Source organism: Bos javanicus, chromosome 21 (genome assembly GCF_032452875.1).
Source record: "Bos javanicus breed banteng chromosome 21, ARS-OSU_banteng_1.0, whole genome shotgun sequence".
NCBI classification, from domain to species: domain Eukaryota; kingdom Metazoa; phylum Chordata; class Mammalia; order Artiodactyla; family Bovidae; genus Bos; species Bos javanicus.
The window spans coordinates 27,325,315-27,386,262 of record NC_083888.1 but is presented as its reverse complement, the minus strand read 5'-3'; the positions used below and the strand labels follow the sequence as shown (position 1 = coordinate 27,386,262).

The 60,948-nt window shown below is 46.5% G+C and overlaps 1 long non-coding RNA gene across 4 annotated transcripts; it reads right to left on the bottom strand.

Annotated features, from left to right (window-relative positions):
• Window positions 1-19,330: 19,330 nt before the first annotated feature.
• LOC133234278 (uncharacterized) lies at window positions 19,331-44,362 on the bottom strand. Of its 4 annotated transcripts, XR_009732092.1 has the most exons (4): window positions 43,490-44,302; window positions 22,942-23,008; window positions 20,734-20,951; window positions 19,331-20,216 (listed from the first exon to the last, which is right to left on the bottom strand). It is a non-coding gene; the product is annotated as an uncharacterized LOC133234278 (long non-coding RNA). The 4 variants fall into 4 exon arrangements; XR_009732091.1 differs by lacking the exon at window positions 20,734-20,951 and having other exon boundaries at window positions 43,490-44,096; XR_009732093.1 differs by lacking the exons at window positions 20,734-20,951; window positions 43,490-44,302 and adding an exon at window positions 43,222-43,394.
• Window positions 44,363-60,948: the final 16,586 nt, after the last annotated feature.

Below are 60,948 nucleotides of genomic sequence, written 5' to 3'. Positions count from 1 at the left end.
TGGTAGCACAGGCTGGACACAAAACACCAGGAGCAGGGGCCGCTGTTGAGGGCAAAGGCAACTTACCTGTGCGAAAAATACACTCATTTGAATAAATTGGTTCTAATAAATGGCCTTCCCAGGTGGTGTTAGAGGTAAAGAACCCACCTACCAAAGCAAGAGACATAAGAGATGAAAGTTCAGTCCTTAGGTGGGGAAGATCCCCTGGAGGAGGGCATGACAATCCACTCCAGTATTCTTACTTAGAGAATCCCATGGACAAAGGAGCCTGGGGGGCTACAGTCCATGGGGTCCATGGTGTCGCAAAGTTGGACACAACTGAGCTGACAGACACACACACAGGAGGAAGAAGTAGATGCAGCAGCCAGAGAACCCCAGAAGCACCAGAGACCTGGCTCTGGTGGGGGTGGTCTGGGTCTGAGCCCTTCTGAGGAAGACACTGGGGTGGGTGAGTCTTCAACAGAGCATAACCATTCACAGTCAGAAACCTGAGGCTCCGGGAGTTAAGGGTGGGGATACAGGCCTCCCAGCTGGCACAAAGGGCTACTTTGAGGGAAGCATGAGACCCAAAGTCTAAGTGGGAGGGGTCAGGGGCAGGGCAGGGCAGGGCTGCACCAGAGGTCAAAATGGGCAATGGAGGCAGAACCTGAGGCCATCTGCAAGCGTTCAGGCTGATGGAGAGGAGGACTGACCAAGGAGGGTAAATAGGCAATGCCCCCAACAGCTGATTGTGAAGTCACTCAGTCATGTCCGACTCTTTGCAACTCTGTGGACTGTAGCCTACCAGGCTCCTCGGTCCATGGGATTTTTCAAGCAAAAGTACTGGAATGGGTTGCCATTTCCTTCTCCAGGGGATTTTCCCAACCCAGGGATCGAACCCAGGTATTCCACATTGTAGGCAGATGCTTTACCATCTGAGCCACTAGGGGAGCCAACAGCAACATCCCCCCAAGCTGACCTGGTGCCCCAGTACTGTCCTGAGCCATAGCCCCTCATCCAAAGTCTAGATCAGGCTCCCTGACCTATCCAGCCTTGCTGCACCCAGCGCAGTGCAAGTGGCCAGCAGAGGGGCAGACTCTGTGGTGCATCAGCACCAAGGACAGCACACGGCCAGCTCAGTCACCATTCCTGAAGAGGACCATCTGTTCGCTGCTGGAATGAACTGGAGGGACCCGGCAAGCCCAAATCCAAGCATCTGTTCACTCCAGCAGTCTGGGCCTGGGCTTGGTCTCTGGCGGAGAGACAAGCTTTTCTCCTGGGAAGGCTGACAGTGGTCCTGGCAGGGTCTGGAGTCCACCCTCATCTCCTGGGGCACCCTCCTGTGCCATACCCCCTTCTCAGCCTTTCTAAACTGTCCGTGGCATGCTCTAATGCAGGGCTGGAAGCTATTCTTGGTTAGCTTCCTATCACCACATGGCCGTGCCTTTCTTAGTAACCAATTAGCACTGACCGTGATCTGAGTGCTTTGGGGTGCAAACCCCGTGACTGCCTCTGTCACGCTGTTCCATCTCCCAATCTCATGCTCAGCAATGTGGTCTTTCTCTCTGAACAGAAGCTGTTGCTACATATTCTCCTATGGAACCCAGAACTTCCTGGGGAATGTTATGTGAATAACCGATCCCCTGGGATGTGTCTCAAGTTCCTGGAATATGTAGGGGATGCTGACGGTGTTCAGGGATGGAAGATGCAGGGGGGCCAGCACCGTGCCCCAGTCCCCCACCCACCTCTCTGTTCCCTGTAATCTGCCCTGGAAACACACTGCTGACACATTGTGCTGTTCGAGTCAAAGCAGTGCAATTCCAGCTCCACACACAGCAGGCGCCCTCTTCCTTGGCACCTGTTCTCATAGACGCTGCCCACTCACCCCCTGGTGCTCCCACTCAGGAGCCTCTGCCCTGGCCATCCACCTGAGATGCTCAGGGCCTTCCCGATGTCCTGCCCCTCAGCCCTCTCAAGGCTCCCAGCCCCCTGATGGCCCAGCTCTGTCCCTCTCTCGTCACCATCCTCAAGCCAGGTCCTTCACTTCCACCTGTTCTCCTGGCCCTGTCACAACCCCAGATCCCGCTGCACACTGAGGACACCCACGACCTCTATGTTCAGCCCGCCTGATTGATGGATTCCCCAAAGCCCCCCTCAAAGTTCCAGGCCTCCCCGTTTATCACCCACAAGGGAACCTGTCCCCAGGAAGCCTGCCTGGGACTCATGGGCTGGGCAGGTGCCTCACTAAGCACCCAGCCCCACCCAGATGGATGGAGAGTCTCTCCCTCTAGAACGAGGTTCTCCATGCAAGCTCAAGTCACTTTCATCTCTGCACCCCAGGGCTTAGCACGTGACAAGGGCAACTTTCTTGGGCCACATGGAGGGCTTGCAGATGCAGCCAGGCCAGGAGATCGGGAGTGGTGTTGGTGGGAGAGTGAACTCTGAAGGAAGGCAAGTTAAGTTCAGAAACTCTGGAGCCACCACCCTCATAGGGAGGGGGGTTGCCCCACACCCGCTAATGCAACAGCAGTTTCTTTACAGCTCAAAGCCCCAGTGTACACAGAACTGCCTTGAATCACAGGAACACCCCGAAAGTGAAGTCAACTTATGCTTAACAATCTTTAAAAAAAAACAAAAGACATCAAAGGGAACTTCCATAAATCTAACAGTGAGTCAATAGGACTTGCTGCCCAAACACAAGCTCTCACGATCTAAACTTCTCAAATTTATGAACTCTTCTGGGGAAAAAATAATGTTCATGAAGGCTTTAAAAAAGCACATATATGAAATGGAATATTACTCAGCCATAAAAAGTGATGAAATTGGGTCATTTGTAGAGATGTGGATGGACTTACAGTCTGTCATACAGAGTGAAGTCAGAAAGAGAAATAAATATTATGTATTAATGCATATGTATGGAACCTAGAACAATGGTACAGATGAACCTTTTTGCAGGGCAGGAATAGAGACACAGACGTAGAGAACAGACATGTGGGCACAGTGGGAAAGGGAAGGTGGGACAAATTGAGAGAGTAGCATTAAGGTACATATGCTACCCTGTGTAAAACAGATAGCTAGTGGGAAGGTGCTGTATAGCATAGGAAGCTCAGCTCTGTGCTCTGTGAAGACCTAGAGGGGTGGGCTGGCGGGATGGGAGGTTCAAGATTGAGGGGGATACATGTATACGTATAGCAGATTCACTTTGTTGTTCAGCAGAAACTAAGACAACATTGTAAAGCAACTATACCCCAATAAAAAAAATATTAAAGCAGTTCATTCTCATTTGTCCACAGAATTAGTCAAATAGAAGTTCCTTCATATGCATATAATAATCATATCTTCTTTTTATACACATGTAAGTTTTATTTTGAAAAGCAGCTTTTCAAAAGTGTTTTATTACAATACACACTTACTTTGCTATAATTAAGAAAAAAGTAGATTACGCTTAAATCTACTGGCCTTATTAGCATGCATTTCTTCTCCAAGACTGTCAAACTTCCAAATAATTATTTGCAAAATGGTTATTCACAGTGAACTGCCAATCACACCAAGGGCCCCAAGCTTTCAGAGAAGTGTCATCAGATTCAACCGCCCCTGTGAAATGCACTCAGTCGCTGCCCCTCGCTGCTGGGCTGCCCCAAACACTGGCTGCTGCTGTCTGCACTTGCCAGCAGTACCAGATGCCTGTGACTGACTGAAACCACCTGGGGAGGGACAACAGTCTCAGGGACCACCCCTACCCGAGCAGATCCAGAGCAAGCAGGGAAAGGACCCAAGCTCTGCTGTGGAGCTGGGTGTCTGCTGGGAGCCCTGGCTGCCAATCAGCCTCAACAAGATTGCCTCAGCATTTACTACAAGCATCCAATGGGTGAACAGGAGTGGCAAGGAAGTCCACATATAACTGAACACGTGGAGAGCTGGCTCGAGTTCTGACCTGCGGGCTGCACAGACACCTTTGCTCTCACCCCCTCCCTCTGCTTCCCCAGGGCCAGCCAGAATCTTACCTCCTCTTGGGGCCACTTAGGCCTCTCTTCCTGGGTCCTGGTCTTGAAGCTCCTCTGGGCATCGGCAGGGTGCTTGGCCTCGAGGGAGGTTCAGCAACTTGGGCCTGCCCTTGTGTCTGCTGGGGCCACGACCAGACTTGGCAAGTGGGCAGACCTCTGGGGAGTCGCTGGCCCTGGCTCTGTCCACTCCTCCACCACCTCCTGGCACTCATCCATCTCCAGATGGCATCTCTAGGTGGGCCAAGTAGCCCTGCCTGTTGCAGTCCATCCCCTGCAGGTAGCTGTTGTCCTTGGGGCAGTAGCGGATGTAATAGGTGATGCCCTCCTCTTCAGGCAGCCCTCGTCATAGTCCTCCTCCTCCGAGGTGTTGTTTACTCTAGTTGGAGCCAAAGTACCCATCAGGGCCGCCCTTCTGGGCAGGCAACGGCCTCTCAGGCCACAGGGCCGCTAGCTCCAGTCCAGTGGGCATGTACTCTTCCAGGGCTAGTTCCTCCACGTCCTTGCTCTTGGGCTCCAGGCCCGGTCTCACCCTGTGGTCCAGCAGGCTGCTCACTGTGCTCTGACGCTTCCAGTGGGCCATGGTGGGGCTCATATGGCCATCGTCACCAGGCGGCAGCCACTGCAGGGAGGAAGGATGACAGGAGAGTCAGAACCTGGCCCGTTCAGATGACAGGACACCCCACCTCAGCTGACTCCGGTGTCAGGACCATTGCATGCCCTGCCAAAGAGACATGAGGGCACCAGGGCTGGAGGAGGAAAAGGGGACCCTGGTGACTCCCCAGGACACATGCTGCTTCCCCTCAACTCCCTGCTCATTCATGACTTCTCTTTTATTTAATTGGCATACAGTTAGCTAACCATGCTGTGTTAGTTTCTGGTATATAGAGAGTGATTCAGTTATATACATATAGGTATATATATATATATTCTTTTTCAGATCCTTTTCCATCATATATTATTACAAGATATTGAATATGTTTCCCCATCCTATACCACAGGTCTTTGTTGATTGTCTAGTTTATATATAGTAGTGTGTATCTGTTAATTCCAAACTCCCTATTTATTCCTCTCCCTACCCTTTCACCTTTGGTAATCATAGTTTATTTTCTATGTCTGTGAACCTGTTTCTGTTTTGTAAATATGTTCATTTATGTCATTTTTAGATATGATGATATTATATGATATTTGTCTTTATTTCATTTCATTTACTTAATATGGTCATCTCTAGGTCCATCCATATTGGTGCAAGTGGCATCCTTTCATTTTTTATGGTGGAGTAATATTCCATAGGATATATGTACCACATCATCTTTATTCATTCATCTGCGGATAAACATTGAGGTCATTTCTACATTTTGGCTACTGTAAATAGTGCTGTACTGAACAACAGGGTACATGTGTCTTTTTTGGATATAAGCCCAGGAATGGGGTTGCTGGATCATATAATAGCTCTATTTTTAGTATTTTAAGGAATCTCCATACTGTTCTCCATAGTGGCTGCTGCTGCTGCTAAGTCACTTCAGTTGTGTCCGGCTCTGTGCGACCCCAAAGACGGCAGCCCACCAGGCTCCCCCGTCCCCGGGATTCCCAAGGCAAGAACACTGGAGTGGGTTGCCATTTCCTTCTCCAATGCATGAAAGTGAAAAGTGAAAGTGAAGTCTCTGAGTCGTATCCGACTCTTCTCGACCCCATGGACTGCAGCCTACCAGGCTCCTCCATCCATGGGATTTTCCAGGCAAGAGTACTGGAGTGGGGTGCCATTGCCTTCTCCAATAGTGGCTGCACCAATTGACATTCCCAGCATCAGTGTAGGAAGGTTTCCTTTTTGCCACACTCTCTCCAGCATTTATTATTTGTAGACTGTCTAACAATGGGCTCTCTGGCCAGTGTGAGATGGTACCCTACTGTAGTTCTGATTTTCATTTCCCTCATGATCAGTGATGCTGAGCATCTTTTCATGTGCCTGCTGGCCATCACACTAATGACTTTGTGAAGATGGTTCCTGGGTTAAGGAGCCCAGGTGACTGAGACAACAGGTCATGAAATCAGGTTATTTGTTCTCAAAAAGAAAAAGAGAAGCTTTCATTCCAAAGACATTATGAAGCTAAAGAGGAGGTGCCCTACCCCTTCCAAATCTAATCTGCTGCCCCGGAAGCCCATCTCCAATCTTCCCACCGCTTGCCTCCAACTCCCAGCACACACAAGCTTCTGCTTCCTCCTCACTCCAAACAAAATCACTCACCGGATTTGCCAGGAACCGTCCAGGCTGAGTGCCACACAGACACTGGATGTGAGCCCCAGCCTCATAGGCTTGATGTGGCAGGGGTCCAGGATGAGGGGACACCAGAGAGAGGACGGCACTGTGGGCCACCACAAGAGGGAACCCAGGAGGGTGCAAGGGATGTAGCTGCCACTTCAGGGGTACAGGTCATGGTACTGCAGGGCATTGCAAAGATCCCATGGGCCCAAACCAGGGAGGTCCTGAACCCCACCATCCAGAACCCTACATTTCATCCCACAAACCATAGAATCCCTGGGCAATTCTCAACAGGCACAAGACTTACAGGATTTCTCTTCCAGCCCCTTGGGGAGACAGTGGAGGATGAGTGCCTGGGGGAAGGGAGGTCAGTGGAAACCCTCTTCCTGTCCTCTAGGGAATGTGAGCAGCTCATGTGTGGTCTTGTCTCTACAGCATCGCTAGATGCTGGCAGATCCACAGTGCTTCCCCAGAGCAGCTCACACACCAGACGCAGTCCCACAGCAGGAAAACTGTCACTGAGAATGGACCCTGCAGGGTCTGAACATCCTCCTCAATCACCCCAGCCCCAAACCTGAAACTGATGGGAACATTTCAGAGACCTGCTCCCAGGGAGAGGCAAGGTGTCCAGTGTTTCCTAGAACACAGGTGACCATGAGGATGCACCAAGAGTACAGAGCATCACTTTACAGCAGACTTCCCATGTTCGCTTTGCCGCGCAGCAGAAACTAACACAACATCGTAAAGCAATTACAGTTCAATAAAGAGATGAGAGAGGAGAAAAATGAAAACGGTTATAATTTTTAAAAGGCGTAACCTTTCTGGAAAGTAATTTGCAAATGGAAATTTAAAGCCTTTCAAAAGATGTATGCCCTCTGGTCTGGCAATTCCAAATCTAGGAATGTACACTAGATAAACAATCGTGTATATGCACAAAGATATAGCCTAAAAAGGATGTCCATCTCACCATTACACTGTTTAAAATAAGGAGAAGCAAAATTATTTAATGTCCAATAACACACAATTTGTACATTACAATAAAATAGTTTGATGAGTATTACAGTCATTAAAAAGATTACAACCATTTCATGAAAAATACAATAAGTAAAATACACAGGTTGTAAAATACTATACTCATTTATGAAAATACATATCTATATTAAATAAATGAATTTGTGTAAAAAACAAAACGAATCAAGGTTACAGATGGTGGCCAGACCTACCCACTCCAAGGGTACATGTCCAGTCCCTCTCATGGGGAGTTTGTATTCCTGGAAACTGGGGCAGTGGCACAGCTCACAGGCCAGGAACTTCCGAGTGAACACTTCCTGCCCACCAAGCGGCGTGCAAACATGTCCCCTGAAACAAAGATGTGGCCTAGAACAGCCCACCTCTGTCCACATTTAAAAAATAGAAGCTCTTTCCTTCTTCAGCCTCAACAAAGAAATCCAAGTGGCCAAGTCACTGCAGCCAGTCTGCTGAAAAAATCATCTCACGCCCTACTCCATACTGTCCAACAGTGATGGCATTTTATACACATGACATCAGGTCTTTTCACTCAAGATATGTCTCCCTGTTTATTCAAGCCTTAAATGTCAACAGCACTGTGGATTTCTACATAGCTGTAGACACAGGAAGCTTATTCTAAGACATGTGTTTTTGTAGCCATGGGGAACAGATTTTTCTCTTATATATCTGTTCAGTTCAGTTCAGTTCAGTCACTAAGTCGTGTCCGACTCTTTTCGACCCCATGAATCGCAGCACACCAGGCCTCCCTGTCCATCACCAACTCCCGGAGTTCACCCAGACTCACGTCCATCGAGTCAGTGATGCCATCCAGCCATCTCATCCTCTGTCGTCCCCTTCTCCTCCTGCCCCTAATCCCTCCCAGCATCAGAGTCTTTTCCAATGAGTCAACTCTTCACATGAGGTGGCCAAAGTACTGCAGTTTCAGCTTTAGCATCATTCCTTCCAAAGAACACCCAGGGCTGATCTCCCTTAGTTACTGGTACATTAAAAAAAAAAAAAAACAAAGAAAAACTCTGATCTTGTATCAGTCTTTTTATTTATTTATTTTTGACTGTGCTGCATCTTACTGCGAGGGCTTTTCTCTAGTTACAACGAGTAGGGGCTACTCTCTAGTTGCAGTGCATGGGCTTCTCACTGCATCGCAGTGGCTTCATTTGTTGGGGAGCATGTGCTCTAGGGTGCATGGGCTTCACTAGTTGAGGCATGTGGGCTCATTAGTTTTGATTTCCAGGCTCTAGAGCACAGGCTCAATAATTGAAGAACATGGGCTTAGTTCCTCCACAGCATGTGGGATATTCCTCGATCAGGGAACAAACCCATGTCTCCTGCAATAGCAGGCAGATTCTTTACCACTGGATCACCAGGGAAGCCCTAAAAGCCCATTTTGAAATTCTAATACTTATAGTTGACCATTTCTCTTTTCCAGCATTCTGTCTGGCTGCCCTGACCTTTCAGTTACATGATGGAGGTACTGGGGCATCCCTGACTTTTTCCCAGTTTTGGGAAAAACTTTTTCCCAGTAATGAAAATGCCTTTACTTTTTAAAAATTTTCATTGCAGTTGCTTCACAGTGTTGTTAGTATCTGCTGTACAGCAAAGTGAATCAGCTACACGTTTACATATACCCCCTCTTTTTGGATTTCCATTTAGGTCACCACAGAGCACAGGACTGTCATGCAGGCTTCCCAGATGGTGCTAGTGGTAAAGAACTAATCTCCCAGTACAGGAGACATAAGAGATGGGGGTTCGATTCCTGGGTCAGGAAGATCCCTGGAGGAAGGCATAGCAACACACTCCAGTATTCTTGCCTGGATAATCCCATGCACAGAAGAGCCTGGCTGGCTGCAGCCCACAGAGTCAGAGAGTCAGACATGATTGAAATGACTGAGCACTCACACAAAGTGAAGTGAGTCAGAAGGAAAAAACAAATATCTGTTAAGGAAAATGCCCTTATTTTTTAACCAGGGCTGGTCCATGGTAAGGTAGGTATGACCCTCACCTCAGGTGCAAGATTTAACAGGGTGTCAAAGGCTCCAGTCCATGGGGTCGCCGAGGGTCGGACACAACTGAGTGTGTCCGACTTTTCACTTTTCACTTTCATGCATTGGAGAAGGAAATGGCAACCCACTTCAGTGTTCTTGCCTGGAGAATCCCAGGGACGGGGGAGCCTGCTGGGCTGCCGTCTACAAGACTGAAGTGACTTAGCAGCAGTAGCAGCAGCAAAAAAACTCAGGAATCAAAACAGATACAATTTTAATGCAAGACTTTTTTAAAAAAAACTAAAAATTAATGCAAAATCATCCACAATGAACAAGATATTAAAATGTTCAAGACAAGATTGATTATTACTGATTTGTTTCTTTGGGCTTCAGGCTCCAATAGGGCTTGGCTGGCCTCTGTGAATGAACCTTTTTTTTTTTTTTTCTAAGTTTTCCCCATTACAGACTTCCCTGGTGGTTCAGTGGTAAAGAATCCACCTGCACAATGCAGGAGACATAGGTTCGACCCCTGATCTGGGAAGATCCCACCTGCTGTGGAACAACTAAGCCCAGGAACTGCAACTACTGAAGCCTGAATGTCCTAGAGCCTGTGCTCCGCAACAGGAGAAGCACTTGCAAGAAGAAGCCCTCACACCATGCTGGAGAGTAGCTCCTGCTCACTACAACTAGAGAAAAGTCCATGCAGCAATGAAGATCCAATGCAGCCATAAATAAATAACTAAATAAATAAAATTATATACAAAAAAGAACCCACTTTCCAATGTAGGGGACTAGGGTTCAATTCCTGGTTGCTGCTGCTAAGTCGCGTCAGTCGTGTCCGACTCTGTGCAACCCCATGGACGGAAGCCCACCAGGCTCCTCTGTCCCTGGGATTCTCCAGGCAAGAACACTGGAGTAGGTTGCCATTTCCTTCTCCAATGCATGAAAGGGAAAAGTGAAAGTGAACTCACTCGGTCGTGCCCGACTCTTAGCGGCCCCATGGACTGTAGCCTAGCAGGCTCCTCTGCCCATGGGATTTTCCAGGCAAGAGTACTGGAGTGGGGTGCCATTGCCTTCTCCAAATTCCTGGTTGGGGAACTATTAATAAGATCCCATATGCCAAGAGGCAATTAAGCCCGTGCCCCACAACTAGAGAAAGCCCACAAGCTGCAACAAAGAACTGTCACGGCCAAAATTAAAAGCAAAGTTTTCCCCCATTAAATACAGTGCTGTTGTCGGCTTTTCCAGTGCTTGACGGTGCAAACCATTCTCTCGTCCGTGAATACAAATGGAAGGACCCAGGCTGGCTGCCCAGGACGGAGGTCTCATTGTTGAAGGTCTGCAGAATTAACCTATGGCACACTTGTGGTGTAAGAGATAGAGTCTCCTATTAAAGATGAAAACAGGAGGTCCTTGTTTCAATTCAGACTTCCATTTACTGTCAGACCCTGAGCATTATATTTAATGAACAGATGGATGGCCTGCCCATCCTGGGAAACTGGAAATGATGGTCCTGACTGCTGGGCTTGAACAGGAGTGAACAGGAGAGCAACCCACACCGGCCTCAATCCTATGAACGCTTTTTTTCCCTACTATCTACAAGGAGTGGAGAAACATTTTTTTTTTACTCTCTCAGCCGCACCACACGGTATATGGGATCTTAATTCCTTGACCACAGATTGAACTCAGGCCCCCTGCATTGGCAGCGCTGTCTAAACCGCTGGACTGCCAGGGAAGTCCTGAGAAACATTTTAAGTGAAACATGAAGAGAAGGCAGTAGAAACCCTCTATTAAGTATTATTTAACGGCTATATAATGTTTCCTGTCCCAATAAATGTCGTCTGACTCTTCCCCTATTAAATACACGAACTGTGTCTTATTTTTGTGTAATAAATAGTGTCTTGGTGTTTCCGTAAGGATATGCTCCAGGCCTTTCTCTGCCCTCCAGGACTTTAACCAGGACCCTTAAAACACTTTTTTTTTTTCCAATGCAAGGTCCGGTCCTCAGAAAAGGCCTAGAAGGTATGGGGCCAGGAAAGTGTTCACCACCTCTGTGGTGGGGGCTGTAGGCAAACATGTTGAGGGTCTCTGCTTATATATATAATTGAAATATACTTGATTTACAATGTTGTATTAGTTTCTGCTGCACAGTAAAGTGATTTAAGGTCTATATATATTTTTTTCATATTCTTTTCCATCATAGTTTATCACAGGATATTGAATACAGTTCCCTGGCCTACACTGTAGGACCTTGTTGTTTATCCATCCTAGATATCATAGTTTACATCTGCTAACCCCAAACTCCCAACCCTCCTCCCCCCACCCTCCTTGGCCCCACAACTCTGTTCTCTGGATCTGTGAGTCCATTTCTGTATTGTAGATAGGTTCATTTGTATCACATTTAAGATTTCACATATAAGTGATATCATATGGTATTTGTCTTTCTGTCTGACTTACTTCACTTAGTATGATAATCTCTAGGTCCATCCATATTGCTATATGCCCATGGGCCCTGCGTGGGCACATTGAGGCAGCTCTGCCTTCCTTATTATTATTGTTCAGCCGCTCTGTCATGTCCAACTCTTTGCAACCCTATGGACTGCAGCATGCCAGGCTTCCCTATCCTTCACTATCTCCCAGAGTTTGCTCAGACTCGTGTCCATTGAGTCAGTGATGCCATCCAACCATCTCAGCCTCTGCCTTCCTTGGGATGCAACTGACACCTCCTCCCTCCCCCTCCCTCCCTTCTGACACTCCCCCTCCCTCCCTTCTGACACTCCCCCTCCCCAGTTTCCTTGCAGGGTGCTCCCTCAAAAACATCCACACATATTTAATCCTGTCTTGGGTCTGCTTCTCAGAGGACCTGACCTAACACAGTTCCTTACAGGAAACAAAACAGAATAAAAGTGACATACACAAAAAAACAAACTCCAATACCCTTTAGAAAGCACAGAACCAAAGACACAAGTATATTTATGGGTAAATTTACAATAAAAGTTCTAAGAAAATATGAGAGGCAGTGACTATTGTCGCAGGAAGGTGAGAAGCTTACATCAGCTGACTGCCCAACCTCAAGACTTTCTGAACCTCTTTTTTTTTTTTTTTTGTCAAAATAATCCTCAAGCAAAAAAACAACAGCATAAGGCAAATAGTTTAGCCTACTATGCTACATCACTTCAGTTGTGTCCAACTCTTTTGCGACCCCATAGAACATAGCCCAGCCTCTGTCCAGGGGATGGAGTGGGTTGCCATGCCCTTCTCCAAGGTATCTTCCCAACCCAAGGATTGAACTCATGTCTCTTTATGTCTCCTGCACTGGCAGGCAGGTTCTTTACCACTAGCACCACCTAGGTCCTGATACATGACTATTAAACACCCTGGCAACCCCAGCCAGGTAGATAGACCTTGCCAGCCACCCGAGGCCTCCCTAATGCTGCTCAGACACCAAGACCTAACCCTGTGTGCCCTGACCACCTTGCCTGTGTGGTCATCACTGCCTCACTTCTCCTTAATCATTTTCCACTGAGCACCCAGCCCTCAACATTGATTACGTCACCTTCAACCCATCGGCTTCTATTTCTCTATTTACCCTTGCAATCTATTCACTGCAGACACTGAATCATTTGTCAGGAGGGCATTTCCCTTGATTGAGATTTTGATGACTGTCCCTACAGCTGAGAACACCATCCCCTGACCTCTGCACTCCAACAGACTGGTGGTGGGAAATGGAGGCTGAGTCGGGTTCAGATTAGAATCCAGAGGCAAACGACTTTCCTGGCAACGTGGTGCCCTTCCTCAAGAGGCAGGAGCTCTGGACACCACTCTCTGCTACATCTCTGGCATCAGCACCACCACCCGAGGTGTCCATTCATGCATCCACATGCTGGACCCCTTCTGAACACAGAAACCCCCTCACCTGCTGCAGGGCTGCCCGGTGCTGCAGCTCGTACAGGGAAGCAAGACAAACAATTCAGTCTTTTCTGTTATTTACCAAAGTTCAAAAAGTCATTCTCCAAAGGTGACCAATTAGGTTTTTTTTTCCCTCAATATCATTCAGAAGTTACAGAAAACTCTAATTTGAAAAGATACATGCACCCCAGTGCTCACTGTAGCACTAGTTACAAAAGCCAGAACAAAGAAGCAACGTAAATGTCCATCAACAGAGAAATGGGTGAAAAAGATGTAGCACCTATACACAATGGAATATTACTCAGCCATAAAGAGAATGAACTAATGCTACTTGCAGCCACGTGGATGGACTTAGAGATGATCGTACTAAGTGAAGTTAAGTCAGAGAAAGACAAATACCGTATGATATCACTTATACAGGGCTTCCCAGGTAGCGCTAGCGGTAAATAACCTGCCTGCCAATGTAGGAGACATAAGAGACAAGGGTTTGATCCGAGTCAGGAAGATGCTCTGGACGAGGAAATAGCAGCCCACTCCAATCCATCTGTGATGCGGAAGACCTGGGTTCAATCCCTGGGTTGGGAAGATTCCCTGGAGAAGGGAACGGCTACCCACTCCAGTATTCTGGCCTGGAGAATTCCATGGACAGAGGAGCTTGGCAGGCTACAGTCTATGGGGATGCAAAGAGTCAAACACAACTGAGCAACTTTCACTTTTCACATTTTTCTAATATTCTTGCCTGGAGAATCTTATAAACACAGGAGCCTGGTGGGCAACTGTCCGTAGGATTACAGAGAGTCAGACACGACTGAAGCAACATAGCATGCACGAACACATAACTTATATGTGGAATCTAAAAAAAGTTACAAACTTATTTACAAAACAGAAACAGACTCACATACATAGAAAACAAGCTTATGCTTACTAAAGGAGAAAGGGAAGAGGGATAAATTAGGAGTTTGGAATTACCATATACACACTACTATATATAAAATGGATAATCAGCAAGGGCCTCCTGTATAGCACAGGGAACTCTACTCAATATTGTTAATAACCTACAATGGAAAAGAATCTGAAACAAAATAGATAACATGTATAAGTGAAGCACAGTGCTGTACACCTGAAACTAACACAACATTGTAAATGATCTATACTTCAATTTAAAAAAAAAAAAAACTCCAGATTTAAACTTCCTAGATGCATTTCAATCTGCTGCAGTTTTTCTCTTGCTGATGTCCAAAGTGTCCCATCTTTGGTCTCTTCAAGTCCCAGATCCTTTTAATACCATTCCAGTGGGTCTGAAGGTTCCTCTGCTCTGACAAAATATTCCAGGTACAACTTGTACAGTTCCTATTCTTGACCCAGAATCTGCCATTTTTCCGAGGAGTCCTAGTTTCCTTTAGCAGAAAACTGAATTTCAAACCCACCATCAAGGGGCCTGGGTATCTTTCTGCTGTTGGTGAGGCCACCATTTCCAGGCCTCTCTGGGTAATAGAGCTGATCAGAGGAGATAATATTTAATGGGGAGAAAGTCTCAGTTTCACAAGATTAAAGAGTTCTGAACATGGATGGTGGTGATGGCTGCAAACAACATGAATGTACTTAATGCCACAGAACTGAACACTTAAAAACAGTGAAAAGAGTCAATTTCATGTTGTATTTTACCACAGTTTTTTAAAAAAAGCACTGAATACATGTGATTTATACAGTTTTCACACAAACAGTAGGATACAAATTTTATTCCAGTTCTCACAGGCTATAAACTAGGAACACTGGAACATATCCAGGGACATATGACAAAGTGCAAAAAAAATTATATGTTGAATTGGTTCATAGTGCTTTTCAGGTATATTATATACTTCTGCTCTGTATGTTTATTCTATTAATTATTGAGAGTTTGATATTGAAACTCCAGCCAAAAATCTTAATTTAGCTACTTAAAAATTGTAATATACAGTGGAACTATATATAACTTTGTTCTGTATTTTCCAAGTCTCCTGTAAATGTGTTATCATACTTTCAAAATTTTTTAAATAAAAGAGAAATATATAAATACAAAGCATTGAAAATTTTTTCCAATAAGCGAGTCCCACACAAAAGTTAACACTGACCAGGAAATGAGGGTGGTACCCAAACACTTCTAACAAGACTCTCCTTCACTAGTGAGCAACTGTGGGTGAGGATGAACTAAATTTGTTTCAATGTTACTTTGCAATCAGCTTCAAAGTTTTTAGGACAAATACTAAATCATTCAGCCTAACTATTTAATAAGCAGAGCTGTTAGGTATTTCTTTTGTCCTGGAGACTATGTGAAATTAAGGCAAAATGATGGGTGCTGTGATCTGAGAAAGTTTAGGATCCTAAGGAAGGTTCTGGTTTCACCTTAACTAACTCCATTGCCATATGATCCAGCAACCCCACTCCTGGACATATACCTGGTTATAATAGCACTATTCTCAATAACCAAGACCTGTATAGCACAGGGAACTACATTCAACATCCTGTGATAAACCATAATGGAAAAGAACATGAAGAGAATGTATACATGTGTATAATTGAGTTACTCTGCTGTATAGCAGAAATTAACACAGCATTTGTAAGTCAACTACACATCAATAAAATGGAAAAAAAAAATCAATTCCATATCCTATGTGGCTTCAGAAGAGCAGCTCAGTTCTACTGAGATTTATGTGCAGGACCCAGGACGGTGTAGCTCCAGGACTTAGTGCAGTGCCCTCCGGGAAGCAGCCCTCCCAGGGCCCCCACACTCCATCCAGCCAGCCAGCAGTGGGCAGAGCCAGGCAACAAACCCACTGTGTGATGTGTGAGTCCAGCCATGGCGGTCACCTGGAGGGGCTGCCATCCTGCGGAGGCCAGTGCACCTGGGCTTGACCCTCTGGACGCAGCCTCAGGCCCCAGCCCACGCAGCTGGGGAAGGAGACAGAATGTGCCAGCAGACAGATCCCAGCCCAGGTCCCCCGCATTGACCACACCACTTCTGACACCCCTGCAGGCAGGACCCAGCTGTCCCCTTGGCTGGGCACACTGGGCACAGGCTCAGATGGCCTCGAGGCCAGTGCCCGGCACACACAGGTGTGTCCTGTGTGCACCGGAGCCTGCTCTCCTGCAGGCACAGCCAGGAGGAGCTGAACAGCACTTGACCATTGATCAACTTCTTCCTCTTTCTGCATAAATATCCCTGTCTGTCAGATGCACACTGCCATCATGCCCATTTCAGACAGGAAGGAGGTGAGACTGAGGCTCAGAAAGGTGGGGGCTCCCAGGGGGCACCAGAGTGAGCGGGAAGACAAGTCAGGATCTGTCTCTGCCTCGGGCCCCCCTTGTCCTTGCTCTGTCACCAGCCCTCAACCCTTGCTGCTACCTGCCCTTGCTCATCATCACCAGATCCCCAACCTGCCCCCGCCCAGGTCCTTCTCTGCTTCCCTTTCACTCCCCTTGGCATCCACCAGCCCACCTGCCCAAGGGCTCTGTGAACACTGGCCACTCCCACCCTCTCTTTGCGTCCTGACTCTCATCCCCGGGGGCTGAGCTGTGAAGAGGAACTCACGGGCACCTGACGTGCTGGGCCATGGGCGTGATTACCTTGTGCCAGGAGCTGCCTGGGACACCAAGGGATGAGGTGGCCTGTGTGCTAACCCGGCCACCCACCATGTCCACAGTCTCAGGACCAGCCAGGGTGCTCTGCTCCATGCATGTGTGCATGCAAAGACACTTCAGTCAGGTACTACTCTTTGTGACCCCATGGACTGTAGCCTACCAGGTCCCTCTGTCTGCAGGTTTCTCCAGGCAAGAATACTGAAGTGGGTTGCCACTCCCTCCTCCAAGAGATCCTCCTGATCCAAGGATCAAACCTGAGTCTCTTGCATCTCCTGCATTGGCAGGCGGATTCTTAACCTAAACAAGTCATCTAGGAACCATTCACTTAAATATGGACGTATATGTGGTTTTTTCAGGTTCTTTTCACATTTAGTTTATTACAGAGGGCTGCACAGGATCCCTTGTGCTGTACAGTGGGTGCTTTTTTATTATGTTTTTATAAATAGTAGAGTGTATATGTTAATCAGAACCAGCTAATTTCTCCCTGCTCCCCCATCGTTTTTCCTGTTAGGAAAGCCTGTTTCTGTTTCTGTGAGCATGTTTCTATTTAGTAAAGTTCATTTATACCTATTTTTAGATTCTGTCTAGAGGTGACATCACGATACTTGCCTCTCCCTCTCTTACTTCAACTTAGTATCATCTCTTTAATACTTTCCTGTGGCTGGAAATGGCATTCTTTCATCTTATTCATGGCTGAGTAATACTGTATCGTGTATAGGTACCCATTTTCTTTATCCACTCATCAGTCCTTCTTCTCTTAGGCTGCTTCCGTATCTTAGCTAGTGTACACAGTGCTGCCATGATCACTGGGGTGCAGGTGTTTTAAAATTTTGGTTTTCTCTGAATCTATGCCTAGATGTGAGATTGCTGGGTCACATGGTACTTCATGTTTAGTTTTTCAAAGAACCTTGGTTGGCATTGTTCTCCCTAGTGGATGTAAATTCCCACCAACAGTGTAGGATTCACTTCTCTTCACACCATTTCCAGCATTCATTGCTGTAGATTTTTTGAGATGGCCATTCTGACGGGTGTGAGGTGATACTTCATTGTACTTTGACTTATCTCTCTTAAGAATTAGTGTTGCTGAGTATCTTTTCATGTTTTATGGCCTTTTATGCCTTCTTCGGAGAAATCTGACTCATTTTTTAAACTGGGTTATTTAAAGAAAAAAATATATTGACCTGCACTAGCTGTTCGTGTGTTCTGGAGATGAATTCCCTGTGGGTATCTTTGTTTGCAAATGTTTTTTTCCCATTAGGAGGGTTGTCTTTCTCTTTCATTTATGATCTTTCTGTGCCAACGGTTTTAAGGTTAATTGGGTCCCAAGTTTATTGCATTCAGAATTTGCTATTTTTATCAAAGCATGTTCTGCTTGTTTTCGAGTTTCATGGCATCCATTTTTCCATTTAGATCTTTAATCTATTTGGAGTATATTTTTGTGTATGGTGTTATGAAGTATTCTAATTTTATTCTCATTTTCCTCCTAGAACCTGCACACTATCCTCCACAGTGAGTTGAAAGTCACTCAGTCGTGTCCAACTCTTTGCAACCCTATGGATTATAGTCCATGGAATTCTCCAGGCAGAATACTAGAGTGTGTAGCCTTTCCCTTCTCCAGAGGATCGTCCCAACCCAGGGATCGAACCCAGGTCTCCCACATTGCAGGCAGATTCTTTACCAACTGAGTTATCAGCTAAGTCCTCCACAGTGGCTGTTCCCAATTTCTATTTCCAGCATCAGTGTAGGAGGGTTCCCTTTTCTTCTTCTCTTCTCCAACATTTGTTTGTAGTTTTTCAGTGGCCATTCTGACCCATGTGAAGTGATACCTTGTTGCAATCTTGAGTTGCATTTCTCTAATATTTAATAACATTGACATCTTTTCATGTGATGTTTTTTAAAATGTGAGCTAAATCTACTGCTTGACATTGACTCCTTGACCATCTGCCTTGTTTTGAACTCTCTTCCGCTGACCCCCGCTAGGATATTTCCGGCCCAGGTGTTTTTTTACCACAGCCCCAAAGGCCTTGTAAGTATTAAGTGCCCATCAGCACAGGCTTAAGTTGTTTTGCAAAGTGCCCACAAGGTGGCAGCATTTCTTCATGCCCCTTTTTTCTTCTTGTCATTTGTTATTTTATACTGGAGTCGAGTCGACTTCTGATGTTGTGTCAGTTTTAGGTGTACAGAAACTTGATTCAGTAATCTATAAACATCTATTCTTGTTCGGGTTTTTTCCCCCCATATAGGTGATTACAGTGTGTTCAGTAGAATTCACAGGGCTATTCTTTAGGCCCTTTTTGATCATCTATTTGATATGAATTAGTGTGTATATATGTCAATTTCAAACTCTAAATTGATGCCTCCCCACTAACATTTTCTTATAAATTGATTTCCTACATTTGAGCCTATTTTGTAAGTTAGTTCATCTGTATGAATATACAGCTTCCACCTGTAAGTAATACAATATTTGTCTTTTTCTGACTGACCTCCTTCCGTTGCTGGCCAACATCTTGGCCTTCTCTGCCCACCGAAGCCAAATGAAAACCAGAGAGGCAGAATTTGGAAGAAACAGAATAGTGGCTTTTATTCTCAGGTAGTGGAGAGGGGAACACAGCATGCTCCTGCCTCAACAACTGTGTCCCTAAGGCAGGTGCTCACAGTCAGGAGAAGTCAGGAGCCGGTGATGAGGAAACAAAGGTGACAGGACCATGATTTCTTCCTCTTGCATCATTTCAAAGGCAGTCATAAACTGGCATCAGTAACCCGTAACTGCATTGGGCAGTCTGGTGGCTCTGAGGCCTTCTTTCTGACATGTAACTACAAGGGGAAGGCTGTTGTAAACATCAGATAGAGGATGTATTTAGCACAGAGTCAAGTGAAGTGTGGCTCCTGCAGAGTTAGGGCGCAGAAAAGCAAACTTAGTTACAGACATTCAGAACCAGGAGCAGTTAAAGTAAAACAAACTAGGAATGTTCAGGCCTGCTCACTGTTCTTTATCTTCTTTGCTCTCAGAGCAGTGAAAAACAAAAACTCATTCCTCTTTTTTCCTTTTCACTGCACAATTCCCCCATCAGTTTATTCCCTCCTAATAATGGAGGAAGGGAAATACGTCATTCTTGTCTGGCTGAGGACAAACTTCAGTTTTGCTCCGTTTGAAAATCACCAGCTGTTCAGCCCAGGAACCATCTATCTCCTACTTCAAATTTTCCTCGAGACGTGAACCCCAAGAAACCTTTATTGGGGTGATAAGGGACAGACGGCAGTCTTCTGTAACTTCTTTAATGCTGTTGGGGTCATGGAGCTCTCACCCTGTTCTATTAAGTGGCCCCAAGGTGACTTTTGTGGTTATTCCTGCTGGATCTGTCTGGAGGAGTGGCTGTAATCTCTTTGGGGGCATGGGTTTTCTTTGCACATCATCTTTATCTTGATGTGAATCTGTGTCATCTGGAGAGACAAAATGAAACAGATATTTAGAAAAAAAAAAAAAACAGAGGCATAGATGAGTAAAACTGTTACTGCAGCTAGGGATCAAAGCCAAGAGTAAGAACCAAGTCTTTGATGACAATTTTGATTATGGTCCAGACATAGTCAGTGCTTGGGTCATCCTGTCCAAAGGGATGGAGCCATTTGGACTCAGAAGTAGTTGGAGGAATGACAATCTCAACATTAACAGACAAAATAGAAAAAATTAAGCTTGAATCCTAATTTAGATTTAACACTTCAAGGAGACTTGTAGCCAGGTAGCCAGTTGTCTAGGTTTATTTAAGTAGGTCTTAACCTTTAAAGTGGCTATTGATCATTACACATGCATTTTTTTTCTGTGCAACATACAGTCCAGAGCAATTTCTCGTTCTACATATGTAAGAGTTATAAGAAGAGACCTTTAAAAAGTGGAGTGCTTTACTGGTGGCTCTGACGGTAAAAGTGTCTGCCTGCAATGCAGGAGACTCGGGTTCAATACCTGGGTCAGGAAGCTCCCCTGGAGAAGGAAATGGCAATCCACTCCAGTACTCTTGCCTGGAAAATTCCGTGGACGGAGGAGCCTGGTGGGCTGCAGCCCATGGGGTCACAAAGAGTCGGACATGACTGAGTGACTTCACTTTCTTTTTCTTTCTTTAAAAAGTAAGGCTGTAGTTATCTGCTGCTTTTATTTTTGGAATGGCTGACAGTATCCTAAGTCTAACACAGGTCAGAAAACTCAAGTTGTTAACAATACAAGGACTTACCTGAAATCACACCATAGTGTCACCTAATCAGTTCTATAGCTACTCTATGTTGATTTTAACCATAATTTTTCCTTAAATAGCCAAAGCGACTGTCACTGTCAATGATGTTAATGTTTCTCTAGGTACAAGAGAAGATGCAAGACTCAGGGCTTACAAAAAATCTCCTCCTGAAAGTGTTTAACTATCTGAAGGCGTCTTCTGCCAATTTTTCCAGAGCACAGAGTGCCTCATTCCTAATTTCCACCCTGAATTCCTTTCAGGGGTTATTGAAGGTCAGCAGCTTCAGTGGCCATGATTTAATTTCTGTAGAGATAGATGGCAAGTGCCAATTGGCTGAGCCCCTTCAGGTTCATGAAGCTGACCATGGTTTGAGGGCATGACATGACCATTTTGTCCCATGGTGCTAAGAATGCTCATTCCCAAGTCTTATGAAGATTTTGTTGATAGGCCACTAAATGTGCCGTCACTGGACAAGGCCATAAAACAGTATTCAAAATTCTCTGGACTACCTGTGCTTCTGAATCTCTTGTGGTCCAGGAAAATATTTATTCCCTTTTGTTCTTTTTTCCCATATCTAGAGTTACACTGTTGCAATTACTGACCTTATATGGGACTGTATACTATCATTTTATCAGTGACTCGGTCAAATAGTTGGTAACGTAAGGGACCACACTATGAAACAGGCAATATACAAAACAATATGAAACAAAATAGCTAGCAGTTAATAGTAAGGCCATAAATAAGAACTTAAGAACTTCCATTAGGTGTAGCCCAGTATATACCAAAGTCATCTGACTTAGCTCGTTCTGTACCAATCCTTATTTCTTAGGGAAACTATATATATTGACATTGTCCATAAGGCACCCAGCCTGTTTTCTAGTATTACTAGACTGATTATCCTTAGTATGATTTAACTGTTCCAAGCATAGAGGAGGCTTTAAAATGTAAATTACCATAGCCTAATGTTAATAGCTTCATGGCTTCATTTAAATGCTTAGTTATGAACCAGGTATTTATATTACAATATGTACTTGCTAGTTTATAAGCAGTTGGTATGCATCAAGGTTTCTTGTTCAGATGACCAAGGCCTGCTATGTGTAAGTCTGGCTGACAAACCTTTACAGCATTTAGATTTAAGAGCCTCATACAGCCTTCTGTGTCCAAGCTAGCTATGCTCGCTGCATGACAGGCCAATGGATCTGAGAGATGAGGTGTTGAGGCAAGGAAGAGAATTAAATTGGGGAGCCAGCTAAGAAGATAACAGGCTAGCACCTCAAAATAACCACCTTCTCAGAGCCTGGTTGCTAGGTTTTTTTATTGGGTGGGGGGAGGTAAGGAAACATAGTAAAGTAAAAAAGACTATTCAATGCTTGCAACTGTCCCCTAGAATGGGAAGGCAGGGGAATGAGTTAAGTTTTACTTCTTTACAGTCCTTCACAGGTGGGTGGCTCAGGCTGCAGGCCATACGTAATGCTTACAATAACAAAAAGGGTTAAAGTCACAGAAGCAGACCCAGTATAAATTTAAAACTAACCCTTCCAGGTTACAACTCCCCCTCTCAATGTCCATCTCACCATCTTGTGAGAGAAGGGGGTCCATTTTGCCTGTCTTCCTGGGAGTGCCTGCCATTAGTGCTGGTGTTTTTAAATGTCAAGACTAGTCTTCCTCTGTTCCTCTTGGAAAAGGAAGAGAAGTTTACCCCTGCAAATTTAGAAATACTGAACTTCAAACATAAAAGGCAGCATCTCAAGCTAAGAAATTTAGCATCTTTCTATGCATGGGAAGATGCAAGATTCTGGGCTCATTAAATCATAGGTAACTGGGGCCTGTAATCCTGCATTCTCAGTTTCATCTAGGTTCACCATAGGGAGTAGTTGGAGTGGCTGTAGTTGAATGAAGGCCAGGGGGCAGGCATTCCCCTTTCTCAGGGCCCGATGACTCACACTGAAGGGCTGCAATCGCTCATTCCATGTCTCAGGTCTTTCTTTCTTGGTCATGAATAACCATTATCTGGAAAACATTTCATGATTAACTTTAGTCCCAAGGCGCTGGAAAGTTCATCCCAATTCAGTCAAAAAATTTTTGATGTCACACCAGGTGTTAAGTTTTGGACCAGGCCCAATCAATAATTAAAAATTTCTGGATTCTAACTGTAATCCAGGAGACATTATCCCTTGTTGTTTCTTCCCATACCTAGAACCACACTATTACAATTATTTTCTCAAAATGTTTAGTCATATTAGTTTTGTTGGAGGCCTGATTTACACACTGGTTACTGTTAAGAGATAACAATCTAAATTAAACAGGATGTAAGTCATACAGACAATGACATAGTACAGCATAGACACACAAAGCACAATCTGAAAACAAAGAGCAAATTCACTAATGATTGGTGTAACTAGTTATAATCCAGTTATAATTGTTGAGTGACCAAAGGAGCCATAACTGATTTAATGAGCTATCTGCAATTTCACTGTACTGGCCATGCACACTTACGCACGACTTAATCTCTGAGACAAGCATATGTTACTAGCACGATCAACCAGGTACAGAGAAAAAGACAGATGTTCCAAAAGGTATAATCTACCAAACTACTGCAAGTCATAATTAATTGAAGGAGTTTTACATACACCTGGAAAACACAGATTTAAATCAATAATTCTTTAAGATAGAAACCATATACAACCGTATTTAGCAGTTTACTCAGTTCTATGTAACTAATCCTTTTTGTTAACAGCTTTAGGAAATCATCAGTTTTCTCAATAGAATTCTTCAATTATTTTTACTCAGTTCATTAGTATGTTCTAAAAGTCAGAAACTTGTAAAGTCCTGTTTATATGAAGAGGAAACATTTTGCAAAGACATTAGAGTAAAACCATAACTGTGTATATTAACAAAAGACTTAAGGAAGCAAGTTTATATCTGATTACTGCTGTGCCATACAACACCTTCATAACAAAAATTATGACTAATAATATTTTATCAGGACATATCAGATTCTTAGGAACTCCAAACAATCTCTAGAATATCTGTACCATTTACCATAAAACTTATTTATTGGAAAACACTTCCTTTATAGTTTAACACACCAAATGAACTTGATTAGTTTAGTATCTCCCTTTGGGGTCCCTCAGGGGCCCTTTGAAGCACTCCAAATTTAGTTAGAGGTCAAAGGAACTTTATTATAATTTGATCTTGGAAGCCCTGTCAAAGGAACACCCAAACATTTTAAAATACAGCAGGGGCATAGGTCACTGTGAAACTTAGCCAAAGTGACAATAACAGAGACAAATACAGATTATTTAAAAGGTAAATAAATTTGAAATCTGTTATGAAAGACAGTTTAGCATCTTCAGAAAACTTGTCTGTTTTAACAGAGAAAAACCGAATTTCCGTTTTACACCAGCTTAAAGGTTCATTTACTGAATTAATAACTTATTTTAGGCTTAGTCAATCCTGACTGATCACCTACAAAACCCTTACTGGGGTCCATTTTCTACAAACCTTTCATCACTTATTTCAGCACAACTTTAAGTTTTAAGTTTTAGAATATCTGGAAGGATCCTAAAATATATTTCTAAGAGTTTTTTTTACATTTAAATTGGGCCTCCACCCACTTGTGGGTGTATCACTTAGCTTGCTGATGTGTTACAAAGAGTGTATTGAGGCTCAAGGTCTATTGGAAACTGTCTAGTCCACCATCCTGAACCTATTCGATTATATTCAGCCTGTGTAATGCCCTTGGATTATGTCATTCTTTAAAAGATTGTGCCCTGCCCCTTTTCTTCTGTTTCATTTCCCCCCTCAGATTTTATTCTCATATTCTCATGGGAAGCAGAGGGCTGAAGGGCTACCTTCTGTAATTGCTTTAAAGCTGACTGACCCGCAGAACTCTTCTCTAATAGGGGGCCCGCCCTCGTGTCCATGGCGACGGCCTGTAAGACCTGTTGCTGCTGCTGCTGCTGCTGCTGCTAAATCGCTTCAGTCGTGTCCGACTCTGTGTGACCCCATAGACGGCAGCCCACCAGGCTCCCCTGTCCCTGGGATTCTCCAGGCAAGAACACTGGAGTGGGTTGCCATTTCCTTCTCCAATGCAAGAAAGTGAAAAGTGAAAGTGAAGTCGCTCAGTAAGACCTGTTAAGACCAGTGAATCAGAGGAAGAGGATGGTGAAGAGGCTTCCCAGGAGGAATGTATTGAAGAGGAAGGTACCATCCCTTCCAACCCTTCTAAGGAGGCACTCTCAAAGGCTGGCTATAATGCATTTAGGAATGGAGTTCCTTTATCCACCGTACCCAAGAAAATCCCAAAGAAAATCATAACCCCAGCTGAGCCAGATGATTCAGAAGGTGGGAGAAAAAAGAGAGGGCCAAAACACAGGTAAACGTCCCCTTGACCCCCTCACTTGCCCATCTCCAGAGGGTAACCCTCTGCCCTTCTGCACCTGGGCTGGGATTCGAAGTCTTCCCTTTAGCCGGGGAAAGAGGACAGGAAACAGAGATCGTTTGGGCTGGCTTGGTTTAGTATTTCAGCACATTTATATTATCCTGGTCTTTCCCAGGTGGTGCCAGTGGTAAAGAACCAGCCTGCCAATGCACGAAACACAGGTTAGATCCCTAGGTCGGGAAGATCCAGCGGAGGAGAGCATGGCAACCCACTCTAGTATTCTTGCCTGCAGAATCCCATGGACAGAGATGAGCATGGCAGTCTATAGGGTTGCAAAGAAACAACTGAAGCCACTTAGCACGCAAGGTCTTTCCTTTCAGTGGCTTCCAGAGAACATAAATTGCACTGTTCATCTGTGCATGATCTCTTCATCTGGGTGCCTGGCACCCCAGGGTCCTTTTCTCCCTCTGCCTGATTTCTGCTCTTTCTCCATTCCACATAGCTGGCCATGAACCTGAATAACTGCAAATATGAAAGTGGTAAGCATCTAGCTCATCACTCACACCACTGGGCATCAGAGGATATTTTGGGCTGCAGCTTTCACTCAGAAGATGTCCCCACAATTTGTACCCAGCCCCTAGATCTCGTTAGGCTGACTTATGACCTGGACTGAGCCTCCTGGCCAGCTACCAACAGCTGAAACATCACTGTTACAATTACTCTCAGCACTAGAGTGGGAACCTCCAGTTAGCTGACAAGGAAAAATAACAAAATCACCATCACCCCCACCCCCTTCATAGAATTTATCAGCGATGCCAACGAGACCAGGTTAAAACCGTGTTTTCAAGGCAGGTTTTGTGGGGGCTTCAGCAATTAAAAAGAGAAGAAAAATCACCAGCTAGTTTAGTCATGTCCTCCTCTGTTTATCTCCAATGGCATCTGTGCAAGGAGTCCCCAAAGTACTAGGCTGCCAGTGTGACTCCTTCCAAATGTCAGCTCCCCAGGCCAGAAACCCTCCTACTTGAGAGAACTGACAGAATAGAGAGCCAGGCTCTAGTTTTCAGAACAGATTTTGGAAGGGCCCCAACAGCCTCACGAACTTGGAATTGTCACAGTGGTAACTAAACTGCAGAAATGAGGTAAGAACTGCCTGCCCTGTTCATCCTGCTCTCCAGTCAGGTCTGTTCCTTCCCTAAGCCAGCTACAGTCCCATGGCTTGCTGTCAGGCTGGCTCCACTCTTCATAGTTTGTTGGGCAGTCCAAATGTGCGGTCTCAAGGAGGTGGGAAAGGATGAAGGGTGGCCTGTGTACTAAATAGACTGCTCTGTCTCAGTGGAATGATTCATGGACATGAGGAGGTTTCAGGTACAACCTCCCTAATCAGTACTTTGAATCTGACCTTTTGGAGCAGGAGATGTGAAAGTAGACAGCAAAGGGAACCTACCACAAAGGTCAGGGACAGGACAGAGGCAGAGAGGGCAAGATCCTTGCGGATGACAGGGGACTCATTTGTGGAGATCCGGCATCATCTTTTATGTACCTTGTAGCTGCTACCAGTACACCTGGATCCTATGGAGTTGAAAGAAACTGAGGAAGAGGAGGAGCTGGAGCACAGGAAGGCCCTGCTTCAAAGGGAAACTCTCCTCTGAAGTCTGGGGAGTGTAGAGCAGCTAGCCTGCATGCTGCACCTCAGGCAACAGGGCCAGAAAAAACCACCGACTGTCAGGTGAGGGTCCCTGCGCAGGGTCTCACAGGACAAGGGAACAAGGGCTGTAGCGGAACATGGTGGTGGCCACAGCCGAGGAAGCTAATGGGATGGTCTGGCTGCGGAGTCCGGGAAAAGCCGTGTATCCTGGACCTTGGGAAAGGGTCTCTTGGCTCTTTTTGCATCTGTTCCAAAGCACGCTTGTTTCTAGTAATGACATCCAGCTACTAAGGGCTGTCTCACTTACAAGACACAAGCTCTCTATATTCCTATCTTGCAACAACCCCAAACTCATGACTGACAACTAGTATGTTCAAACTACCACACAATTGCACTATTTCACACACTAGCAATGTAATGCTCAAAATTCCACATCACTCCAGGTGCCATCTGCAGAATGTCAGCTGGCTAAGAGATCCAGCAGCCATCGACCCCTGCTCACTGTCAGTGAAGACATCTGGACATCTGAAAGCCAAAGTCAGGCTCCTGAGCCTTATATGCCAAACTAGCCTTGGTCACTCTGAGCTGGGTTAAGTCCCACTAGTTAACATTACAGCTGGGGTGCTCCCCAAATACTCTATGATACTGCCAACAGCATGGGAACAGGGGAGGGAGTGGAACCATTTATTTACCTCCTTCTATGTACTAGACCTGGAGAAGGCAATGGCACCCCACTCCAGTACTCTTGCCTGGAGAATCCCAGGGACGGGGGAGCCTGGTAGGCTGCCGTCCATGGGGTCACACAGGGTCGGACACGACTGAAGTGACTTAGCAGCAGCAGCAGCATGTACTAGACCGGAGAAGGCAATGGCACCCCACTCCAGTACTCTTGCCTGGAGAATCCCAGGGACGGGGGAGCCTGGCAGGCTTCAGTCCATGGGGTCGCTGAGGGTCGGACACGACTGAGTGACTTCACTTTCACTTTTCACTTTCATGCATTGGAGAAGGAAATGGCAACCCACTCCAGTGTTCTTGCCTGGAGAATCCCAGGGACGGCGGAGCCTGGTGGGCTGCCGTCTATGGGGTCGCACAGAGTCGGACACGACTGAAGCAACTTAGCATGCATGCAATGCTGTTTATGTCTTCCCATAATTCCATCTGTTATAATTAGATGTAGAATATTCATGAGCCCTTAATGCTTAAGTTTACTTGGAGAGTCCCACTTCTATCCACTATGTGCTTAGGGAGCCTGTGCAAGAGTTGAAAAGTCCCTGTGGTTATTTTGCAGCATATCTGTGAGCTCTCCTGGGTGTGTCTGGGATGGAGTTTAGAGATGGGTTTGCATCCCTTTCAGCCAGGCCTCTCCTTGATGCTTCTACCTAACTTCCTACCTAAGAGTTCTCTCCCCAGTGCCCTGAAACAACAGAAAAAAGCCATCAAGTTCCAGAAAATTCAGAGACAAATGGAGGTGCCAGGTGCCCTGTGCAGGACCCAGTTGTGGGAAGCCATGGAGCAGCTCCAAGACAGACTAAGTTTTTTGTTTTGAATACATAATACATTACATATGGCTCAAAATTGAAACAGTATAACAGGGCATATGCTTTGAGAAGTGTTAACCCTCCTCAGATCAGATCAGTCGCTCAGTCGTGTCCGACTCTTTGCGACCCCATGAATCGCAACACGCCAGGCCTCCCTGTCCATCAACAACTCCCGGAGTTCACTCAGACTCACATTCATCGAGTCACTGATGCCATCCAGCCATCTCATCCTCTGTCGTCCCCTTCTCCTCTTGCCCCCAATCCCTCCCAGCATCAGAGTCTTTTCCAATGAGTCAACTCTTCGCATGAGGTGGCCAAAGTACTGGAGTTTCAGCTTTAGCATCATTCCTTCCAAAGAAATCCCGGGGCTGATCTCCTTCAGAATGGACTGGTTGGATCTCCTTGCAGTCCAAGGGACTCTCAAGAGTTTTCTCCAACACCACAGTTCAAAAGCATCAATTCTTTGGCACTCAGCTTTCTTCACAGTCCAACTCTCACATCCATACATGACCACAGGAAAAACCATAGCCTTGACTAGATGAACCTTTGTTGGCAAAGTAATGTCTCTGCTTTTGAATATGCTATCTAGGTTGGTCATAACTTTCCTTCCAAGGAGTAAGCGTCTTTTAATTTCATGGCTGCAGTCACCATCTGTAGTGATTTTGGAGCCCAGAAAAATAAAGTCTGACACTGTTTCCATTGTTAACCCTCCTAGTGTCCTATGGATCCTCTTTTTAATAATTTTTTGTGTGTGTCACTTTCTAGGTTTCCTTCTGCAAATACAAGCAAGCTCATAATATAGAATGTTTCCACTTTCACAGTGAAAACAGAATCTATAAATACTTTTCTATACTGTGCTTTATTCACTCAATACATTCCATTCCACTTCTCAAAAGAGCACTCCTCATTCTCTTTTGTAGATGCTTAACAAACTGTAGTTTATCTTACTGGTCTTTTATGGTGGGCACTTGAATTGTTTCCACTCACTCGCTATAACAAATAGTGCTCTAGTACATAAATTTGTGTGCACATCAATCTACGTATCTGCCAGAAGTATCTGTTATTCACATTCCCAGAAGTAGGGTTGCTGAAGCCAAAGCTAAATGGATTTGCATTTTGATAAATATTGCTAAATAGTCCTCTTTAGGTCATGTTCCACTTTTCATTCTCATCAGAGTAACTTTGGGGTTGAGATTTAGAATGAAGGGTGTTTTATAAAGATGATCATAATTTTATGAGCCTATAACACCTCTCTTCTGTCAGCTTCCTCTTGTGTATTGAATACCAGCCTTTTCAACTCTTCCAAATTCTTACCTGTCAACTCCCCTTTGGGGATCAGTAAATAACTTTTTCTTTCAGAGAAAAGTCAGGCCATTAAGTAAAGAGCTATTAAAGCCTCTTGGCCTCCTCCTTACCTTCCACACTCTCAATCTTGTACTCTATTCACATCACTGGGGAAGTGGCCGTCCTTCACTTATCTAGGACCTGTCCTCTGGGTGCTCTAGGTCAAATTACTACCTCACAGACCTCCATCTGTCAACTTAATGTTGTCGGTGTTGTGGGTCGGGCTCAATCTATCAATAAACAGTGCTGCGGCTGGACCAGCCCTTGTGGGTCTTAAGATTACAAGATTCCCTTCAATAATCATCAACAAACTATGGCAGTGGGAAGGGGAAGTTTAACACTTACAGGACCTGGAAATTACATGGCAAACCTGAGGCCACACCACACGGTCATGGGTAGAGAGAACAAGGGCCTGGATTTCTATTTTTATTGGGGTCAATCGCTGGGGCCTGGAGGTTTTTATTTTCGGGGGTTGCAAAGAGTTGGACACGACTGAGCGACTGACCTGACCTGAACTGAAACACCCAGTATTGGAGAAGGCAATGGCACCCCACTCCAGTACTCTTTCCTGGAAAACCCCATGGATGGAGGAGCCTGGTCGGGTGCAGTCCATGGGGTCACTAAAAGTCGGACATGACTGAGCGACTTCACTTTCATGCACTGAAGAAGGAAATGGCAACCCACTCCAGTGTTCTTGCCTGGAGAACCCCAGGGACGGTGGAGCCTGGTGGGCTGCCATCTATGGGGTGGCACAGGGTTGGACACGACTAAAGTGACTTAGCAGCAGCAAACACCCAGTATAAAGCTGATCCTCTTTTAATTGCTGGGGCTCTGAAAAAGATTAGGGTGTGGGGGTCTGTCCAAACACAAAAAATACAGGGCATGCACAGGCTTTACAGGCTCTCAGCATAATCTCCTGCCACTTCCAAAAGCTTAAGCAGAATCTTATTTTACAGTTTTTTATCAGATTTTTACAAGGCTCTTGTGATCTAGGCAGAACAGATAATAGATTACTTTTACAAATTCAGTCTCAAGGGTTTTTGGATATACCCACGGCCATGCAACTGTGAGTACATGACAGCACTGAGACTTGAACCCAGGTCTTACTTTTTTTTAAGGCTTCTAAAATTCCAGGAATCCTGGCATAATTTCTGTTAATTACACTGTTTCTTTTAGAAATATTTAATGAATATAATCACCAGAAAGTGACTTATCAAAAGACAAATAGAGACATATTCAGGCAACATAAGAGTCCAATGACAGTTCTCAACAATGTCTCATTTTAACAATTTACCAGCAAAAATGGGATAGTCAGAATTTTATATGCATTAAATATATACAAAATGCTTTTCTAGTGAAAACACTGGTATCCCAACCCTGTCATTGATAGTCTGTTCATGTATCTTGTTGCTATTTCAAATGTCATTAATAGCGATTATAGTATCACTGACTGTTGTTAACTGGAGCATTTGCTCAGTATAAGTGGGCAAGGCCCTGTAACATGCCAGTCAAAGTAATTCAGATTCTGGTAACAGAGCAGAGCAGTAGCCACACATGGCCTTTGTTCTCACCACTCTGTCACTTTCATGTAACTTATAATAAAAACAATGGTATTTTTATGATGTTAGAACGTAATCTGCCATTAGAACCTTACAGCAGCAAGATGCTATTCGACTGCTTAAATAGGCATTTCTAATTCCTGCACATCATTTGACTTGCCCTTTCCTGCTGCTGCTACTGCTGCTAAGTCGCTTCAGTCGTGTCCGACTCTGTGCGACCCCATAGAGGGCAGCCCACCAGGCTTCCCATCCCTGGGATTCTCCAGGCAATAACACTGGAGTGGGTTGCCATTTCTTTCTCCAATGCAGGAAAGTGAAAAGTGAAAGTGAAGTCGCTCAGTCGTGACCGACTCTAGCGACCCCATGGACTGCAGCCTACCAGGCTCCTCCGTCCATGGGATTTTCTAGGCAAAAGTACTGGAGTGGGGTGCCATTGCCTTCTCCGTGCCCTTTCCTAGGGGACTACAAAAAAACAGAAGCATTTACTACTACCTTGGATGTTTTCCATTTACCTCATCCCCTACCATCCTAATGCTCACTAGCTTAAATCTTTTGTTCTCCAGCTTCCCTGGTGGCTTAGAGGGTAAAGCGTCCGCCTGCAATGTGGGAGGATCCAGGTTCAATCCCTGAGTCGGGAAGATCCCCTGGAGAAGGAAATGGCAACCCACTCCAGTACTCTTGCCTGGAAAATCCCATGGACAGAGGAGCCTGGGAGCCTGCAGTCCATGGGGTCACAAAGAGTCGGACACGACTGATCGACTTCACTTTCACTTTGTTATAAATGCTAATCTCAGGCTTTTGCACTTACTAGTTTGTTGTCCCCAAATTTTCACTTGGCTGGGTCCTTACCACTCAGGTCTCAGATCAAATGTTACTTTCATAGGCCTTCCTTAATCACCCTAGTCTAAGCTCCCTTCATGGTCTTAACTATAACCACACCCAGATTAGTTTTTCCCAGTGTTTGAAATATATTAGTAATGCATAATTCATTATCACCTTCCCATTAGAAAGTAGATCCCAAAAGGGCAGGAGACCTGTTTCATTGCTGTAGTTCCAACCCCAACATAGTTGTGTTTGTTTTTTATCCCCCGCATCTTTAAGAAAATTTTTTTTTTTTTTTTTTTGGTGAGTGGCAAGTGGGATCTTACTTCCCTGACCAGGGATTGAACCCATGTCCCCTGCAATGGAAGCATGGAGTCCTAACCACTGGACCTCCAGGGAATTCCCCCAACATAGATTTCAATATTGGTTGAGTGAATAAAAAAATGGCTGGGAAACCTGATGTGTGTGCTCAGTCACTTCAGTCGTGTCCTATTCTTTGCGACACTATGGACTGTAGCCCACCAGGCTCCTCTGTCCATGACAATTCTCCAGGCAAGAATACTGGAGTGAGTTGCAATACCCTCCTCCAGCGATCTTTCCAATGCAGGGATCCATCCCATGTCTCTTATGTCCCCTGCACTGGCAGGCGGGTTCTTTTCCACTAACTATACCTGGGAAGACCAACCCACCAGCCAATCCACAATGGCAGAAAGCCCTGCCTTTTACCTTTGCCAGTTAAGGTGGTCTACACTTCCTGCAGGTTGACCCATCCCTACTCTATACGGTCAGAGTCTCAGATCCTAATCTACTGGCACTGAGGTGTTGGGGATACTGTCATTCTCTCCTCCCTGGTCCCCCACTGCCCCAGCCCAAGCTGGGAGGCTGGACAGGGGAATAGAGATTCATTGGGCAGGGGTCAGAGGACTCCATGGTGCCCTATCTCCAGTCAGTCCTAGTTCCTGACACCATGAAGGACTTTCACATCATACTGGATGAAGGTGAGCTGCATTAGAGGGCACAGGTGTGGCATCTGCTGGAGGAGGCAACAGGTGACAAGATCACCGAAGCTGGAGTGAAAGTTACTCTGGACGGAATGGGCAACTCACAGCAACCTTGGGGCCAGACTCAAGAGGCTAGCAAACTTAGGACAGAAGGGACTCAAGTCCCTGTGATCTGGAGGATGTATGTGTCACTCATCTGCGAATCGCAGCTTCTTCCTTTCTGTGCAGCTGAGATTTGATCTAACTAAAGGGGAGGGAGTGAGGGAAAGCTCAGTAAAAAATACTCGGTGAGCAAAGAAGGTTTGTTGTTTTGTTTTTGGTTAACCTATTATAGAAGTTTTCAAACAATCAAAAGCAGACTATTGGAATGCAATGAATCCCTGTGTAGCCATCACCCAGCTTCAATATTTAACAAACGGCCAATCTTTCTTTGTTAACATGAATCCCAATCAACTCCCATATTTCCCAAAGGTGACTCAGGGCTTTCTGGAGACATACCATAGACTCCTTGGCCAGGACCTCACTAAAAAGCAAAAGAGAAGCCAGCTACAGAAGCCACTGTCTCCAGTCTAAAAGCAGTATTTACAGAAACCAAAACTAGTTTCTCAGTGGGGTCAAGCCTAAAAAAAATTGGTAACAGCATTCAATTTAACTCATCTTTAACACTCCCCTATCCTTCCCCCTCCAACAAAACAACCCTGGCAAAGCAAAGTATCATGTTATATTGTGGAAATTCAATATTTTGAATAACACTCAGAATCTGGACTTCAATGATTCTACCTATAGCAGTATAATATGGAATTTCAAATGCTTTTATTAAAGAAAACACTGACAAAAATGTCAGCACCTATAAAACAGCTGGGAGTTTATTATGAATTTGTTATTCATTTTTTTCCCTTCCAGTTTTATTACACTATAATTGATATACAGCACTGTGTAAGTTTAAGGTATACAGCACAATGATTTGATTTACACACATCATGAAGTGTATCACATGTTTAGTAAACATCCATCATCTCATATAGGTAAAAAAATATTAAAGAAATAAAAAATTACTTTTCTTATGATGAGAACTCACAATCTCTTAACAACTTTCATAAATAACATACAGTCATGCTATGTTTATCATGTTGTATGTTATATTCTTATTACTTATTTATCTTAAAACTAATTAATCTGGACTTCCCTGGTGGTCCAGTGGTTAAGAATCTGACTGCCAATACAGAGGACATGGGGTCAGTCCCTGCTCTGGGAGGACTGCACATGCCATGGGGCAACCAAGTCTGTGCACCACAACTACTGAGCCCACGCACCCCAGAGTCCGTGCTTTGCCAGAGCCCATGCTTTTCAAGAGAAGCCACTGCAGTGAGAAGTCTGTACCCTGCAACTAGAGAGTAGCTCCCGCCCACTGCAACTAGACAAAGCCCACAAAGCAACGAAGACCCAGGGCAGCCAAAAATAAATTAAGAATTAAATTTAAAAACTTTCAAAACTGACTTAAAACCTTTTGACTGCCCTCATCCAATTCTCCTTTCTCCCCACCCCCAGACTCTGGTAAGCTAAAACCCTAATCTGTTTTTCTATGAGTTTGTTTTTGAAATATAATTGACTCATAACACTATGTCAATTCTTGCTAGAGAACATAGTGAATATTAGTGAACATATTTCTATACATTTCAAACTGATCACCAGAATAAGTCTAGCTACAATATGTCACCATACAAAGATATTAAATAATTACTGACATTGTACAGACTGTCCATTTCATACCTGTAACTCATTTATTTTGTAACTGGAAGTTTGTATTTTTCTTTTTAATTTGGCTGCACTGGGTCTTAGCTGCTGTGGGATCTTCACTGCAGCAGCAGGATCTTTCAGTTGTGGCATATGGGATCTCAGTTTCCCGACCAGGGATCAAACCCACATCCCCTGAATTTCAAGGCAGATTCTTAACCACTGGAAGACCAGGGAAGTCCTTCATAGTTCTATTTTTAACCCTTCTGAGGGATCCTCAGCTTTTCCATGGTGGTTATTCCAATTTACATCCCCACCAACAATGCACAAGACTTCCCTTTTCCCAGTATCCTCACCAATACCTGTTATCTGTTGTCTTTAACAACAGCCATTCTGACAGTTGTGAGGTGATTATCTCATTGTGGTTTTGATTTTCATTTCCCATTTGATTGTGATGTTAAACAAGCATCTTTTCATGTGCCTGTTGACAATCTGTATGTCTTCCTCGGAAAAGTGTCTATTCAGGTCCTCTGTCCATTTTTCAGTCAGGTTGTTTTCTTAATACTGAGTTTGTGTAAGTTTTTTGTATATTTTGGATATTAACCCCTGATCAGTGTTGGTGATATAGAAAAGCCAGGACCATCATATACTACTGGTTGGAGTGAATTAGTACACCACCTTGAGACTGTTGGCAGTATCTGCTAAAGTTAAACTCTGAATGTCTTTTGCTACCAGTCAGCCAGGAGGCCTAGAACAAGTTACTGAAGCTCTTTGTGTGCAATAGATGAGGCTAGAGGATCTCACTGGCCCCCTCTCTATTGCAGCATTTTCAGGGGTTCTGAATCACCAGCCTAGATCTACAGGATCATCGGTTTCTGCATAGTTTTAATATATTCATTTCCAAGACATTTTTTCCTAGCTAAGAAATCCCAATGTAAGGGCTGCCTGTCCTAGTTGAAGAAAAGCTTTTACACAAATACTAGTTGCCTATACCAGATGGCAATATCAATGTCCACATAATCAAGAGTGTTTAAAAGAATTTACCGAGACTTCCCTGATGGCTCAGTGGCTAAGAATGTGCCTGCTGACACAGAGGACATGGGTTCAATCCCTGCTCTGGGAAGATTTCACATACTGTGGGGCAACTAGGCCCATGCACCACAACCACTGAGCCCATGCTCTAGAGTCTGTGCTCCACAGCAAGAGAAATCATTGCAATGAGAAGCCCATGCACCACAACAAAGAGTAGCCCCCACTCACCACAAGAGAAAGTCTGTGCGAAGGAATAAGACCCAGTGCAGCCAAAAATAAATAAATAAAGCTGTATGGTTCTCATGATGCCTAAGTGCAATCATTATGCCAGAGAGTTAATTAAGCAAGAGGCATTAACTCTCCCAGACTTCAGACAATACTGCAAAGCTACAGTAATCAAAACAGCATGGTACTGGCACAAAATTAGACATTTGGATAAATGAAACAGAATAGAGGGACCCAAAATAAACCCATACATCTATGGACAATTAATCTTCAACAAAGGAGGAAAAGTTAGTCTTCTTCAGTAAGTGGTGTTGAGAAACATTTCCTAGATATGTCACTGGACAGTGTGTGTCACCCCACCTGTTCTGCCCCCAACCACACCAAGACGCCCCCATATCTCCAAGGATGCTCAAGCCCCTGACAGTCAGGACCCACCACCTCTGGCTCTGGCCTGCCCAAACCACATTATCCCACCACCAGACATTTGGCCCCCACCCCCATATCAGGTACCACCGCTTCAGCCTGGCCCCTCTGCCTGGAGGCTCTTCTGGCCCGAGCTCTAGATGGGCAAATCCACCTGCTCTTCCAAAGGGGTACCAAGTCCCCTGCCCCATGCTAGGTACTCACACCTTCCAGCCTGGGCTCCTCTGGGGCCAGAGTCACACTCAGGGTCTGATTCCCCCCACACTCCCCATCAGGCCCCCTCCACTCCTCTCCTGACTCCACCCAGCTCTAGACAGGGATCAGAATGATGGAACAGAGCAGGCACTTGGGAAATACCTGTTGGATGCACTGCTGGATGGATGGATGGTTGAGTGGATGGACAGGTGCTGGATTGATGGATGGATGGATGGAAGGGTGGATAGATGGTTGGATGGATGTGTGGATGGTTGGATGGATGAGTGGATGGCTGGACAGATGAACAGCTGGATGAGATGGGTGGACTGATGGATGGAGATGGATGGATGGATGGATGGATGGTTGGATGGACAGACAGCTGGATGGATGGATGAATGGATGGGTGGATGGAGAGATGGATGGATGAGAGGATAGGTAGGTAGGTGGATGGATGGATGGATGAGTGGATGGATAGATGAATGGATGGATGGTTGGATGGAGCCCCTGGCAAAGGGGTTCCGGGGTAACTAAAGAGAAGGCACCCACCCCAGCACTAGCACTGCAGAGACCTCACAGATGAGAGGGCTGGGAGGGAATGCTAGGGGCTGCCATTAAAGTGCCTGGCACCCCTTTTTTTATTATCAGACAAGTCATCTCATAATGGATGAAAGAAGCAACACACGCAGAGTTAAGGCAGGGTCCCCAAAGCTGGGAGTGGGGAGAACACTGCCATATCCAGGAGCCCCCAGGGAAGCTCCCTCATTAAGTCAACCCAAGCGAGAGATGTCTGCCTCTGGCGGGTGTGGGGGCAGGAGGGGGTGGGTGACACAGCCATTGAAGCTGCACCTTTCTCACTGCTGATTAAGCACTGACCAGCTTGTGATCAAGAAGAAAACTATTCCTTGAGGAAATGCAATTAACTGAAAAGCCAAAAACTGTGAAAGTCCAAAGGAGACACACAATCAAGAGCTCTCAATCTGGAGGGGCTCCTGCTCTGAAGAGTTGCAGCGCAGGAACATTCCCCCAAGAGCAGATGGCACCGTCCACCCTGCCACACACCAGCTCCCTCCTATCTGCCCCATGAAGAGCAAGGAAAGGTCACGAGTAGAATCTTTGCTGCACACGGACACAGAATAAGGCACGTCCAGGCGGGGCTGAGGTCAGGTCCACCTCAGGGACTCACAATTGAGCAGTCAGGCCAGGTGGGCAGCACCAGGACTTGCTCTCTAGCTTGGATCTAGAGATCCAAGGTAGCTCCTGGTGGGTAGGCCTGGCAGGCAAGCTGGGACACACACCAAAAACACACGACTGACACTTAGCAGGCACTCTACTGTAACAGATGTTCATGTACATATTTCTGGTCTTGCTCCATCCTCGCCATAGCGGCTGGCTGGCAAGAAGAAAAGAGCAGGCCTCAATGTGCCCCTCTCAGGAGGAGGCCCTGGCTGGCTGGCAGCTGCTGGGGGATTCCTGGATCTCCTAATTCCCCACCCCATAGCTGTCACCGGCTCTGGGTGACACGCACAGATATCAGAACACATGGGCCATCATCACACTGGAAGACCCAAGAACACAAACCGCATTTCACTGGAGCAATGTGCACCCTTGCTGCCCAGTGGGGGTGGGGTGGGTTGAGAAATCCATCACTGCTAAACACAGGCATTGGCTCAGCGAACAGATCTCCTAGTTTCCAAATAATGGATTTTTCCAAGACTTTGACAGACCAACCCGGGAAAACTACACAACATTTCTTTTTCCAACTTTAAACTTTTCTTTTGTATTGGGGTATAGCCAATTAACAATGCTGTGATAGTTTCAGGTGAACAGCAGAGGACTCAGCCATACATGTACATAAAAATCTCTCATAGTAAATGTTACAGGCTATTCAATCACAAACACCAAAAATGAGTAAATAATCAGATGTGGTATTTGTGGGCCCCAAGAAGAAAGACCCATCACGGACAAAGAGCTCCACAAGCTGAATATTGTAGAATATGTCCAGTCTACAACCACTGTCGATGCCCAGCAACATCGATACACCACTGCTTTATTTTAAAAATAGCTCTTTGGAGTAGAAAATTAGGTCTGGAATTAAATTTCTGTACCTGTGTTAAACCATATGCTAAGAGTGAACCATGTGAATTCACTTTGTTAGTATTTAATTATGCTTCCAGAGTTCAAAACCTGAGTTGGTCAATGCATCTGTCAAACAAATTAGGCAATTTCTAAATCTTTCCCCCTTTCTTGGTAGAAAAACCCATTGAGGTTTGAGTATAAACTGCTTGAAATACCATTTTTAGTCGGTAAAGTCTGTGTTAAGGCAAAAAAACTCAAGGTGTCATAAAATGTATCAAAACCAGAAAATAGCTGGGCTAACGACTTATTAGTCATGAGTTTGAGCAAGCTCCAGGAGTTGGTGATGGACAGGGAAGCCTGGCATGCTGCAGTCCATGGGGTCGCAAAGAGTCGGACACGACTGAGCAACTGAACTGAATAACTATTACATATTATACCAGAACACAAGAAATATGCCAAAGAATGTAAAACAAAACAGCTGTATACCCTAGTTTCTATATTTTCATCATACTACAAATGGTTCAGCTTTGTTCTAATATGTATTTACATTATAACTGTGCAAGAACTAAGAAGCATATGCTTCTATCATTTTATGACACAAAGCCTCCTTGTAAATTATAAATAAAAATTGCTTTAAAAAATCTAGTACTTTTTATTCCAACCACTGAAATGTAAAAAGTATTTCACTTGTTTATCCTTTATGGCAACTTACAAACTGAAATAAAAAAGAAAAAATTAACTTAGAAATACTGAAGGAAAAAAAAAAAAAGACTACCTGAGTACAGTTATCTTTCAAAGACAAGCTCTACACGGAAACTCTTTAGTGGCCAAAATGAGCCTAATGAGCCTCTTGAAAAGAACATCATTTAAGCCTTTAGACCACTTAAGTATTCAAAGTTATACTGCTGAACAGTCATAAAGTCACTTGTTGGGAGTTAGTCCAACAAATCTGAAGAACCATAAGCACAGAAGCTCACCCTAAACCTTAAATCAATGGGCTAGATAAGCTATTCAAGAATAGCTAACAAAAGTTGTAGTTGTGCTTTCTCAAAGTCTAACTAGTCAAAAAGCTAAAATGCAAAAACAAATTCAGTTAAAGAAAAATACTTACACCACATTATTTTAAAAGTTCATTAGTTTACACAAGTCAATAAGTTATTCTGCTGCAGATTATCAGCAACCAGCAAAGTAACAGATGAAAAAAATCTTGTGTTCTTCTTGTGGGCTAAGTCGTTTCAGTCGTGTCCGACTCTTTGTGACCCCATGGACTGCAGTACACCAGGCTTCCTAGTCCATCTCAAACTCATGTCCATCGAGTCTGTAAGGCCATCCAAGCATCTCATCCTCTGTAGTCCCCTTCTCTTCCTGCCTTCAATCTTTCCCAGCATCAGGGTCTTTTTCAATGAGTCAGTTTTTCGCATCAGGTGGCCAAAGTATTGGCACTTCAGCATCAGTCTTTCCAATGAATATTCAGTACTGATTTCCTTTAGGACTGACTGGTTGGATCTTCTTGCAGTCCAAGGGAGTCTTCTGCAACACCACGGTTTGAAAGCATCAATTATTTGGCGCTCAGTTTTCTTTATAGTCCAACTCTTACATCCATACATGACTACTAGAAAAAACCATAGCTTGGACTAGATGGACCTTTGTTGACAAAGTAATGTCTCTGCTTTTGAACATGCTGTCTAGATTGGTCATAGCTCTTCTTCCAAGGAGCAAGCATCTTTTAATTTCATGGCTGCAGTCACCATCTGCAGTGATTTTTCAGCCCCCCAAAATAAAGTCTGTCACTGTTTCCATTGTTTCCCCATCTATTTGCCATGAAGTGATGGGCCTGGATGCCATGATCTTAGTTTTTTGAATGCTGAGTTTTAAGCCAACTTTTTCACTCTCCTCTTTCACTTTCATCAAGAGGCTCTTTAGTTCTTCGCTTTCTGCCGTAAGGCTGGTGTCATCTGTGTATCTGAGGTTATTGATATTTCTCCCAGCAATCTTGATTCCATGCTTATATATGCTGTACCATTGTTTAACAAGAGAAACTTTCAAGTTTAAAAAAGAATCATGATAAAAGCTTTACCATCATTCATATTTTCACCATTACAGAAGCTCAATTCTTCTTCAGTGTTTTAATAAAGGTGTTAGTTCCAAAAGAATATTCCTTTTTCCTTACAAGAAAGGAACTAACTAACTAACCCATGGGGTCACAGCACTGCCAGGCTTCCCTGTTTTTCACTGTCTCCTAGAATTTGCTCAAATTCATGTCCACTGAAGTCTGTGATGCTATCTAACCATCTCATCCTCTGCAGCCCTCTTCTCTAATTCACTGCTTGCAGCAGCACATGGATACACCTTTACTCTATCTCCTCTCCCACTATCATTCTGCCAGTTTAGAAGTAAAGCACTTCCTCCAGAAAGCCATCCTTAACTATCCCAAATCTGTGTCATTTTCCTTCGATGTCCTACATCGAGGATTAATTTTTTGTGCCATGGATCCTTCACAGTCCGGTTGTCTTTGGGCCAGAATTTTTCTACAAACATGTAAAACAGTACTACAAAAGAAACCAACTGTATTGAAAGAGTTATAAAAACATTTAGAATATCATGTGCTGTGGTATTCTATGAGCTCCTTCATTGCTACAACAAACATTTAGCTGCTGATCCACAAGCTACCACAATTCTGAAATAAGGAACAGCATACATTACACCTGAATGTATCTCCCACAACTTTATGCTGGGATGTGAAAACATACAGCTAATACTACTGTGGGAGGGTTGTTTTGCTTTTTTGTGGGGGAGGAAACCTAGTCATAACTGAACTACAAATTTTAGTTAAAAAATAGAAAAAGCTTTCTCCCGTCAAAGTTCAAGGGGTGTTCTGAATTATAAACACCCTACATCAAGAATCCTTGCTCTGAAACATCTGGTTTAAAAAAAGCAATCCACAGAAGTAGTCACATAGCTTCTCCGAGTGGGAGAAAGCAGGTATTAAGAGTCAGTTATGGGGAAAACAACCTCGGCAACCTCTTAAATATTCCATAGTTACAATACACTTGGGTTTTGTGTATATGACTAAAAGTAATTCTAACACACATCAAAGTTTGAAAATTCCTACAATTTTTTGCAGACATCTTGACATCCATGGTAACTAACACATACAGCCATAATGCTGCTGCTGCTGCTGCTGCTGCTGCTAAGTCGCTTCAGTCGTGTCCGACTCTGTGATAATGAAGGATAATTTTAAAGTTGCTAGCCTTACAAAACTTCACTTCCACTTTAGTTTACTGTTAAGTCTCCAGCGTAAATTAATAGATAAAGTAATTGTGAAAATTACAGAGCTGTCTTCCCCTGGAAATCAAGCTCTCTACAATCAGATGGCATCCCACTCCAGTACTCTTGCCTGGAAAATCCCATGGACGGAGGAGCCTGGTGGGCTGCAGTCCATGGGGTCGTGAAGAGTCCTACACGACTGAGCGACTTCCCTTTCATTTTTCACTTTCATGCAATGGAGAAGGAAATGGCAACCCACTCCAGTGTTCTTGCCTGGAGAATCCCAGGGACGGGGGAGCCTGGTGGGCTTCCGTCCATGGGGTCACATAGAGTCGGACACGACTGAAGTGACTTAGCAGCAGCAGCAACAGTCAGCCTACACGTTGATGGGAGACAGTAAAAACTCAACTTTCAAATCACTGTTAATCAAATATTACCGCAATTAGCCAAACCACTGCCGTACTTAAAAGGCTGACATCAAGGTAACGGGACTTCTAAATGAAAACATATTAAGGCAGTTTTCAGTTATTGTTTTACTAATCCACAGCGCGCCGAGAGCGCGCTCACGTTCCCATAAGACCTTGGCACTCGGCTTTTCGGACGGCAAAAGGATACCTTCGGGAGACACAAAGCCGACTCGGATGCTCGCGCTTTTTCTCCTGTCCCCACCCACCTCCACGCCGGCCACTGCAGAAGAACGGGTTCCCGCTCCGAGGCGGGGGAAGAAGGAGACACTCCTCTGCCCTAAAGCCGCGTGTGCAGCCGCAAGCCGGGAACCTAGGCGCCGGCGCCTGTGATGGGGCGGCCATCTTAACACGCAGTTCTCCCAGCCGGAGGCGCAAAGCTCACGCTCTCCGCGAAGTACCCCACCTCCCGGCTCCGGCTGCCCCGGAGCGACAACCCTCGAACGCCCAAGCGGACGGGGGAGCCCGGCACGGCGCCCGAAACAGCCGCCGCCGCCACCCTACAACAGATTACCTTCTCCGCGCCCTCTTCCTCTCAACGACAATCACGGTACCAAGGCTGTGCCACGTGGCAAGGGCTCCCTCTCCCACTCTAACGCCTGCCTAACGCTTCCGCCTCCCAAAATATTTTTAGCCTCACGACGCACAGAAATACCCCGCCGCGATGCGCTTCCCCCGCACAAAGCCATGCCCACCGGGTCCCCAGGTCGCGACCCCCGCCGTCTCCGGCCCCGTCTCTCTCCGGCGCCGTTAGGGGCCTTTCCCCTGGGGTTCAGACTCACCCTCCTGGAATTTAGTCTCCAGGTCCTGCTTCGGAGTCATTTATAAGTGATTCACCGCCGCCTCCCTCCTTCTCCCACCTGCCGCAACTACCACCCTCTACTCTACCCCACCCAGCTTCGTGTCAGAGGCGCCATCAGGCACCGCCAACTTCACATACTAGGCCGGATTTGCCACCGCCCGCAGAGCCCATCTCCGCAACCCAGGCAACCGCTGGTCCAGCCAACGGCTACCCACCGCGCACGGGCCCCTGCGCCCGCGCCGACCGGGGCACGCCGGGATTGGTAGTTCCCACGCCCTTGAGGCGTCCCGGGGGGCGCGGCAGGGTCCGAGGCCTACCCTCTTCCTCCACCCTTTATGCCCAACCCCCAACCCCGCCCCCGAGTCGCCTGCGTTTTTCAGTTCAGTTCCCTTCAGTCGCTCAGTCCTGTCCGACTCTTTGTGACCCCCATGGACTGCAGCACACGAGGCTTCCCAGTCCATCACCAACTCCGAGAGCTTGTTCAGACTCATGTCCATGGAGTCAGTAATGCCATCCAATCATCTCATCCTGTGTAGTCCCCTTCTCCGCCTGTCTTCAATGTTTCCCAGCATCAGGGTCTTTTCCAATGAGTCAGTTCTTTGCATCAGGTGGCCAAAGTATTGGAGTTTCAGCTTCAACATCAGTCCTTCCATTGAATATTCAGGACTGATTTCCTTTAGAATGGACTGGTTGGATCTCCTTGCAGTCCAAGGGACTCTCAAGAGTCTTCTCCAGCACCACAGTTCAAAAGCATCAGTTCTTTGTTGCTCAGCTTTCTTTATAGTCCAACTCTCACATCCATACATGACTACTGGACAAACCATAGCTTTGACTAGAAGGACCATTGTTGACAAAATAACATCTCTGCTTTTTAATATGCTGTCTGCTGCTGCTGCTGCTAAGTCGCTTCAGTCGTGTCCGACTCTGTGCGACCCCATGGACGGGAGCCCACCAGGCTCCCCCGTCCCTGGGATTCTCCTGGCAAGAACACTGGAGTGGGTTGCCATTTCCTTCTCCAATGCAAGAAAGTGAAAAGTGAAAGTGAAGTCGCTCAGTCGTGTCCGACTCCTAGCAACCCCATGGACTGCAGCCTACCAGGCTCCTCCGTCCATGGGATTTTCCAGGCAAGAGTACTGGAGTGGGGTGCCATTGCCTTCTCCGAATATGCTGTCTAGGTTGGTCATAACTTTTCTTCCAAGGAGCAAGCATCTTTTAACTTCATCTGCAGTGATTTTGGAGCCCAAGAAAAGAAAGTCTGTCACTGTTTCCATTGTCTCCCCATCTATTTGCCATGAAGTGATGGGACTGGATGCCATGATCTTCCTTTTTTGAATGTTGAGTTTTAAGCGAGCTTTTCCACTCTACTCTTTCACTTTTATTAGAGGCTCTTTAGTTCTTCTTCACTTTCTGCCAAAAGGTTGATATCAGCTGTGTATCTGAGGTTATCGATATTTCTCCCAGCAATATCAATAACCTCAGATACGTGCAGATGACACCACCCTTATGGCAGAAAGTGAAGAGGAGCTAAAAAGCCTCTTGATGAAAGTGAAAGAGGAGAGTGAAAAAGTTGGCTTAAAGCTCAACATTCAGAAAACTAAGATCATGGCATCTTGTCCCATCACTTCATGGCAAATAGATGGGGAAACAGTGTCAGACTTTTTTTTTTGGCTCCAAAATCACTGCAGTTTGAAGCCATGAAATTAAAAGATATTTACTCCTTGGAAGGAAAGTTATGACCAACCTAGATAGCATATTCAAAAGCAGAGACATTACTTTGCCAACAAAGCTCTGTCTAGTCAAGGCTATGGTTTTTCCAGTGGTCACATATGGATGTGAGAGTTGGACTGTGAAGAAAGCTGAGCACCAAAGAATTGATGCTTTTGAACTGTGGTATTGGAGAAGACTCTTGAGAGTCCCTTGGACTGCAAGGAGATCCAACCAGTCCATCCTAAAGGAGACCAGTCCTGGGTGTTCATTGAAAGGACTGATGCTGAGGCTGAAACTCCACCTCATGCGAAGAGTTGACTCATTGGAAAAGACCCTGATGCTGGGAGGGATTGGTGGCAGGAGGAGAAGGGGACGACAGAGGATGAGATGGCTTGATGGCATCACTGACTCGATGGACATGAGTTTGAGTGAACTCCAGGAGTTGGTGATGGACAGGGAGGCCTGGTGTGCTGTGATTCATGGGGTTGCAAAGAGTCGGACACGACTGACTGAGCGACTAAACTGAACTGAATCTTGATTCCAGCTTGTGCTTCATCCAGCCCGGCATTTCACATGATGTATTCTGCATATGAGCCAAATAAGCAGGGTGACAATATACAGCCTTGACATACTCCTTTCCCAATTTGGAACCAGTCCATTGTTGCATGTCTGGTTCTAACTGTTGCTTCTTGACCTGCATACAGATCTCAGGAAGCAGGTAAGGTGGTCTGGTATTCCCATCTCTTGAAGAATTTTCCACAGTATGTTGTGATGTACACAGTCAAAGGCTTTGGCGTAATCAGTAAAGCAGAAGTAGATGTTTTTCTGGAATTATCTTGCTTTTTCGATGATCCAAAGGATGTTGGCAATTTGATCTCTGGTTCCTCTGCCTTTCCTAAATCCAGCTTGAACATCTGAAAATTCACGGTTCATGTACTGTTGAAGCCTAGCTTAGAGAATTTTGAGCATTACTTTGCTAGCTGTGAGATGAGTGCAATTGTGCAGTAGTTTGAACATTCTTTGGCATTGCCCTTCTTTGAGATTGGAATGAAAACTGACCTTTTCCAGTCCTGTGGCCACTGCTGAGTTTTCCAAGTTTGCTGGCATATTGAGTGCAGCATTTTCATAGCGTCATCTTTTAGGATTTGAAATAGCTCAACTGGAATTCCATCACCTCCACTAACTTTGTTCATAATGATGCTTCCTAAGGCCCATTGACTTCACATTCCAGGATATCTGGCTCTAGGTAAGTTATCACACCATTGTGGTTATCTGTGTCATAAAGATCTTTTTTATGTAGTTCTTCTGTGTATTCTTGCCACCTTTTCTTAATATCGTTTGCTTCTGTTAGGTGCATACCATTTCTGTCCTTTATTGTGCCCATCTTTGCATGAAATGTTCCCTTGGTATCTCTAATTACAGCCTAGATTTGATTTTACATTATTGTCAGGGCGAGGGAAAGCGAGGCTTTGCCTAACCCAAACAAAAGAAGGGGAAAGGCCCAGTTGCAGAAGTCTATAGGCAATATAGAACTGCAACGATGTGGGCTTGGGAATGGCCAGAGAGAAATAGCAGCTTCTGAAGCCCCTTGTCAATAGCATTTTGAGCAGCTTCTGCACAGGGAAGCTTCAGGGGCAGCAATCTGGCCAGAAAGGGGGTAGGTAATGGAATCTGTCTTTGGATGTTTCATCATTCAGCAAGCTCACTGCCATTTTATTTGATGGGACTGATGGCCATCTGTGGAGTCCTGCACCTCCCCTTCTCCACCAGAGTCCTGTGGAAATGGGATGAAGTGGGCGATACTGGGCAGGCTGAGAGGTTGACCTCTGGCTTTTTGAGATGATGGAGCTCTGCCTGCCGCTGAAAGAGGCGACCATGAATAACACTACATGATACCGACGTCGGGGTTATGTACCTGTCTTACTTGTGCAATTTTTTGTCACTTAATTGTTATTAGGTGACAGTTAGGTGCTGTTATTGAATATACATGAGTCCGCCTGCAATGCAGGACAAGCGCGACCCGTAGGTTCACTCCTTGGGTGGGGAATATCCCCTGGAGAAGGAAATGGCAACCCACCCCAGTATCCTTGCCTGGAAAATTCCATGGACAGAGGAGCCTGATGGGCTGCAGACCATGGGGTCACAAAGAGTCGGACACGACTGAGAGACTGAGCACAGAGTTTAAAGGAATTTTCTCCTGTCATTCACCTGTTCAAAAAATCCTTAGTTTGCTTAACTGCAAAATGGGGAGAATAAGACTACCTTCCCATCGGTTTCCTGTAAGAATTGCACAGACAGGCTGAATGATGAACTGGTGCTCAACAAACGGTTAAGCATTATTAATGTTAATGATAATAAATGTTAAGCACATCCTAAAGTCCTTACCTCGATGTTTGAAGTCCAAACAGCCCCCAACTGTCCCTCCAGGCTTTATTCTTGTCCTCACAGCTTTCTAAACCCTGATGTGAACAGGCTGTGCACCCCATGAATTCCAGACCCCTCTTCATTTATCTGACTACAGTTTCTCCTTCAACTTTCCCTTAATACAACCCCTTCTCTGACCACAGAAACCCACAAAGAACCCTCACTCCCTTTTTCTGTATAGCATCTGCTCTGCACTACTCCTGAGAATATCAAAGAAAGAGGCAGGGGCCTCCTTGCGACCCCACCACCACACCAAAACTCTGAGGTACATGTCTTGTTTTAACATTTTGAACACAAAATATTTTAAAATCATTTAAAAAGTGAAAGTTGCTCAGTCATGTCCGGCTCTTTGCAAACCCATGGATTATACATTCCATGGACTTCTCCAGGCCAGAATATTGGAGTGGGTAGCTGTTCCCTTCTCCAGGCCATCTTCCCAACCCAGGGATTGAACCCAGGTCTCCCACATTTCAGGTGTTCTTAAACATTAAACACCTCCCTATTCCCCCTCTGCCCCTGGTAACCACAATTCTACTTTTTAAATATTTATTTAATATTTATTTATTTGGCTGCACCCAGGGCTTCCCTGGTGGTTCAGCAGTAAAGAACCCGCCTGCAATGCAGGAGACCTGGATTCAATCCCTGGGTTGGGAAGAGCCCCTGGAGAAGTAAATGGCAACGCACTCCAGGATTCTTGCCTGGAGAATTCCATGGATAGAGGAGTCTGGCAGGCTACAGTCCATAGGGTCACAAAGAGTTGGACATGACTGAGCGACTAAAATCACTCAGTCATGTCCATCACAACCTATCTGGCTGTTCCAGGTCTTAGTCGAGGAACTCAAGATCTTCCATCTTTGTTTCAGCATGTCAGATCTAGTTCCCTGACCAGGGGTTGAACCCAGGGCCCCTGCATTGTTAGCATGTAGTCTTAGCCACTGGACCACCAGGGAAGTCCTCCTGCTTCCATCTTTTGACTCCTGTGGATCATGCTACTCTGAATGTGGTGTACAGATATCCAGTCGATTCTCTGCTTTCAGTTCCTTTGGGTATCTGTGCAGAAACGGAATTGCTGGATCACATGGTAATTCTATGTGTAATCTTTGGAGGAAGTTCCTTTGGAACTTTACCCTCTATTGTAAGTCACCTCCTAGTGCTGGCCTCTGTTTCTTCTTCTACAAAATATGAGACGGAAGGGAAAGATGAAATGAGAGCGGAGGCTGAGATAAGGCAGGGCTTAAGGAGGTCTACAGAGAAGGCAATGGCACCCAACTCCAGTACTCTTGCCTGGAAGATCCCATGGACAGAGGAGCCTGGTGGGCTGCAGTCCATGGAGTCGCTAAGAGTCGGGCTCGACTGAATGACTTCACTTTCACTTTTCACTGTTATGCATTGGAGAAGGAAATGGCAACCCACTCCAGTGTTCTTGCCTGGAGAATCCCAGGGACAGAGGAGCCTGGTGGGCTGCCGTCTATGGGGTTGCACAGAGTCGGACACGACTGAAGCAACTCAGCAGCAGCAGCAGCAGCAAGGAGGTCTAAGAAGCTCAGGAATTCGTGAACACCTGGGAAAGTGAAGTGAAAGTGCTAGTCGTTCAGTCATGTCCGATTCTTTGTGACTCCATGGATTGTAGCCCACCAGGCTCCTCTGTCCATGGGATTTTCCAGACAAGAATAATGGAATGGGTTGCCATTTCCTCCTCCAGTGGATCTTACTGATCCAGGGATTGAATCCAGGTTTCCTGTATTGCAGGCAGATTCTTTACCGTCTGAGCTACCACAAACATGCTGGTTGCCCTTCCTTGAGTCTCACTGAGTGTTAGGAGGAAAGCTTTCCTTATTACAAAAAGGAAACACACAACTTGATTTCCACTGGATATTGGGCCTGGAGACCCCTAGAGTTGGAGGGTGGAGGATGGGTGGCCAAGGTTGCACCAGTTGGCCTGGCGGCATGGCTGGGACCCCTCTGCTTCACTGCATCCCAGTCCAGCATTTCCTCCTCTTCTCCCTCCAGTTTTCAGTTTGCCTGTCTGTATTCAGAAGAAGGTGAAGCCAGGGTTGAAGCATGTCTGCAATCCAAACACTCTTGAAATTGTAATAAGGAAATTGCCTTGAGAGGAACTGTAGCATCTTCCAGTATCAACCATGGACATGGCTGAGATGAGCACTCTGAAGACCCTGGTACTCCTGTCTTCTCCTCCCTCTGGGTGTACTAGCCGAAGCTAAACCCCACTCCTTAGTGGTCTGGGGAGATCTTTGTAGCCAATACCACCTTTCTGCTATTTCCCTTAAAACTCTCCAAGGTCGTGCACTGCCTCAGGATCAAGCCCCAGGTGCAAACACCTTAACAAGACCTGTCTGATCCTGGCCTGATCTTGCTTCAGTCTACCTCTCTGGTCTTGATTACCCATCCCCTCCTGCACTAGATGCTCCAGCCACATTGGGCTAGAAAGAGCAAAGCCCAGTGGACTTTCAGGCTTCCAGGATGCCACATGTACTTTTTGTTTTTCTTCCTTTTCTCTTGGCCATACTGCTTAGCATGCAGGATCTTAGTTCCCCAACCAGGGATCAAACCCACAGCCCCTGAAGTGGGAGTGCAGAATCTTAACCACTGGACTGCCTGGGAAGTCCCTCACAGTTAACATTTAAAGACAATGTGAGAGATGGGAGGTCCAGAGATGATGGCCCAGCATTGTCCTCAGTCTTGGTTGGCTGAAAAGGAATTATCATTGGAAGGGCTTGGTGCTCCAGGACCAGGCAGACATGTGAAGGGACCAGGGCTGCCTGAGAGACTAGAGGTCTGACCTCAGGGGAGCCACTGCCAGGCAGGCAGGCCCAGCACCACCAGCTCTTCTGACTTTATGTAAAAAGGAACCAGAAATCTGGATTTCAAGCATAAAGCCCTGATTTACAAATGTTGACAACTCTTTTAAAATGCCAGTATGTGTCGACTGAACAAAACCCACCTGCAGGTCACCTGTAACCTGCAGACTGCCAGTCTTCACCTCTGGAGTGGACTGAGTCAGTCCTTGAACCTTGCAGGATGGGTTCAGTGGGTGGGTACAGGCCTCCATGCCCTCCTGCTGTCTCAGATCTGGTGGGAAGAGTCCTGCCACCAAGGGTGAGAGCAGGTGCCCCGTGCCTATCACCAAAGACACCCCTCCCTGGCAGCCAGCACCTCCCACCCTGAGTCCCCCAATCCTCAAGGAATTAGCACCTGATCTGGTGGGTCAGACCAGGATGCCAGGCTAGGACATAATGGGGGTGGTGGCTCAGGCAGTGATGGGAGGGGAGCAGGTGGCAATAGTGAGTGCAGAGTCAAGTCTAGAGTCCAGCCTCGTGTCCGTGTCCCTGGGGGTTATTCTGAACCCCTCACCCTTTGTCTCTGTGGCCAATGTTTCTCATAATAGTGTCAATTTGATCTCTTGTGTCTGAAATTTGTAGTGTATGTGTTATTGACACTTTTATCTTTTTGTTTTCTTTTTTACAGTATGAAAGTGAATGTGTTAGTCACTCAGTTGTGTCTGACTCTTTGAGACCCCATGGACCCACCAGGCTCCTCTGTCCATGGGATTCTCCAGGCAAGAACATTGGAGTGAATAGCCATTCCCTTTAGGGGATCTTCCCGACCCAGGAATTGAACCTGGGTCTTCTCATTGTAGGCAGATTCTTTACCATCTGAGCCACTGGGGAAGTATCTTTTACCGTATAGAGCTTCTCATTTAGTTTTCCAAGTGAACATTAAAATCAGCTTGTCTGACTGCAAGAAGGAAAAAAAGTGCTTCTATTTCTTTTGGGATCATATTAAATCTACAAATGAGCTTAGGAATAAACAATGAGTACAAAGTCTTCCACATTTAGGACATAGTGTGTGAGGTTCTACTTGTGTGCCTTTTGACGATAGTATCATTTTCCCATATATGTGTTTCACACATCTCAAGTTCACTTCTCAATACTTTTGCTTTAATTAACATTATAAATTAAATATGCTCTTTCATTATGTCTTCTAACTTCCTTTTGTTTCTTGTCGTTGTTCAGTCATGAAGTCGTGTCCTACTCTTTGTGACCCCGTGAACTGCAGCATGCCCATATCCTTCATGTTCTTCACCATCTCCTAGAGTTTGCAAACTATGTCCATTGAGTTGGTGATGCCATCCAACCATCTCATCCTCTGTCATCCCCTTCTCCTCCTGCCCTCAATCTTTCCCAGCATCAGGGTCTTTTCCAGTGAGTCTACTCTTTGCATCAGGTGGCCATTGGCCAATGAGTTCTTTAGATCAGTCCTTCCAAAGAATATTCAGGGTTGATTTCCTTTAGGATTCACCGGTTTGATCTCCTTGCCAGTTCAAGGGACTCTCAAAAGTGTTCTCCAGCACCACAATTTAAAAATATCCAGCTTTCTGCATGAAGGCTATTTTTCATGTATGTCAATTTTACATCCTTTTTGTTCATGCTGTTCACAGACTGTGCCTGGCCGTCTGCCTCCCTCTTGTGGGGACATGGGTGCATTGCCCATTCTGGCCCCTGTGATTGGATGCACCCTTTGCCTCAACTGCCTTTTACCAAAACTCCATTTGTTCTTGACCCACTGGAACTCGTCTTCTAGTAATCTTCTCATGAAAGATCCATCCATTTGACTAGTATTTCCAGAACTCATACATGTTTTTAAAGGATGTGTCCATAGCCTTTATCCATGAAGAAATAGCCTCAGTTCAGTTCAGTTCAGTCGCTCAGTTGTGTCCAACTCTTTGCGACCCCATGAACTGCAGCACGCCAGGCCTCCCTGTTCATCACCAACTCCCAGAGTTCACTCACATTCGTGTCCATCGAGTCAGTGATGCCATCCAGCCATCTCATCCTCTGTCGTCCCCTTCTCCTCCTGCCCCCAATCCCTCCCAGCATCAGAGTCTTTTCCAGTGAGTCAACTGTTCGCATGAGGTGGCCAAAGTACTGGAGTTTCAGCTTCAGCATCATTCCTTCCAAAGAACACCCAGGACTGATTTCCTTTAGAATGGACCGGTTGGATCTCCTTGCAGTCTAGCCTAGATGGGTGTAAACATTTCTCAGCTCACACCTCTTTATTTCTTTCAGTATCTTGTAAATGTGGCCCCCTGTGTCTTCAGGCATTGAATTTGGCTTCCAAGAAGTATGTTACCAGCCTGACTTTCTTTGTAGCTAACATATTCAAATAATTCTCTTTGCCTTTAAAACTTAATAATATTATGAGGCTATATCGTGGTGTCAATTATGTTAGGACAGTTTCCTTATATACAGTGTGCCCTTTCAGTGTGTAGATCGAGTGTTTACGTCAGAAGTTCTCTCTTTTGAAAGGCTAAATCTGTGAGTGCTGGTCTTAGATTTCTCTTTTAAAACTGCCATCTCCGCTGCTCTTGATTCTCCTCCACTTTTCCCTAATTGAATATCCAAGATCACTCTATGATGGCTAACCATTTTTGTCTCTTCTTTTCCAACACAGACATCATATATTTTTATTTTATTCTTTTAATTATTTTAAAAAATTTTACTGTTGGAGTATACTTGCTTCACAATATTGTGTTAGCTTCTGCTATACAACAACGTATATCAGCTATCTTTATACATATATCCCTCATTTTGTTTCTTCTTAATTAATGAAAGGATATTAAGGGGATTGTACATTTTAAATTCTTTTAATATTTACATTTGTGTGCAAGCATTTTTTTCTGAAATGATGAGATAAAGCCGAATATATGTGCATGGTGATTGTTGTCGTTGTTTAGTCGTTAAGTTGTGTTCGACTCTTTGCGACCCCATGGACCATAGCCCACCAGGCTTCTGTGTCCATGGGATTTCCCAGGCAAGAATACTGGAGTGGGTTACCACTTCCTCCTCCAGGCGAACTTCCTGATCCGGGGATTGAACCCATATCTCCGTGTCTCTTGCATCTCCTGCACTCATAGGCAGCCACCTAGGAAGCCCTTCTTTACCTCTAGTCTCTTCTGTGCCATTTGCCTTTAGCCTTTAGTTCATTCCCGTGTGGCTCAGCTGGTAAAGAATCCGCCTGTAATGTGGAAGACCTGGGTTTGATCCCTGGGTTGGGAAGATCCCCTGGAGAAAGGAAAGGCTACCCTCTCCAGTATTCTGGCCTGGAGAACTCCACGGATCTTGTAGTCCATGAGGTCACAAAGAGTCGGACACAACTGAGCGCCTTTCACTTTTACTTTAGTTTATTACTCTTCTATTTTGTTCACTTTACTAATTTTCATTTTTTACAGTCCTTACTATGCTGGCTGTCCCTATTCTCTCTCTGCTCTCTTGTAACTGGATTTCATCTCTGAAATTATTTTAACCTTTTTTTTGTTTGCTTTTCCCCTGAGTTTAGTCAACTCTTGTTTCACATCTCCCTGTGGGCTCATACATCTCTGCTTCTAGGTTTTCCTTCACGGATGGGATGCTTTAGTGCTAAATTAAAGCATAATATACCCCTTTGAGAGACAAAGCAAAATACCCTGTTTAATTTGAGGTTGAACCCCACTTGATGTTCCTTTAAAGACAATACGAAATAAAATAAAATGAATTAGAAGTTTAAAACACATTATTAGCAAACTGTGCTAGAGGGTGAAACCTGTACCTGGATCACCTGCCATGCATGACAGTCACAAACCCATGTGGAACCCACAGAAACTGCTCCTAACAGACGACTGTTCTAGAACAACGTTTCCCAGATTGGCTTGATTTGAAGGTCCATGGAGGATGCTTATTTAGAGTACTTGGCATGGAACTCTGCTCAATGTTATGTGGCAGGGATGGGAAGGGAGTTTGGAGGAGAATGGATACATGTATATGTAAGGCTGAGTCCCTTCGCTGTTCACCTGAAACTGTCACAACATTGTTAATCAGCTAGACCCCAATACAAAATAAGAAGTTCAAAAGAAAAAAATAGAGTCCTTGGGTCCGTTTCCTAGACACTCTGGTTGGGTTGTCTGCGGCGTGGGGGCCTGCAGTGGGCGCCTTTACCAAGCGCTACAGGGAGCCATGCGCCCCATCTACAGAGGGAGCCTCTACCCCCTGCCCCCACCCACGGGTGGGATGCTGCGCCAACCCTCCCTGTTGTCGTGGTGACTCTTGGAACTTTGGGAGTGGCTCCTGGGAGTGGTCTAAGGGCGGTTGTTTGGGAGCCAGCCCGCAGTCTCCCTGGACGTTGACTCGCCGTAGTTCAGCCCTGGGAGGGGCGGCCTGTGTGTCACACCACACCAAGGCAGGACCTAGCCAGTCTGCGGCAGAGGCAGGGCAAGCCGCCCTTTATCTCCCAAACCTGAGCACAGTGCCGCCCAGCTCCATCCACCTGGAAAGGAAAATCCGGGGGCAAACCTGTTTTTCCTTTACGGGGGGAAGGGCGTGGGGTGGGGATGAGTTGAAGAGGATTATCTGTGTAACTTTGTCAACACTAGAGGGCAGCACTGAGCCACTGTTTCTGATTTACAGGAAAATCCACTATTCATGGTATTCGATCTTGGATTTTTATGTATTTATTATTTATTGATTTGCCTTTCTTTTTATGCTATGACACCCTTGTCATGAATCTTCGGGAAATGACACCAGACTCAAGGCCAGCACCTGGGGGTGGGGAAGGGGAGGAGAAGTAAGGAAGAGGACGTCAGGTATACCTCAGCAGGAGACTGGTCCCGCTTCCTGGAGTGGTGCCGGGGGGGGGGGGGGGGTGGGGGGGGCGGGGGGCGGGGGGGGCTCAATGTCAGAGATGGGGTTCTTGGTGCCAAAGGAAGAAGCATGCAGGAGACCCCAGGTGCTCAGTCAGGATGGGAGAGAGGTGCTCCAGGGCAGGAACAGGTGAGGGTGAGCCCAAAACAGGGAGGCCCCCCCACCTCACCATCTGTCAGCTCCTCATCCACTTCCCCAATGATGAATGGGCCAGCCACACCTGCTGCCTGAGCCAGTGGGACAGCAGAGGTGAGACCTCCTCATGGAGGTCCTGGCAGGGCCTGTGTGAGGCTGCAACAAGACCCTGCACCCACGTGTTACCATCCCCAGCAGAATTTCACACCCAGTTCTCCCTCCACTAGCAACTGGCACAGAGCCGGGAAGCCCACCTCCAGCAAACCAAGCAGTGGCCTGGCCAGGCCCTGGGCTGTGCTGCTCTGCTGGGCCTGCCGTGCAGGGGGTCTGCAGGCATCTTAGTGCAGCCTCCCCCACACCCCCCAGCAAGGCTGCCACTCTGTTCAAGGGCAGAAATGGGGTGACTCCCACTCTCACTTCCCATTCTCTCTGCCCCTGACAACAGGGGTTAGCACATCACTAGGGTGCTGATCTCACCAGGCCCAGAAGCGCCCCGCAGATCCCAGACAAACCTGCAAACACAAGCCTCCACCCCTGCCTTTCTGATGTGGGCCCAGGTTCCTCCCCCCAGCCTAAATCAATCCATCGGGGCAGAGTGGGGCCCATCTCTCGTCATCACTGCCTTGTCTACCTACACACTCTCTCATGGGAAGGCTTGCTGGCCGGCCTGCCCTAGAAAGGCTTGCCAAAGCTCCCTAGGTCTGCAGTTCACCACCTGACAGCTGAGCAGTGTGCCACCTGTCTATCCTGTCCTGGGTACAGGATGTGAGTTCCTCTGGCCAGGGTCCCTGGATCCCTGGGCCCTGCACTGACACACATTTGCTGAATGAATGAATGTAGGAGCAGGTGGGCCTCCAGTCCTCTCTCCCCAGGCCTGGCCACAAGCCCCCTCCTGGGTGACCGTGTGTGGTGCTCCATCTGACCCAGGTCCTTCCTCAGAAACTGCAGCAGCAGTAACAGCTTTTTTGGTCTGCTGCCCAAGGAAGGCACTTGCTTTTCAGCCCATGTCTCAGCCAGGTGATGTCTCCAACTGTTCTTTAGTGTCCACAGTAAAGAGGAAATACTTAAAACGGCTAGTGGTGGTTTTGAAAGCTCCAGCCACAATGCCCATTCAGGTGCAGACGTTCTGTGTACATCTCCATTTGGTTTCCTTCTTATTCTTTTTATTGGCTGTACTGGGTCTTGTTGTATAGGTGTTTTCTCTAGTTGTGGCGAGCGGGGGCTACTCTCTACTTGGGGTGGAAGGGCCTGTCATTGTGGTCGCTTTTCTTGTTGCGGAATACCGTCTAGAGCACACACACAGTAGCTGTGGTTTGGGCTTAGTTGCTCCACTGCATGTGGGATTTTCCCAGATCAGGAATCGAACCTGTGTTTCCTGCATTGGCAGACAGATTCTTTACCACTGAGCCAACACGGAGGCCCTTTCTGGGCATTCTTATCTTCTGAAATTAAGCAATCATTCAATTGGAAACCTAGCATCACTTAATGAAATTTCCCTTTAAATCAGTGTGTGTGTGTCGCGCGCGCATGCGCGTGCTCAGTCGTGTCTGACTCTTTAGGAATCCCTAGACTGTGGCCCACCTTACTCCTCTGTCCATGGGATTTCCCAGGCAAGAATACTGGAGTGGGTTGCCATTTCCTCCTCCAGGGGATCTTCCCCACCCCGGGATTGAACCTGTGGCTCCTGCATTGGAGCTTCCTCCGGGAAGCCCTCCATACAGTTTCTTTAATCACGGAGACATCTGGTCTCTGTGGCCCTTTCCTGTCCTCAGTGAGGGTTGCAGGGGCTCTGAGCCTCCGTCTCTTCCTGGGCCACCTGGCACAGGTCTCTCTCTTTTGCGTTCCAGCCGGGATCCCTTTGAGGGACTCTGCACTTTGCAGTGGACACTGGGCTGGACTAGGGGTGGGATAACGCCCGCGGGGCGGGCCTAATAAGATCCTACCCTATGCCGCCTCCCCGAGCGCCATAACAGGGCGGCAGGCTGTCTCTGGTTTCTGTGGAGAGGCTGAGGGCGGTGCCTGGGCCTGGCCGGCCTGTGGGCGGGCGGGGAACACGCTGGAGAGCTGGGCTCCTTCTCACTCGGTGTGCCTCTCTACAAACACCGATCCTGATCCTGTCGCTAGAAGCTAAGCTGGACCTTCTTCGCAGCTGCATGAATGTGACGCGGTTATGGATCCCTTCCGAGACCCAGGGAAGCCTGGCGTGCGCCGGGACAGACCGGCGGGCGGGGCGCATCCTTCACGCCGGGCCTCCCAGGCCTGCCCTCGGCCACCGCCGCCCGGGCCCCGTCTGGAACGCGTGCCTGTGCGCCTTTGTGCCTGCGGGTCTGGACGTAGGCGCGCGCTCCGGCTAGGGGAGTTTTTGTCCCCTTAGTTTCTCCAGAAGGAGAGGCATAAACACGCCTATGCAGAAAACAAACCGTAGGCAAGTCACAACCAAAACTCTCTCTGCCGAGATCGGAACACGATATGCTGCCACAGAGGGGAATTAATTATAACACTGTGTGGGTCCTTGGAAAAAGCTGGGAACCGAGGGAGTAATTTTGGGGCACACCTCCTTCTCTTCTCCTCCTCCTGGGCAGGGAGGACAATGAGACAGGTGCCTCCCACCCCCTGCACCTCCACCCCACTACTCTCAGGGAGGACCCATGTTCGATCTGCCTCCGGTTGCTCTAAGTGTGTGTGTGTGTGTGTGTGTGCGCGCGCGCGCGGGCGCAATCTCAATAGTAAAGTCCCAGGAAAAGGGATTTGCTTTAAAAAGAAGAAGAAGAAGAAGAAGCTTACAAATGGTCTCCTACCCAATGTTTTTAAAAAATATTTATTTATATTTGGCTGCACCGTGTCAAATATAAATGAGACGATGAGATGGTTGGATGGCATCACCGACTCTATGGACATGAGTGTGAGCAAGATCCGGGAGTCTGTGATGGACAGGGAAGCCTGACGGTGCTTCCGTCCACGGGGTCGCAAAGACACGACTGAGCGACTGAACTGACTGACTGCACCGAATCTTAGTTGCAGCAGGCGAGATCTAGTTCCCTGTCCAGGGATTCAGCCTGGTACCCCTGCACTGGAAGCTCGGAGTTTTAGCCACTGGACCACCAGGGAAGTCCCGTAACCAGTACTTTTTAAGTTTCGAGAGGAAAGCAAGTGAGGGGCATGGCTGGCACACATTCAGGACCCAGAACAGGTTGGCACTTCCTCGGGGCCCTTTCCTCCTTCAGCATTTTCGTGTATCTCGTCTTCACAGGCTCCCAAGGCAGGTCCCCGTGTTACTGATGGCACAAGTGTCAGTCGGTGGCAGTGTGGCTCTAGAGTCCAGATCCTGGGCTATATCGTGACGTGGTCGTGGGTATCCTTAGAGAAGACCGCGCCGTCGCCCACGTACAAGGCGGCAGGCCCCCGGCGACAGCTGGAAGTACAGCATGGACGTGAAGCTGAGCTCAACATCCTGCGCGCCGCCGTGCAGGACGAGCAAAGGTTCATCTTCGCGGGCCTGCTGCTCACCAGCCACCGGCACCAATTCCAGGAAGAGGTGATCGGCTACTACCTGATTCGCGCGCAGGAGTGCTTCAGGAGCAGCGGCGCCGCGAAGCCTCCCCCGCTGCCTCCAAGATCAAGCGGCCGCCGGGTAGGCCAGAGGCTGAGGGCTCGCGGGGCCCGCGGGGCCCGTGGGGCCGGCTGCCCACCGAGCCGGTGCTCAAGCTCAAGGAGCGCGCGAGCCTCGTACCGGCGGCGGGCATTCAGGCGGCAACGTCCAGGCCTCCATTGCAGCCTCCGGGCGCCGGGGAGACAGAGCGTCCCTCAGGTGCAGGAGGTGGGCGCGCTGTGGCCGTGCGCCATGTATCGGCAGCAGAACCGCTTGCCACCAGGCACCCGGGCGGGGGCGGCGGAGACGGAAGAACCCAAGTCGCAGAGCTACACCAAGGACTTTGGCCCGGCGCAGGCCGGCCTGGAGTTCACCGATGCAACGCGCGGGCCGCTCACTTGAACGGTTAGGGCAGCTGGGGTGCGGGGCCGGCGCAGCTGCGCTGCCAGGGCGAGAACTACTGGCGCCCGAGATCCAGCGCTGCTGCTCATACTGCTACCGCGGGGAGCGGCGGCGGCGGCGCGAGGAGCCTGCGGCCTGGATCCTGAGCGCGCGCCGCGGCCCCGCCTGCCCGGCTGTCCTTTCCACGCGGTCAGTGTCTCTTTTGCAATCCGGTCCACCCGGAGGCCAGCGATCCTCCGTCCGTGCTGTGTATGCGTTTGGTCACAGGTTTCTAGTGGTGCCGGAACCTGCATTGATGCCAGCCACCCAGGTAGTAATAAGTACACAGATAGGACACAAGTCATGCTGCGGAAAGTGGTGTGCTAGCTGGCGTCTGCCTCGTGCCTGTGGGAACTCAACAGCCATTGAATGGGGAGAGAAATAAAGACATTTATAGCCCTTTGCTTTTTGATGGGTATGTTTTACATGCTTTTGGGGAGGGGCTTTCCCCCCCCTAACCTTGGCAACTGGCCTCTTCCATGGAGCGGTCATCTGCGTGCCATCGGGCCCACTCAGGGTTTTGAAGCGAACTTGCCTCCCTGGGATGCGGGTGGCGGCTCTGCCCTGGCCTCCCACCTGTGCCCCCATCCCTCTCCCCCCGCCCCTTGAGGAGAGGGCGCTTGGATGTCCACTAGCGCCCTGGTGGTCCCGGTGGCCCTTTTAGGAGCACTGGGTTCCATCTCATAAGCAAAACCTCCTCCCACACCCTTAACTCAACAGCGACATTCACACATCATCAGAACTGCCAGCGACTGCAGAATGGGCACCTCCCGACAGCCTACCTCTCAGGTTGAAGGCCTCTCGAACTGTAAGATGCACACAAGTCCCCTGGAATCTTTAAAGCAGATTCTGACTTAGGTGTGGGGCAGCCTGAGATCTCTGCATTTCTTTCTTTAAAAAAGAAAAGAAATTGGCCACCTGGGCTTGTGGAATCTTAGTTCCCTGACCAGGAATGGAGCCTGAGCTCCCTGAACTGTAAGTCTGGAGTCTTAACCACTGGACCACCAGGGAAGTCCCTGAATGAGGTATTTGTAATGAGCATAAACATGGGACATGATATCTCCATACATTAAGAGAGCTGTCTACAGACGTCTTCCTTTGTCACCACATCTCCTGGTCGCAGATCTTTGAATTCTGTTCTTTTCAAGTTCCTGACCATCCAGTAAACTGTTTGCCCCTGCCCATAAATCAGTGTGGATTGGGATTTCTTTTCTCTCTCTCTCTTTTTAAATCTTATTTTTTTTAACACCAAAAACATTTTGTATTGGGGTATAGCCAATTAACAATGTTGAGTCAGTTTTAGGTGAACAGTGAAGGGACTCAGCCATACATATATGTGTTGGATCGGGATTTCTCTACAGTGGCGTTAATCACATTTGGGGTTAGACCATCCTTTTCTTTAGGGGAAAGTCCTGTGTGCATTATAAGAAGTGCAGCAACATCCCTGGA